Genomic DNA, 72,089 nt, shown 5'->3' with positions numbered 1-72,089 from the left:
ACTCAGCACTTAGAATGAAACCTGGCTGAAGAAAGAGGCTTATTAAAATGCATATTTTTGTGGCATGCAAAAGGCAAGCATATATATATATATATATATATATATATATATATATATATATAAACACACAGCAGGGTTCAAAAAGGAAAGGACATGAGAGAAATGCTCTAGTGCACCAAGAGCGAATATTTGGAACATTGTGGTTCATTAAGTGAAGACTTTCTTTTTCTCTTCATCTGCTCTGTTACAGAAAAAGCTTCATGTGATATGCCACAGCTGGATACAGCTGCTGGAAACCACAGGAGGGGAGAGTGCTCTTGTGTTTCGATCCCGCTTGCGAGTTTTCCACAGGCATTTGGTTGGCCACTGTGAGAACATGACTAGATGGGCCATTGGCCTGATTCAGCAGAATCGTCTTACATTCTCATGTGTCAAGGATGGTCCCCAGAAAGGAGGCTATGTTGTTAAAAATGAACCCTGTTTCCCAAATCCACAGACTACTGACACAAGGTTGTGCATTTCCCACCCGAGCTGAATATCATTGGCTGCCGATAGCAAGGGCAGGGGGAGAAAAAAGTAGCAGTACAGAGACTGTACTACATGGTACTGCAGGGGAGAGGTGATGTTAACAATGGGATGCCTTTGTTCTGCCTGCTTTGGCTCCCAGAAAGACCCCTTCTGCTGGATGGGGAATATTTCAGGAAATATGCTGCTATATTTCTCGTTTGCTGCCTTGGGTTCCTTTTTGAGGAAGGACAGGGCGGAAAGTCAATAAGTAACTAAATAAACAACTAGTGAAGCAGATTGGTACATGTAGATAAGTGATGGAACGAAGGAGTCCAACCAGAGGGAGAGATGTGGCTCAGAGGTTGAGCATGTGCATTGCGTACAAAAGGTCTCAGATTCAATTCTTGGTCTCTCCCAGAAGGGCTTTGGAAAGAATCTTGCATGCGACCCTGCAGAGCCACTACCAGCCAGTGTTGGCAAAACTCAGCTGGATGGGCAAGAGGTGTCTCTTGCTATGAGGCAACTTCCTATGTTTGCACTGACCAGTCTCATGAGTTCGCCTTCCTTCAGGTCCTGAATTTCCCCTATTCACTGAACAGGTCCATTCCTGCTTAGCTGATTAAATCTGATGGGCTGGCAGCCCAAAGTCTTGCCACCACAGGGCAAATAGCATCCCTCTTTCAGTAGATGAAACAAAGCGTACCAAGGCATTGATTCCTGAAGAGACAGCACCACTTATATCATGCCGTAGTATAGAACTGTCTAAATAAATGACTTCATGGGATCAATACTTTTAAACAGATACAGGACTTGAAGTGAGGCGGGGAGGGGGGAGAGGAGAGGGCACCCTTTGTCAAAGCTCTTATTATTGTTTTAGCAATTTAGAAAAAGCATCTCAGATATTCTTAACTTGCTCAGGGAAATGAAAGGGGTCCAAACAGCTGTAAAAAGGCAATTCTGAGCTCCTGCTTCATTATCCTGTTGAGCTCCTTCCATCTTCAGTAACTATAATCATCCTCATAGTCACTTATCAGTTAAAGCTTGAACTCCAGCCACTCTGCAGAGCCCAGAGCAAAGGCTGTTAATACTGGAACAAAAGAAATAATGGTCAGCCAATACTAATAAAAGGCCATTATCCTGCACCTAGAAGTTAGAGGGGTTCGCAGTCATTTTGCTACAGCACTTTTACAGCTACATCTAAGCTTCTTGCCCCAAAGCTCGTACAAGACAACGGAAAAGGAGAGTCTCTATCAGCAACTCCAGGACTTGAACATCGAATTTCGCTGCTTAAGGCTAAGAACCTGGACTGACACACTTGAGAGGGGAGAGTGTTTAGACCTTGCTCATATCCCTCTTCTTTAGGAAATCGGAATGCACATTGTCAGCCCCTGGGATTGGTAGGCAGTAATAAGCATTTGGATTGGAAAGACTATATACAAATGCTGGGAGATAGATGGATGAAAAGATACCTCGGTAGAGGGAATTTTTAACTTGTAAGGAAGCAAAGAGGTAATTTGCTTCAAAATTAGCTCTGAGGAACCTGTGACCCTCCAGATGATGATGAATCCCAGCTCCCATCAACCCCAGCCAACATGGTCAATAGTCATGGATGATGGGAGGTGTAGTCCAGCAACATCTGAAGAGCTACAGGCTCCCCACTACTGAATTAAGAGAAATTTCTTGGGAATGAACCCACTTTGTGGGTTCTATTGAACAGTTTTTGTTGAATGTCAGGTACATGAAGTAATAAATCTTACAAACATACAGAAACAAGAAAGAAAAACATTGTATATAACATAAGCTAGTTTTAAGGCTTGTAAACTGTCTGGCGCACTTGCAAAGGGGAAGTGGGACATACATGGCTTTCTGTTTTTGTACCTGAGTGGATGCTACTTTCCAGCCACAGGACATTACACTTCTTGACTCACTCAGTTTTCCTCTCTTCACATAACACACACACACACACACACACACACACACACACACACACCATGCATGGGTGCTGCTCACCTCAGATTAAGACTTCCTGGAAGGATGAGTGGGTGTGCTTTCTGCCAAATTACAAACCCTGCAGCCTTTGCTTCAGCCTTGCAATGCACCATTGTCAGAGGGTGATTTGTAGTGAAGGCGTAGAAGGAATGAGGTGCTTAAGCCACCGCAGTCTGAAGTGGTTCAGCAGCCCAGACACAGATTTACCACCTTATGTACTTTGTGAGAACTTGCCTTGTTGATTATGCCCACATACCTGTAAGAGTCTTTGAAAATTGCCTCCATAAACTCTGCTCATAAAGAAAAGGAGCAGCTGAACTTGTCCTCATGTTACAGGGACTGCCAAGGATTACAAGTGTGTGTGTGTGTGTGTGTGTGTGTGTGTGTGTGTGTGTTTCCCAGTCCCTAGCTGCAAAATATTAATTAATATACTTGTAGGGCAGTTTACTACTTTGTTGTTGTTTATATAGTGCCATCAGGGATATCTGGTATAGTACTAAAGCAGGTTCATTAGTACAGAATAGAAAAAGACAGGTCTATGCCCTGAAGTTATACACCCTAAACTGCAGGGAGAAAAGTACAGCAAGGCAACAAAGGAATGATATTGGCTATGAGGGAATGTGTATGTAATGTATATACACATACTGTAGTACTTAGACATGTGCCACTTAAGTGTTATTGAGCCTCTCACTGCTGTTCATGTGAATGACTGAATGAATGAATGAGTAACAGAAACATAGTTTTTAAAATGTGTTTGGATCAGATTTTTAAAATGATTCATGATCATGCAGGAAGGATAGGTTCACAACAAATCCATTTTAAAAAGCAGACTATTTGCAGTTAGGAAAGTGACAGGAAAATGCATTGAAAAGCATGGGGTGAATGAATGACTAACAGGGAGATGTTTCACCACCCCAAAAGAAAATCTGAATGAATGTAGGATGAATGTTCATTGTTGTACAACTGTCCCACAAATAAATCGGAATGAATGCTCAATAAAACCAGGTACAATCTAACCTCAGTGTAAACGTTGCGCAAACCAATCAGGATGAATGCCCAAAGGCTTCATTTAAATATGAATACTGTAAAACCAAGGGGCTAAGCCCAGTGGTCACCAACCTTTTGAGTCTGGAGGCACATTTGGAATTTTGAGAAAGCACTAAAGAAAAAGTTATCCTTTCCTAACACTGTTAATTCTTGGCCGTTGTATTTCCTCTTACTGGTGAGCTGTGATAGAAGCCAACAGTTTCAATGATGAAGGGCCAAAGCAAATAACTTTAGGATCCTTAGTCAATCTAACCTGGAAGAAAATGCTTCCTGATCCCAAGTAAGGGAAAGAGTCAGGACTTTGTACACTAACAATACCTATCCAACTGGGTTTTCTTCATGGCACAAAATGGAGGCCATCTTGTGAAAGATACCAGGACAATAAATTCAATTGTCTGTCTCTCTTTGTCAGTTCTTTTCAGCAATTTCATCCAACCTAAGGATACATCTTTTCTACCCCAGACTTGCTCTTAGCTTGCTTATAAAATTATAGGTGAATGGCAAAGGAAAGGCACAAGCGTTCTATAATAGGTATATATAATAATGGGGAAATAACAGGGGGAAAATAGGAGATGAAATATTTTGCACTTCACAGGCAAAGAGTCTTCAATTCTGAATATCTGACAATGTGAATAGCAAATCCTTAGATTGTGTGATCAGATGAGAGTGGGCTTTTCCCTGTGCTTCAAAAAAGATAAAGATTTTCATTCTTTAATCAGCTTTTCTTTCTCCCAGTGATTTTTGCAACATGAAACGATGATGATTGGTAGTCATAAAAGCTCTAGAAAAGGTTAAATGTGGCAAGTGGGAGTGATTGACAAGTCCCCCTTATTCAGTTATTAGCTATCTATAGGAATGTTGGAGGCTCAGGTAGAAGAGTTGTGGTCTTAGGTAGCTGGTACTCCAGAAAGGTTAAAAGCCAAAGACTGAGAGCATCTCGCACAATATTAAATTGCCTTTTGCATCCTATTTATGTTAGACAAAAAGTATTTATAATGTTAATGAGCACTGTTGACCTATTGTAGACCACACTAGCCTAGGACTCAGCTACACAGCTGCAAATAAAACATTTTAAATGTGTTGTAAGGTGCAACATACAAATGTAACACTAGATGGCGACAGTTATGCAAAATTCAATGTATTTTTCAAAACGTTTCTTAAAAAAGCATTTTCACAGCGTTTTTTATGTGTATGTAGATTCCACCCTAGTATCCAGCTATACATTTCTTAACGGACTGACAACCCAAGTATTGAGTTACTTGACTTTATTATTTGAGCTACTTTTTTTAATTATTTGAAGTAAAGAGTTGTTTGACCAAGACCATTATCTGACCAAGCAGATAGGCGGGAGGCATATATTGTACCAATGGTTAACTTAAACCTTGTAATACATTGGCAAGGCTGCTCTTACTCTCTAGGTGCTCCTTTCTCACACACCCCACCCCTTCCTCCTACCTTGGGTGGATCTATACAGAGGGGGAAAACACTATAAATAAGTCAGAAATTAAATTATTATAACCAAGGGGGGGGGGAATCTATGTAAAAACGCAACACTAGAAATGTTTTGTGCTCTCAGGCACCATCTGGTGTTGCCTGTTTACAACACATTCAAATTGCCGGTTTTTTACTAATGCAGACTAATGTTTTCAACCATGTCCCTACCCCTCTCTGATTCACCACTTTCACTGCAGCTATTTCAAATTCTCTTTTAGGCTGTACTTTCACATCTATCATAGTTTTTTTTTGTGCCAGAAGCTTGCTCTTTAGAAAACTCTGGATATCCAGAAGTCTGTGCTTCTCTTTATGACAGGGTTGGTTATCCTGTGGTCCTCCAGACATAGCTGTGCTACCATTCCCATTATCCTTAACCACTGGCCATGCTGGCTGGGGTGATGGAGTCCAACAACATCTGGAGGACCACAGGTTAGTCACACCTGCTCTATAAACATTTTATTTTAGCTTACTGTGGATACAGAAAATAAAAAATATTCAAATGTTTCTGAGCTTGGGAGGAGGACTCTTGTCTATCTCTTATGCAGTATTTGAACCTCAATGGCAGCTGTTATGCAAGTATGTGAGAAGTAAAATATTTACTTATATTTTAAAATACATCTGCTTTTTGAAATATGTTCCTTACCTCTGTCTTTCCCTAACTTTTGTTTCCAGAAAGTGGCAATATTATATTATATATGAGCTTGCAGAGACTGTGGCATCCCTGAATTGCAGATAAATAAATAAATAAACTACTTAAACCCCCTTACACACCCCAGTGGACTTCAGTGGGGTAACTTCTATAAGTAAATGGGGTGTAGATTGCAAATTTGCAAGCACCACACTTCCAGTGGGCTGATATTGACTTGTACAGGATAATAAATTGAGGAATTAGAAGAGGCTCAATAGATCATTCCCACTCCTTGATGCTTAATCTAAATCTACTTCCTCACATTTGAGCTCTATTGCTTCATAGGAAACTGAGTCAGACCATTCATTTACCTAACTCAATGTTATCTACATAACAGGTAGTAACTCTCCAGAATTTCAGGCAGGGGCCATATCCAGGCCATAAACCTGCTACTTGCATGCCAAAACATGTCTGCCCTGAGCTTCCCTCCTTCTTTCCCCAGCCCTGGAAGAGAAGCTGAATATTGGTTCCCACTCCTCTTTCTACAATACTTTAAAACTGGGTGGTCCACAGGGACATTCTGAATGAGAAATTCACATCTTTGAACTTCAGTGATGCAATGAAAGGATGCACTCAACCTCTGCAAACAGTTCAAAGGCTGTCATGGGTTCATTTCTAAAGAGGACATCAACTCAAACAAATTGGCAGATCTTCCAATGCCACCAGCAGGCATGTCAACAGGTCAAACCAAGCAGAAGATTCATTTTTTGATAATGCCCTCATCGCTGCTCACTCAGCTAGGGATCCGTTACCAACTTGTCAAGTTCTTTTGGAGGACACCAGCCCCTCCCCACCAATAAACATGTAACTCTGAAAGATGAATAGGGGCCACTGGTAGAAAGCATTTAGACAGCCGTTGCTTCCAATCGCTTTTTAAGCTATGCGGTAAGGTAAATGGAAAGTGTCCTCTGCAAAACAGTTCAGCCTTGAGAGGAGACAAACATTTATGCTTTTTATATCCCCAATCTTTCTTTCCCCTCATTTGCTTCTCCAATTCCAGGCTTGGCAACAACAGCTTTACAAGGACTCACTCGTCATGCTTGGGTCAATGTTTTCGGAACTGACATTTTTCTTGCAAATTCAAACCAGGCACTTTCTCATGTTTGGCTGTGTGGCTCTATAATGTGATAACAATTTTAACAAACGCCTCCCAAGGTCTTCGTTCTTCAGAAAGACGTTTGTCAGTGGATTTGTTCAGTACTCTTGAACAAGTCCACAACTGAAAAATGGTGGCAAATGCTTAAATCCCTGTGAAATTTATTATTAAAATCTAGAGGGGGGAATCTGGCAGCAAGTGATCTGGGGGATCCCTGTTCCTCCACTAACCCATAACAGTTTATTAACACGAGCCTTCAATCTGGCCTGGTAGCAAAGTAAATCAAACAAGGTCAGAATAACATGGTATGCTACCATGATATCCTGATGGTGCGTGCAAAAGCAAGCCATGCTGCTTTTTGACATCACCACAAATGAGTTGAGAGGGATGGGTCAGGGCCATTTGCATGCATGTGACTTCATGAAAGCAAATACAGTGGTACCTCAGAGGTCCAACGGAATCCGTTCCGGAAGTCCGTTTGACTTCCAAAACTTTTGGAAACCAAGGCGCAGCTTCCGACTGGCTGCAAGAAGCTCCTGCAGCCAATCAGAAGCCCCATCAGACGTTCGCATTCCAAAGAACATTTGCAAACCAGAACACTCACATCCAGGTTTGTGGCGTTCGGGGGCCAAAACATTCAACTCGCAAGGTGTTCGGAATCCAAGATACGACTGTACCTTGATGGAACAGGTGAGCAGTACTGTGTGTTAATCAAGAGTGAAATCTGCAATTTGAAAAGATCCAGAGGCCCATTGCAGAAACAAACAAAAAAACATGGATTTGTTGGCAGGATTTAAATAGACATTTACAACTTTATTTACAGAAAACAAGAAATATAACAGGTGACCAACAGAACATTTGTATAAACAGCAGAATGTAACATTTGGTGTAACAAACCAGAAATGGAAATTGGGGGAAGTCAACAGGGAGAGGGAAAACTAGAAAATAAATGTTAAGTGATGATATTGAATATTTGTTATGAGAAAAGAAAAACAATAAAATTATGTTTTTTTTTTAAAAAAATAGACCCAGTGGCCCTAATGGATCACAAACCATCCTTTCCAAGGACTGTGAACTCAAGAGAGGCAATTGACCAAATGTGTAAAAACACACAAGAAGTAGGATGTGAGTGTGTGTGTTTTCCTTGGACTTTTGCTTTACGCCCCTCACCCATTCTGCCTCTCAACCATTACAAGCGCCTGAACGGAACTTTGCTTCCTGACCTTTCCAGTAATTACCCAACACTCTTGCAGAACATATCAGAAAAGCCAGCCTTGCTTTGAAGCCATGATCTTTATCGGAAGAAAGAGAAAGAGAATAAAACACAACAAGCTAAGAAACATCTTGCTTTGGAGAATGAAAAGATGTTCTGGATTAAAAATTCATTAATCAACATTGCCCTGGCAGTTTACAAATGTCTGTGCCAGCTCAGCCAGCCAGCCAGCATATACCTTAAAGGGCAGAGAAGATCAAAGGCACAGCAGGCTCCGGCTCGGCTGCAACCTCCTGAAAAATGAACTCAGCTTAACTTTTATGGCGTTCATAATTATGTAACTCATTTCTAGGTGTAAATAATTCAGTGCAAATGAAAGGCGCAACGCAGGAGTGGGGTAGCTGTCCCCTTGCTCATCCTAACGATAAGATATGAGTCCATTAACCTTTGCAAACAATTTTAGCGGGGAGAAATCCCTCTCCCAGGCGAGCTAAGCTAACCCTTCATTTCCAGCTGACATTTGTTTTATTTTTAATCTAGGCGTTTGTCTAATTAAGGAGATAGATTGGCAGCTTAATTTTCATATAAACTCTTTAACATCAATGGGGTTGCGTTCTGCAAACCAAACTAGGATTTATTAAGGCAATAAAGGAGGCACTTCATAAAAATTTAAATGCCCGCTTCGTGGTATCCTTTACATGGTGCGGGGGGGGGGGAGGGGGGCGAAGAGCAGCGAAGGAAATCTCTTAAACTGAAGAAAGGTATCTGTAGGACACTTAAAGCCTTTGCAAGCTTTGCATCTTTGTCTGTGAGTGTGCGTTTGTGTGCGTGTTTCCACATCTAACTGAGTTTCCCCTCTTTCCCCTGAGAACTCAGCAAGAGTCTGGATATCTGCCGGCTTTGCACCTTTTCATGCAAAAGGGTGCACTGGTTCAAATTAATTGACTCATTTGCAAGAGCCTCGAAGATGACGATGGGAAGAAAGCAGATTAGATTCTCTCTCTTGTGCTGCATCATCTGTTTACAGCAATATAGTAAATCAAAACAAGAGGAGCCAAGGCACATTTTCTGCCTGAGCCGCAGGAAGCGATGGGGGAAACTTTAATTGACCCCTCAGGAGACAGAAGCAAAAGACTCTCCAGGGAAGGCTGCATCTTTAACACAGGGATATGGCTTTTCCCTTCAAACTGGAGGAAAGGATTAAAGCAGCACTCTGCAGGATGGTGCTAGGTGTCGTGGAAACGGAATCCTCACCAGAATGGTTCGAGGGAAGCCATTTGTGAGTATTATTCTACATGGCTGATGACTCCAATCCTTGCAGTCTCAGACGTTTCATTGCCACCAACAGCTTCTGTGTCCAAGAGAGCTTTCATGAGACCACACTGATTTATTCCAGGTTCCTGTGTTTAGATTAAATACCATCTGCTGGTTATGACCTTACAACTGCAAAAACGTATTAACCACTGCCCTTTCACACTGTGAGAAGCATTCTTAAAACCCCTTATATAATTTGGCATCCCTTAATGCATTTTGTCCATCGTTTTATGCATATCATACGATTAGGAGCGCTAGAGATTGAGCAAAGAGCGGGTTTCAACACACATTCTCCTGTAGGAATTGGTAGACAGGTTTCATTTTGAATGAACCTGAGATGTTATCCTATAACCACCAACAAAAATTCTGCCACCATTCCAGACAGGAGGGATTAACTTATCCCTGTGCCACCTGTGCCATACACCTGGTTTCCAAACCCATTGGAGAGATGGAGGGTTGAGAGGCAGAAGCAGGAGGGCTCAAGAGGGATTTGGCATTCCAGTACAGGGTACTCTAGAATCTCCACGCTCGCCTGTACAACCATGCAGCTTATTGAGGGAGCCTTCAATGAAGCAAGTACCCCTAGCCCTATGAATATCTTCCTCCAGATGAGGAAGCCCCAGTGCAGCATTGGCCACATGGGTAATGATGATGATTACCATACCAATTTGTTGTGGGGCTGATTCTTTGGGGAACATTTTTTCTGCAAGGGTAAGGTATTGATTACCCTATTACATCTAGTTAAACCCCCTATAGAATTCTGAAGGATTTCTCTGCAAAGAGTTGTTCTGAATTTTCTTTTAAAAACGAAGCACTTTCCATTACATCATAATGATTTGCTATAAACGTTAAGAAAGAAAAGGTCACGGAGCTTTACTGTTTTAGGCTGAAATCCTAGAATCTTCTCCAGCTTTATGGGCGATGCGGTCCCCCCCCCCCTTCTTCTTCTGTGTCATGCAATTTATGCCCTTAAAAACACAGAGAATACCATTAGGTGTTCCAACAGCAGATGAATCAATTCTCCTATCCTTTAAGTTCAATCATCTTTTATCCCACAGACAGCTGTGGTTATCTCTAAAAACCCACATTTCTCCACACTTATCTCCATCAGCGTGTTCCTGCCTTCAGTCAGCAAAAGACTGTAACGAAGCTATTAAAAGCCGATGCAGAATGGTGACAACGCTGCCGCTAAGGTCACAGCAGATAAAAGAATAAGGGGCGCCAAGGCAACGTCAAAGGTTTGCTGAGATATAAAAACCCATAATTGTCACCCAAGAGGCAACCAAAGGAAAGCGCCAGAGCCAAAACCAGACACTGTAGCAGAACCACACCGTGGGATTGACAGGCCTCCTCAGGATTCTTGGTTGCCTCTCAGCATATTGATTCATAAGGATGATCTAGATGTTTTTGGAACACATGGTTCTCAAATTTAAGAGAGCAATTTACCTACAGTTGCAAAAGCTAAAGAGAGGGTCCCTTCTTCCTGACTCAGAACCCGCAGTCTGCAAGCAGGATATAGCCCCCAACCAGATTTCATCTGGCTCTTTGGATCTCTCCTTCCTATCAGCTGTTCAGCAGACGACAGCAGAGAGGGGCAAGGGCTTTGCTGTTGTGTCAAGTATGCACATGTAGTTCATTTCTCTGCAAGTTCAAAGCAGAGGATGAAATGGCTCAGGTAGACTTGGGTTCTTTTCAAATATGCCCAAAAGTGCTCATGCATTTTGCAATTGCATGCATGCAATTTTCAGGATGCAAGTGAATTTTGAAGTTTGAGATCTTATAAGAGGTAATTCAGGGTTTGCAGTTCATCTGTGCATTGATACTGTTTGCATTCTTTCTTCTGGGATTACAGAGTTCTTTGTGCCTGTATTACAGTCAGGATAGGTCAAGGTGTTGGAGAGCATCTTCATTTTTTTACAGTCTGTGAAGAAAATGGAAGGAGAATGAGGTTTTTCAGTACTAAATATCTACCTCTGTTTTTGTGGAAGGTGTTGTTGTTGTTGTTTAGTCATTTAGTCGTGTCCGACTCTTCATGACCCCATTGACCATAGCACACAAGGCACTTCTGTCTTCCACTGCCTCCCGCAGTTTGATCAAACTCGTGCTGGTAGCTTCGAGAACACTATCCAACCATCTCGTCCTCTGTCGTCCTCTTCTCCTTGTGCCTTCCATTTCCCAACATCAGGGTCTTTTCCAGGGAGACTTCTCTTCTCATGAGGTGGCCAAAGTATTGGAGCCTCAGCTTCACGATCTGTCCTTCCAGTGAGCACTCAGGGCTGATTTCCTTCAGAATGCATAGGTTTGATCTTCTTGCAGTCCATGGGACTCTCAAGAGTCTCCTCCAGCACCATAATTCAAAATCATCAATTCTTCGGCGATCAGCCTTCTTTATGGTCCAGCTCTCACTTCTATACATCACTAGTGGAAAAACCATAGCTTTAACTATACGGAACTTTGTTGGCAAGGTGATGTCTCTGCTTTTTAAGATGCTGCCTAGGTTTGTCATTGCTCTTCTCCCAAGAAGCAGGCGTCTTTTAATTTTGTGGCTGCTGTCAGCATCTGCACTGATCATGGAGCCCAAGAAAGTAAAATCTCTCACTGCCTCTATTTGTAGCCTTATGCATATGCCCGTGGGGCAGAATGGTCCAATCCCACTTTACATTGGGCTGAGTGAGGGCAGAGGTTGGATTAGGCAGAAGGGCATCCCTGCCCAGCTCTCCTGGCTGAAGTAGCTTCCCATTGGCTTGTGCTGATAAAAGGACACAAGCATCACTCCAAAGCCAATGCCTTCCCCGTCGTGCCCACCAAATGTACAAGCAGGAAGGAAACCCACTGGAGCGTCTTCACTGGTGAGAGGAAATTTCCAGAACAATCCCACAGGCATTGCATGATAGCATTGGACCAAAACTGGGCCCAATTGCCCTGTCTCTCCCCTCCTCTCCCAACATACACACACCCCTTCCACTGTAGCTGCAGTGGTGGCCCCACAAAATCCCATCAGCATGGGGAAGGTTAGGATTGCACCTTAAACTGGCCCCATACAGTTTCTAACCAATCCCAGGTCAGTTGGAGCTGGACTTTGATGTGACTGCAATATCATGTGATGACTGTATGAATTGGCCATCACAGACCACAAGTGACTGAAATGTAGCATTCATGTCACCTGAAACATAATACTTTAGTAGAACTAGCAGAATTTCCCCTGTTTTCTTCAAAAACTTATTACTTTCAGCTCACGTGCTGTGGTTTGAGTCTTTGGAGTGAAATTTCCCTTTCGGTGAAACTTTATGAGGCATTTGTCATGCCTGTTTTTCAGCTGCATGTGGCGTTTTGCCACAGATCTGACTGAAACTTAGGTTCCTAGAGAAGAAGACATAAATCAGTTCATTCACATGGTCAAGCCATTAATCCACTTTCAGAGTAGGTATAAAACCAGTTTCCCAGGCAGAGTCTTCCATAGCTTCCTTTCCTGATTTGCAACAACTTCCATTTCCTGACACTCTTTTCTGGGGGAAGCAAATGGCACATGGTACACTTGGAAAAGATAAGCAGATTATTGAACAGGTCTGCTCAGTGGGGCCAGGATAGTAGGTAAATGCCAGCAGAATATTGCTGCTCTTGAATGATATTTCTATTTATAGAAGTGATTCTCATAGGATGTGAGGTATAAGTACATAGCAGAAAGGATTGATTACTCTACAGAACTTGTTCCCCTAATGTAGTCATTCCCAATCATTTTTATAAGGGCATCAGTCCACAGAAATTGTCGTTATCTGAAATGCACCAATTGATTCCCGTTCCAGCAACTTCTGACCCAGAAGAAAAATCTTTCCTTTCATTTCCTCATATGACCACAACCCATCTCCGATAGGCTACTAATTCCCCTATGAATCTGTCTTAGCCTTCTGGTGGTTTCTGAATTTGAGAAACATTGACTTATAAAGGTTTGAAATTACTTGAGGTGGAGCTATGCATTGCATATAGTCCCATGATTGATTTTTACATGATCCATGTGTCTTAGAAAAGGAGGCATTTGATGCTGAAATCTGAGGAGGAGACATAACCCTTTCTCCTCATGCGTTTCCCACCAAAAATTGCTACCCCCAAAACTATGCGTACAGGCAGAGCAGTGGACAGAGCAAACATCTAGGGAATCATAGAATCATAGTACTGTAGAGTTGGAAGGGACCCTGAGGGTCATCTAGTCCAACCCCCTGCAATGCAGGAATATGCAGCTGTCCCTTGCGGGGATCGAACCTGCAACCTTGGTGTTATCAGCACCATGCTCTAACCAACTGAGCTATCCAGGGAGAAGGAAGCTTCGAAAAGGAAGTCCTGCTGGTGCATATTAAGGTATTCTAGCCTTGTGTGGTCTTAGGATTTCAACTGATGGAATGGTTCCTTTCAGCAGTTTTGCAGCAGCTATGTGTTGTGCATTGGGTTGTGAGTTGGATGCAAGGTGAAGTTATTGCCCAATTCATCTTGTGCCACATTCTGCACCAATTCACTCCACTCAGATCCCCAATACGCTCATTAGTTTGTGTTAACCGGGACTCCGCTATATCGGCAAAGCAAAAGCGCTTTATATGCATTGTATGTGCATTATAACACTGACACCAGATGGCGCTGTGGAGTTTCATTTTTTCTAACCCGGTTTCTCATACAAAGTTTACAATGCATTTAGATCCAGCCCTGGACTCTGTGGAAAAAAACCCCAACTTCTTCTCGATCAGTCAATAAGTTTATTGTTCTAGGTGAAGGCCATCACAAATTCATAACAATAATATCAATAAAATAATACAGAGCATGCATCCATAATACACCCAACTTCTACTTTCGTTTAACATGCTTAAAACTCAAATATCATTTCTTATGCACACTGTAAGTTAAAAATAAGGCTTCTTTCTCCTCTTCCTTCTTTTTTTTTTTTAAGTGGCCCACCTTAGTGAAGGTAGCAGAGGCTCCAGGGTCATCCCACAAAAGTCTTCTTAGCCTCCGTCATCATTATACCAAGATTGCTGTTCTAGGTTGCCTGAATCATACATATTTATGGCAAACTCGAAAGAGACCTTGTTGTGAAGCTTTAACATACTGGGGGGGGGGATTTGAGGTTATTCTTGCCTCAATTGCTTGTGTTTTTTAAGCAGATGCACAAAGTGTCATAGCAGCCAATCCTCCGACAGACTGCAATTTTCAGTGATGTAAAATGCTGATGGGAAGTTCAAGCTGTGTCGACAAATCAAACTTTAACGTGTTTTGTAGCTGATGGAAATAGTTCAAAACACAGCTAGAAGGCAATCTGAGTGAGGAGAGCATACCTTCTTTTTTAAAGATTTCAACATGAAGGGTTTGAGGGGGTTATAGTTGTTGTTGTTTTTAAAGAGTTCAGCATTGTGTGAGTCATTTTATGGTTTGTTCACCCATTATATTTAGGACTCGTAATATGGGACCCACTTCTGGACAAATTGAGCATGTAGGATTTGACAGTCACACGTGATGGTGAACCCACTTTTGTTCAGTGCATTTTGATACCAAAGCTACCTACCTATCAATTCAAAACTGAGTCAGATAACCACACTGGACTGGTTACATCCCATGAAGAAGCAACAGCACCCAGAGAGCTACCTTAGATTCATCATTCTTCTGATTACAGGATGTTCTCTTTCAGATCAATAAGGCAATAGGCTTCTGAAAACCAGTTGCATGAAACTGCAGGAGAGAAGAGAGCTCAGGTCCTGCTTGTAGGCCTCCCATAAGCATCTGCTTGGCCACAGTGAGAATAGGACGCAGAACTAGATGGGCAACCGGCCTGTTCCAGCAGGTTCTTCTTATGTTGAATTGTTGTTGTTGTTGTTGTTTAGTCATTAATCGAATCCAACTCTTCGTGACCCCATGGACCATGGAATTTTAAGCATAACCTTGCTAGCATGTGAAATGAGCCCAGTTGTGGCGTAGTTGGAGCATTCTTTGGCACTGCCCTTCTTTGATATTGGGATGCAGGCTGATCTTCTCCAATCCTCTGGCCACTGAAGATGCTCCAGTGGGCTTCCCTCCTGCTTGTACATTTGCCAAGGCAACACCAAAGGTTTTCTGAGATATAAAAACCCATAATTGTCACCCAAGAGGTGACCAAAGGAAAGCGCCAGAGCCAAGACCAGACATTGTAGCAGAACCACACCGTGGGATTGACAGGCCTCCTCAAGAGTCTTGGTTAGCTCTCAGCATATTGATTCATAAGGATGATCTAGATGTTTTTGGAACACATGATTCTCAAATTTAAGAGAGCGATTTACTTACAGTTACAAAAGCTAAAGAGAGGGTCCCTTCTTCCTGACTCAGAACCCGCAGTCTGCAAGCAGGATACAATGCAATTGTAGGATGCAATTTCCAGGATACAACTGAATTTTGAAGTTTGAGGTCTTATAAGATGTAAGTCAGGGCTTGCAGTTCATCTGTGCATTGATATTATTTGTATTCTTTCTTCTGGGATTACAGAGTTCTTTGTGCCTGTATTACAGTCAGAATAAGCCAAGGTGGTAGTAATTAAGAAATGTCACGTACCTTTTAGAATTAATATACCACATGGCAGGGCTAGCTTCAAAACTAACTTCTCCATTGGCTGGTCCTAAGTGCAGCCCTCAGGCTCTAATTGGCCAAAAGGTCCAAAAGAAAATTAAACTTCCAAAAATTACTTCTGAGAAAGTGATGGTATGGGATCAGCATCGCCTAACTAGTGGTGCGGGGAAGGCGTCTGATCGAAATATGTCTATGGATGTTGTTTCTTACCCTTTAAAGCCTTTAGGACCAGCTCAGCAAATGACCATTAATGTAGAGCCAAATAAAAACAATTTATATTTGGGCTTATTTCCTAAATTCCCCATCTTTATTGGTGTCTTACGTTTTACAAGAAAAATACCTGGAATTGGTGGTTAAAAGCTTTAGACTGATATAGCTCTGCAAATTTAAATATAACCCCATGCACCTGAAGAGAGTGGGTCCTGAGAGATATTGAAAGGCCAAATATGCAGAGAATGGGAGGTGAGCAAATCAAGGCCTCCTTTCGTGGGGGAGAAATAGTCTAGGTCCAGTATACCTGAAGGAGGGTATCCACCCCCATCGTTCTGCCCAGACACTGAGGTCCAGTGCCGAGGGCCTTCTGGCGGTTCCCTCACTGCGAGAAGCCAAGTTATAGGGAACCAGGCAGAGGGCCTTCTCGGTAGTGGCACCCACCCTGTGGAATGTTCTCCCACCAGATGTCAAAGAGAAAAACAACTACCAGACTTTTAGAAGACATCTGAGGGCAGCCCTGTTTAGGGAAGCTTTTCGTGTTTAATAGATTATTGTATTTTAATATTCTGTTGGAAGCCACCCAGAGTGGCTGGGGAAACCCAGCCAGATGGCCAGGGTATGTATTAATTATCTATCTATCTATCTATCTATCTATCTATCTATCTATCTATCTATCATCTGTCTGGTGGTAGCTCTATCTTCTATATTTTAGTTGGAACTAACACTAGAATAAAGGAGGAGTGCTCAATAGTCATGTGAGCAGGTTCATGATGTTTTACATATTCCCCATGTACAGAGCTGTGGAAATTTGTCTTGACAAACTATCACCATGCTAAGAGATAACAGCTTTTAAGGCATGAACAGTGTAGTTGCTATTGCCATATGGGATTCAGCATGTTGTGATTTCCGTACCATATGGATAAGACAATTCTCTAGGCCCTCGGGTGGCTATATTTAAAGAATGGGAGGGTTCCTTTTTCTTTAAGCTGAAGATAGATGGGAATTGTTAATGGCATATTTATACCAGACACTTCCATTGCTTGTTAGTAGTCATTCGCCTGCTTAAATGGCTTCAAAGGCAAATTCACAGAGAACAGAGAACAGGGTTATCAGTGGCTTGACTGGCCATGATCAGTGGAGGCTCCTCTGTTGGACAAAGTGGGGCACAGACCTTCCAAGATTCTGAAACTTCCAAACCCTTCCCATGACCAGCTATTCTGTTGAACCAGTTAAAGCATGCAAGCCAGGTTTCCTTTCATGGCATTCATGATTCCCCTCTTCCACATCTTAGCCTCATAACCTGAGACATAGGCTGACAGTGAATAGCCCAAGGTGAGCCAGGGGGCTTCACAGATGAGTGCTGATTTTAACCCTTGTCTCCTACATCCTAATCCATTTAATATCTCTCTTCATTCTGGAACAAAGGCAAAGAAAGGAATAACATGGGGGCTGTAATCTTTTTCTGTAGGGCTGAAAGTTTAAGAAGAATCTTGCTGTCAGTTCTGAAGAGTAATCAGCTCTGCCTCTGGTCCTACCTGGGGACATTCTCATGGAATTAAGCAGGGCTTGCTCCTAAGTAATGAATGGTTATTGTGACATCAATCCACACTAGAAATTGTGACAGTAGGGACCCCATCAAAAACCAGGTTAGACACTTTTCAGTTTAGTTAAGCACAAAGCACTTGTGCAACTGCAATGTTTTGGTGTCCACACCTTTACAAAGGAGGAGGATGGGAAGAAAACCAGAACAACATGGCCTCAACTATGTGACTTCCCTGGTCCCACCCATGTGACCTTATAGGCTCCACCTACATGACCTTCTTGGCTATAGGCTGCCCCACCAGGTCCAGGCGCTACCAGCCATCACTGGTCATGATAGGTGTCTATAACCTCCAGGATGAGGATATTACCTCTGAATATCCGCTGCTGATGAATAATAGGAGGAGAGGATTGTTACCCTCATAACCTGCTTGTGGGCATGGCTAGAGATGTGCTTATGCAAAATGGCTCTAGGGAAATTAACATGGTGAGCCACCATTTTAATTTCCCTAGAGTCATCTATACATCTGTAAGCAAGGTTTTCTGAAAAAAAGAAAAAGAAATGTTACTTTTTCTTTTTCCTTTTTTTTAATGAGAAGGGATGGTGCAAGAGAGCTTAGCACAAAAGAAGGAGTTGAGCTCCCTGGGCTACCCACTAACAATATCTTTGTTTTCAGGCTTTCTAGGCAACTGGTTGGCCGCTGTAAGAAACAGGATGCAGCAATACATAGACCATTGACTGATCCTTCAGGATTCAACTTATGTTCACTTTCCCCAGGGAACTCTGGAAATTGTAGCAAGGGATTTCATATACAACTTCACCAAGTTGCAGCAATCCTTGAGGGTAGCCATGATTGTTTAAATAGGTACTACAAACTTTTAGCACAGGTATAGTCTAAGAGGGTCAAACATAATGTAACAGTGGTTCTGTTTACTGGAGTCACTGGTGTGTTGAATGTACACACTTCTGGCGAGAATGCCTCATATTATGTTTAATTGTCTGGGGGGCGTGATTGGCTGTTTCCATGCTTAATATGTGGAGAAGGAGTTTTAGCAGATCAGATTCTGAAGCACAGCTGAGAACAGCTGCATTTGCCAAAATTCCCTTTACAAGCACAGCTATTCGAGATTTAGGTTCTCCTTTGTTTCTGGTTAACCATATTGTAGCTTTTCATCACATCAGTGAAACACACGGAAACCCAGTATAAACTGCTGGTATAAGATTCAGATGTCATCATGTTGGTGAGGGGAAGCACATCTGCAGACTACACTTGGCAAGGCAAGTGGCAGTGAAGATAAAGTCAAAATGCTGAAACATTTTGCAGAAATGGCAAGGCTCTGCTCCAAAATTTGCTAACATAAATGAAAAACATTTCCACTGACTTGGAAGTTTGAAGTTGATGGGGAAATAATCTTCAAATTCAGTCTCATTCTCACACTTTCATGTTTGTAAATCCAGTTTTGTAAGAAGTACATGGGCATGCAGTTTCTTGGACACGATGCCAGCTTGCCTGCTTGAGCTATTGCCTTTCTTTTCCATCTAGTAATTTATTGTTACCTTCACCAGGTAAACATCTCAGGTTTTCTTTACATCAAGCCGTTTGGATAAATTTCTAATCATCACTGGCACATACACACTGCGGTGGGAACAAGGGTGTTTTAAAGTTAGCAAGAGCATGTGCAATACACAGGACCCTAACAGAGGGAGGAGGGAAGGGTGTGCGTGGAGCTCTGAAAAATAGAAGCAGCCATGTCTTTTCAGATGAAGCAGCCTGCCCCACAGCTGGTGGGAATGTTTGAATGCAGCCTCCTGCTGAGCAAGCCAGCAGATTTTGAAATATATTTGGCTGCCATTGTGTGCAATGTTGTAGGGGCAAGCACTGAGTTTAAAGCAAAGTGATGAAATGAGTGGTGAATTTTATCTTTGCTCCTGCTTTAAAGAGAGACAGAAAATAATTATTATGGTAGCGCTCTCTCACTCTCTCTCTCTCTCTCTTTCTCTCTCTCTCTCTCTCTCTCTCTCTCTCTCTGTGTGTGTGTGTGTGTGTGTGTGTTCAGTGCTATCTTTGATTAAAGCACTTTCACAGGAACCTCATTTAGCGAGAGATTTGTTACAGAAACACCAGTAAACAATTAACTTGATAAGATCTATCAAATGTAGGGATAGGCTAAATTTATTCAGGTTAAATCTAGCCAGTCTCAAACTTCGTTCTTCCTACTGAAATGACACCAGCTGTTACACATACACTTACCTTTTCTCAAGAAAGAGGAAAGAATATGCTATCAAAACTTCATTAATATTCATCATCGCAATCATCATCAATGTTGTCCTGTTTTTCAAGACCTTCTGACAGCTTTGGCAGGTAGCGGCTAATAATAATTCCCTGTTTAGGGTAGTTTTTAATGTTTGATGCTGTATTGTTCTTAATATTTGGTTGGAAGCCGCCCATTGTGGCTGGGGAAACCCAGCCAGATGGACGGGCTATAAATAATAAATTATTATTATTATTATTATTATTATTATTATTATTATTATTATTGCAACGAAGGATGCTTACAGGTCATTCAGTTCATTAGATCACCAGTGGCTATTTAGATGGGCACCTTAGTGTGGGCGTATGAAGGTGAGATGTAGCCTGAGGTATCTAGAGAAGAAAGCAGTTTATTTTTGGAAACCACCTAAATAGTTTCCAAGAAGATTCCTACCAGCGTAAATTGCTTGTGATATTTCCTTGATGAAGTGCTTCTGCACCCACAAAATACATGCTCAACATGTAAATCTCTCACACCCAAAAAATAAACTGACCCAGTAAAGTTGTCCTGGAATTCTTGCTGCTCAGGAAAATGAGCCATGTAAGAACATGGCTATGCATGTTTCTATACAGTGATTCTTAAAACCCATTACATGTTACAGCTTTTTTAATATAAAAACCAAATCATGCAAACAAATCTTAACAGCCCAATAACTGGGAACCTTTGTGAACTGAGTGATTTGCCTATGCCATTTCTGTCCAGTTAATGATCAATAAAGACACCTGGGACATATGTGCCTAATTTCAGATTCTTAGTAAGAAATGAAATTGAAGCTGATTTCAACATAATAATAACAATGGCAATGTACACATTACACCAACACCTGGAAAAAATCTGATGAGATCAATATGTGTCTACATAACATGAGATGATAGATAGATGATAGAGATAGATGATAGATAGATGATAGATAGATAGATAGATAGATAGATAGATAGATAGATGATAGATAGATAGATAGATAGATAGATAGATAGATAGATAGATAGATAGATGATAGATATCAGTATACATTTGCATAGCTGGAGAGAAAAGGGTTCATAGCATTTACTCCACAGGGGCAGCTGTTCTGTGACACAGTGTTAAAGGGAGAAGGGAAAAGGCAGGCAAGCAGGTTATCAGGCATTTGTGGACATCTCCTCTTTATACAGATGGCCCATTTTTAAGGTCATGCCTTTGTTTTCCATCTTGAAGGAGCTGGAAGATTCAGTTGTGTAGTGGGAGAGGGAGCATGGAAAAGTGTAGCGCCAGGGCCAGGGCCAGTGCACCCATGAAGCAAGCAGTTGCCTCAGGCGGCTGATCCAGCTTTCTTTGTGCCGCCCACTTGCCATTGGGCCCACCTCCTTCACCCATGGCTGTGTAGGTAGCAGTGGGTGGCAGCACAGGAGGGGACCAGGCACAGGAGGAGGCAGCTACTGCCATGGCCAGGTGCAGAGGAGGTGGCCATGAGTCCATGACTGCAGTGGGCAGTAACTTCTGGGCATGGAAGCAGAGACGGCAGGGGAGCCATATTTTCTGTTGTGCCTGAAGCATCAAAACATCCCAGGCCAGCCCTGCTCAGGGACTTTTACCAGAGCTGGTGTAATGATGTCATCTGCTGGAGTGCCAGGGAAATTTGATAGTCCTTCCTTCCTCCGGCAAGTGAATGAGGTGCTGGAGAGGCTTTCCTTTTCTGACAGACTTGCTTAGAGGAAGTTAGAAAATGAGAGAATTATTCAAGCAGAGGTTGGATACTTTCTCTCTCTTTTTGGTGGGGTTCCTACTTCATCCTACCAGTTTAAACGAGAACACTTCTTTCTTGAGATTCTTTGCAGTTTCAAATGGAAAGCTAAAGGTTGCATTTCAGCTGACTGAAGATCTTTTGTTGAAGCTCAATATGTTTCCTTCAAGCTGAACTTATGCAGTCAGAAGTGAGCACTATTGAGTTCAATGGCACTTGCAGTCATGCTGATCCTAACATGGGATTATTGGGCATTATACTTTGTACAGCTGCTTTGTGGTATATACCAGTGGATCCACACACCTGCCTGCATTGTTGGGTTCATTGCTGCAGGACAAGGTCATTGCTTTGCCTGGGGTCCTTTGTGCCAAATCCTGCCTCTCCTGACGCTTCTTCTTCCCTTTACGGTGTGGCCAGATGCACTCCTGATGAGGCCCACCCACCCACATATTCATTTGCCCAGAGCCAGTGATGCATATAAATCAGCATGTGCTTTTTTCCCCAGATTTGTTCCAAAAGATCAAGCAATGTCCCTGCTGCTGGGACCTGTCATGATGAGCTCCTGCACGTCATAATTTCCCACTACACCACTGGAGAGAATAAAAGGATTTGGAGCAAGTTGTCTGCATGTGAAAGATTGAAGGGAAGAGCTGGAGAGAAGACTCCTGGAGACAATGCTGATGGTGGTTTTTCTTTTTCTTTTTCTCTTAGTGAGAAAGCACATAAAAACGTAAGGAAAGCCCTGCTGGATCAGGCCAAAGGCCCATCTAGTCTAACATTCTGTTCTCATAGTGGCTAATCAGTTGCCGATGGGAAGCCTACAAAGCCTCTTCATCTTCTGAAGGTGCTTCACATCTTAAGACAGGAGTGAGTAAAGGCAAGGTTGGGAAATGGCCTTCAGTGCCCTCCTAAGTATGGGGGAGAGAACACTGGATAAATTCAGCAGCATTTAGGCCATCTGCTGTTCATATAGCTTCGCCGCAAGCAGAAAGAAAAAGTTGCTTTTTGTCATAGTGAGCAAAAGCCATCTACAGTGGTACCTCGGGTTACATACGCTTCAGGTTACAGACGCTTCAGGTTACAGACTCCGCTAACCCAGAAATAGTATCTCAGGTTAAGAACTTTGCTTCAGGATGAGAACAGAAATCGCACAGTGGAGGCACGGCAGCAGCAGGAGGCCCCATTAGCTAAAGTGGTGCTTCAGGTTAAGAACAGTTTCAGGTTAAGAACGGACCTCCGGAATGAATTAAGTTCTTAACCCGAGGTATCACTGTATATGTTTGCAATCAACAGAGTATTACCAATCCGCTCTTTGGCAAATGTTATTTTGGGTTGATAAACTGAGACTAGGTTTACCCAGAGTAAACTATTTCAATTAATGAACATTAGGTCCATTAACTTCAATAGATCTACTCTGAACAAAAGTTAGGTGACCACTGTTCATAATCTAACCTGCATGTAAGCTTTTTGTGCAAGTGAATCAGGATGAATGCTCAATACACAGATTGTCTGGACATACCCATAGGTAAAGGTAAAGGGACCCCTGACCATTAGGTCCAGTTGCAGACAACTCTGGGGTTGCGGCGCTCATCTCGCTTTATTGGCTGAGAGAGCCGGCGTACAGCTTCCGGGTCATGTGGCCAGCATGACTAAGCCGCTTCTGGCAAACCAGAGCAGCGCACAGAGACGCCGTTTACCTTCCTGCTGGAGCGGTACCTATTTACTTGTACTTTGACATGCTTTCAAACTGCTAAGTTGGCAGGAGCAGGAACCAAGCAATGGGAGATCACCCCGTCACAGGGATTCGAACAGCCACCCTTCTGATCAGCAAGCCCTAGGCTCTGTGGTTTAACCCATAATGCCACCCGCGTCCCGGACATACCCATAGACACTCCTAATTTTCTCTTGCTTTTTGGCCCATAAATCAACCATTATACCTATGCATTAGGAGGAGATGGTCTCTCCAGCAAATGACCTTTCTCATTTTCCTACCCAAATTATTTCTCAAGTATCATTCAAGCTACTTGAAGGAATCAGGAATAGGTTGCATTCTGTTTTGCTTCACCCACAACCTTACCAGAGGTCCCTGGTGACCTTGGCTTTCAGCTCTGTTCTTTGCTTTTGCCTAGACAGGTAGCTGCTATCTGGCATACCAGCCTACTCCAACCCTGCAAACCTCTCTGTCCTGTTCCACCTGCCCTATCACCAACTCCCACCTTTCTGCACCCTCCATATTCTTAAGCATTGGTCGCATTGGCCTTTTTGGCCCTTGTGGACATGCTTGTCCTATACACAGTAATCCGATTATATGCAATTCCTGAGTACTTCCTTAAAAAGTCCCAACATTGACAGAGAACTGTAGTTGGCATATGCTAAAAGTCTTGATTCTTGAGTTCCCGTCACAGCTCAAGACACACTTGCAGCACTGTTTTGACAAGTCTGTTCATTACTTGGGTGTAGACAGTGTGATATGGGCTTGATTCATTGGCATCTCTGATACTTGTATTTTTCTTCCTCGTTAGGTGGACTAATAAATTAATATGGGGAAATAGCATGGCAAGAAAGGTGAAGCTTGCCCTATCCCAGAACAGCTGCTGCAGTTGAATTTTGGGCTATACCTTATTTCAGGGTGCAGTCAAATGTCATGGAATCTGATCATAGACCCTCTTATATATAGTTTGGGCCACAGTGAGAAACATAAAACCCAGCCTCGGCATGTTTTAAACCAAACAAACTCAACTGAGCAAGGAAGGAAACTCACATGAGTGGAGTACTAATCAGGGCAAGCATTTATTTTGCATGTCTGATCTTTAAAATATTTTAAAATCTATCTGATAAAATATACACCCTTGACATTCAAAGGAGGGCAGGGAAATCTGAAAGGAGAGGGAAATATTTACATGAGATTTGTGCAACATGGCGAGTTCCGTGAAAATGCTAGCCACCTTAAGCCTATGGGCAGAGGGAGCGAGGATATAAACTGAAATAAATAAATAAAACGCATCCCTTATATCTTCAAGCAGCGTACACAAAGGCCACCGTTAAAAAGACTCCCGTGGAATACTGATGGGATGGAACAAGCAAGTCTCTGGTAGAAGAAGGACCCCTTGTGGTGTGAAAGAAAAACAGAATGAATTGAATGCATGCCGGAAAGCAGCTTCTGGCCTGATTTGCTCATGGGGCGAAGATTAAACACTTTGAGAGGTAAATACAGCAGAACGTCCCCTCACACTGTTAACGTGATGCTTATGTTGAAGGTGGCCAAGAGCACAATGTATATGGTTACTTGGAAGTCCCACTGTGCTCAGTGGTGCCGACTCTCAGGTAAGTGTAAACAGACTTGCAACCTTAGAAAGGATATGCAAGCAGGACTATGAAATGTCAGAAGGTTCACTTTGCTTACTCCACTGAGATGGCTGTTGAGCATCTGAGGCTTATGTATGTGGTACACAGTGTTTGCGTGTGTCTGTGTGTGTGGTGGGGCTCATTATATCTTTAAAGAGAGAGTTGAGACCTATTTACTCCTTTGCTTAATGTAAGACGTATAACTTGAATATTTGATTTCACTGACAATAATGGGTTAGATGTATGTATGGACATACACTTGGAAATCAAGCTACACTGTCTAATGGCAGTTGATTGATATTTTGTGCATGCTGTGTAAAATATTAATCAAGCAATGAATAGTAAATACTGTCTTATTTGCTAACAAGCAAAAGAGGAAAGTGCAAATAACCATTGTAGCGTGGATAATTAATCAAAAGATGGATCTCAGTTGCCATACTCTTGAAACTCTCCCATTTAGTCACAGGATGTATGTTAGCTCAGGCCTTTCATATGACGTACATTTTGATGTGACTTTATTTAAAACTACAGTGGTACCTCGGAAGTCGAACGGACTCCGTTCCAGACATCTGTTCAACTTCCAAAATGCTCGGAAACCAAGGCGCCGCTTCCGATTGGCTGCAGGAAGTTCCTGCAGCCAATCAGAAGCCGTGTCTGACGTTTGGGTTCCAAAGAACGTTCGCAAACCAGAACAGTCACTTCTGGGTTTGCGACGTTTGGGAGCCAAAATGTTTGACTTGCAAGGCATTCGGGATCCAAGGTAAGACTGTAATGGCAAACGATTGATGGTCTATCATCTTCTTGATACTCAATGGGTTTTCAGCAGGGTGGTACACCAGATTGAATCCTAATCCAAATTGAGCCAAGGATCAGAGCAAGGTCTGGGCCTCAGTTTGGTTGGGTTGAAACAACCCTGGATCACTACTTGTTGAGGAGGTCTGGGTCATCCAGGGCTGTCAGAGAGCAGGGCATCAAGAAGGAATGAGAAGAAGGCATGAGCAAGAAAAAGGAGAAACCATGAAAAGGAGAGACCTACTGAATCAGTCTGATCCAGAGATGACAGGGTGGATCAGGGTGGCCCTAATTTTCAGGTGCCTCCACGGTGAGGAGCTAGATGCAGTATATCTATTGAATGTCCAAGAAGACTAATTCTCTCATTAGGCTTTGCACCTTTTTTGCCAGCTTTCACTGCATATTCTTTGTCTTTAGGACATATTATACAGTTTCTTCACTTCTGTCATTAAAATCTTTCTCACTTTCTTGCGCTCTCTCACACCGAGAGAAAGGTCAAAAACACTTCGCTGGAGATGGGTTTTCCATTTTATTGTCTACGAGGTCGCTAGTCGTGGTGTATATAAATAAAATATATACATAGGGTCTGCTAGCTGCCTTGTTGATTTGGTTGCATTTAGGGCCTGTTTATTTCTTCCTCTCATTCTACACTGGGGAGAGAAAGAAAGGGAAGGAAAGAACTGGAACATTAAAAATAAAAAACAAGCTGCTATTTGATACACTTCCTTTGCATTAAAACTGCATCAGGCTTCCGACTTGCTTTTAACAGCATCCACGCCCTGCTTCTGGGAGTGAGGCGTTGGCATCTCTTGTGAGCCATTAGATTTACACTTGCCGACGTTGTTATTTGAAAATTTGAGAGTTCTGCTTGGTGAGCAGGGTCTCAGGTGGCTTGCAAGAAATAAGGCTGGCTCCCATGTTTCCATTTGGGAGTGAGTGTTCCTGTGGGGATTAAACTCCCCTGTAGGTGACCAGCTTGGCATGTGCAAGCAGCAAATCACCACCACTTTCTGTGTTCTTGCTGCAGACGCGTAACAAGCTTCCACATATTGTGATGTTGATAGTCAGAGACACGCAGGTGACCACACATTTCACTTTCCTGTCCGAGAAAATCTACTATAAACTATCCCTGTCACCCCCATAGGGACTTGTCATTGTTATTTTCCCCTTAGGACTCAAGGCACACACTGAAGATCACCTAACACAAGCTTGTTTACTCCGCTTAATACTCTTTAATGGACCGCATTCGCTGTTTTGCAAAGGTATACTTTTCTACTCTTTTCAGGGCTCATCCACACCATGCATAGAAAGCACGGGTCTGGGCAGTTTTTTATTCTGCCCTGCTCCTTTTCAAGGGAAAATCCGCTCTTTAGCAATAGATAAAAACAAATGGAATCCAGAGAAAAACTGAATTGCCATTTGCTCCTATTAAGCACTAAAGAGCAGTTTTCCCCAGGGGAAAGTAGCAGAACAAGAGGAAGTGTAGATAAGCCCTCAGTGCATACCTAGGGATGAAAGTGGGGGTGGGGTTCATATTCGCTTTAGCAATCACAACGGGAAAGAGATTAGTTCTTCCAAATGAATGCATGTGAGCAGCAATACAAGTTTGGCATATAGACACCTCAGGGTGTCTCATAGCTGAATATGGAAGTGCTACAGCTTCTAGCACAACCTGGTCTGCACACATTTTCTAGCCAGAAATCCATTGAGAGGTATTGGGCCCTTGATTGCAAAACAGTGAAACTGCCTGTTCCTTAACACGCTTGTAGACTTCATTTGGCCAGATACGTAGCAATGTGCTATTATCATGAGTATGTGAGGTGTTCAAACATTGGTAACCACAAGTACTTTCTTAGACTGCTACCCTAACCTCTACTTTATGTACAGCAGGGAGAGGGAACATGTGGCCATGCAGATATTTGGGGGCATGCTGGTGGAAGTTGGAATCCAGTAAGATTTGGAGGCCTGCAAGTCTCCTGTCACTGCTGTACAGAGTGCCTTACCACTGGCCACTTTGACTTGACTTTAGTTTGTACTCAAATTTAGTCTGTTCCCTGCCTAGTTTGGCTGCAACTGCTTTCCTCAGACAGGACTCTAGACACTAGATGCAACATGACCATGCATTTGATGATACATGTCCCAGTAATTGATATTTTCTTATTTAGGCTCACTGACAATACTCAGAGCATCTGTTCTCAATTCCGTATATAGTAGAATACCTGATCAAAGGAAGTTGTTTTATTTCTTCCCTTCCTTAGAAAGTGCAGTATTAGGACTCTTGATGATCAATGAGAATAAACTCCTAAGGAAAGCCAGTGCTATAAATTCTTAAAGTGTGGAATGGCTGCTATATCAGCAGGAGAGGGTATTTTTGCAACAAAAACAAACAAACAAACAATGTCGTGGAAAATAGCTCCCTCATGTTAGACCTCTGAGGTATAATGGAGTCCTTATTGAAAGCAATACAGAACAGCTTTCCTGACTATTGTTGCTGAGCCAATTGCTTCTGAATGCCAACACAGCCACTTTTAACACCAGCAATGAAACACACAACCTTGTCAACAGGAGTGCAACACTTAAAAACCAGAGCCAAAAGATTTCCCCTCCTTTTATCAAATTTGTCCACAATGGAGGGTTGAATCTGCTGCCAGTGGATAAAGATAGATAATAGCTTGGTCAGGGACAGGCCAATGTTCTTCCTAGTGGAAGGAGCTGGTTGGAACAGTGTAATTCAAACCATGTTTTCTCAGAAATTAGTCTTGCTGATTACTGTGTAACTTACTAGCCTGTGAGTGGCTTTAGGATCACAGCTGTAAAGCCAGGGTTTGTTGTGTGGGCATCAGAAAAGTCTGGCAGGTCTCAGAAGAGCAGTGCATATCCTCTAAACATTAGGCTATCCCCCAATTTAAGAAATATTAGTCAATCATATAGGTTAATCAATCTGCATAATTTGGATGTTAATAGAAACAAGCAGTTAGCAGCACCCACAAAATTTGCCTTGTGTCTGTAATACTTGGAAACAGTCTGATAAGGTTTTAGATCTGCTTATGTCATTCTGATTCAGTTTGTTATCCAGGACCCAAATTTGACCTGTTTAATCAGAAATTCTATTTTCCCCATTGACGATGGGAAAAATAAATATAGCTCTCTTTTTTTACAGAAGTGGCTGGAATTTGCAGTTAAGAGTCCCTCCAGAATGGCTTGAGCCTGCCAAATTTCAGGTGATGATTCACCCAGGGGGGTGTTGTGCAGAAAAACTTTTCAATGAGTTTTTAAATTTTTGCCATAAGTACATACAAATTCCATACACGTTTCCCTGTTCTGAGGCAATAAAGCCTACCAAATTCCAGAAAGATGAGAGCAGTGGTTCTCCCACAAGGGCATACTTGTATCAGTTTTTGGTGGGGAAATGGAAATCACGTTCCCTCCTAGTTCTTTGTGCACAATCTGCTTGAAAACTCTTGTCATTTCTCCTCTGTTGCTGAATGGAATGAAAGATGGGTGTCCAATCCTGGCATCCAATGAAATGTGAGCATGTTCAAGGGGCTGTGGCTTAACATAGTTAAACCAATGCAAACAGGAACTGAGTTCAGATATTTATTGAGACCTTTTGCAAGTGCCATAGGATGTATTGGTGAGCACCTTGGCACCTCCCTGGCACCACATTTGTGACCCCTGCCATAACACAAACTGCTTTGGAAACCCCTTTCCATTTCAAAAGCAGTTTGCAGTGCAGTGAAGTTTTGTTTTATTGTTTAATGAAAACAAGGCTAGGGCTGTGATCCCATGCATATGGGAGTCAGACACATTGAACTCAGTGGACCTTACTTCCAAGTAAACATGCTTAAGATGGTGCTGAAAGATCGTCTTGGCCTCATAGAACTACCTTGATTTTTGTACCTTGATTATTAGGTATATTTGTAAAAAAAAAAACCAGGCTTATTATTATTCATCTTTGAAATTTGTTGTTCATCAGGATTAGGAATGACTCTAAAAAGTAGATTTACTTTTACTTTGTGAAATCCCAGTGGTGAAGCTTCTTCTACATTTCTCTCCTTGATCCTTCGTTCCCTGACATCAGACAATATGTGACATGTCTGTGGAAGTTCTCTCAGAAAAAGCCTTGGCAGATGCAAGAAGTAAAGTTCTTATCTCAGTACCCAGGGAAGTTATGCAAGTTAAGCTGATGGCACTGAGATGAGGAAAAAACACCCTGGAGAAATGAATCATTGATAGAAGATCCTAAATATTAATAAGATACAAGAGGATGCTTCATTCAACTTTGCACTTAGCCCAAATGCCTGGGTAGACTTGCTCGCTCGCCTGCTGGATCAACTATTCTAAGCCATGCAAAGATACCTTAGGCGTGCCAAACAAATGCCAGGTCTTTCTGACTGCTGAACGGATTATTTATTCAAATCTCAAATGCAGCAGAAACTCTTTAGCCTAAACAAGGTTTCAGATCAAAATTTCAGTTCTGGATATACTGCCCTTCTGAGGCCCACTAAAGACAGGGGCCTCTATGAGAAAGGGGGGAAAGGATATCAGAAAATTGCAAAGCATCTTCAAATGCATCTAGGTTAGATTGCACTAATGCGTTATATACCTGGGGCTGCCTTTGAAGACAGTTCAGAAACGACAGCTAGTAAAGAATGCAGCAGCCAGATTATTGATTATTGACCAGAAGGTCTGAACATATTACATATTTGTGTCATATGAGCACAAGGCATCAGCCTTAGTTTCCAGTTTCCCAGCTTTTGGGAACTTGGGCCAATATGAGTGAGCCTTAAATCTGATATTCAACTGGCAGGCTTTTAAATAGTAATTACAGAAGGTTCTAGAAGGTTCTTTCTGCTTGGACAGGTGCATCACTAAAGATTCAGAATTAGAATTTCTTCTGAGATAAGGTTATGCGTGGCACACTGATTCTTGCAGTTAAAAGATATATAAGCCAATATTGTTCATGGCACTGATTTCCTTTGGAGTATGAATCCATATAAAAAAATGGGAGAGAAAGTTCCTTTTCTCAGAACTTCACCCCACTCCACCATCTTATTATATCAGTATGCATCTGTTGCAGCAACCCACATTTTGAAAAAATTTAATGAGAAAAGCAAAGTGGGTTCCCCCCCTCCCTCCAGTCTGAGAAGCTTCCACTGGAAATCCCCCAAGGACAGAGAACAGTGAGGAGATAGGCCCCAGCTTTAATTGTTGTATTAAAATTCTTCCAAGCTAGTACACAAGCATTAAAAAGGCAAGCTAATTAAAATGCCAACACGGTGCCTTTCATAGCCTGTGAAGTTCTTATTATGTGCTTTTCTTATTGCTACCGTAACTTCAGCTAGACCCAAAAGCCTCCCTAAAAGTCTCTGCCTATATAAAAAAGTAGAATTGTGGCAGTTTTCTCCCTCTCTTGCAGTACTAGAAACTGAGGTCATGCAAGTGAAGCTGAATGCCTTTAAGATTCAGGGCAGACAAAAAAATAACACAGCAGCACATCATTAAAACACTGGAATTTGCTGCTTCAAGGCCTAGTGATCACCACCAACTTAAGACGGCTTTAAAAGGGGATCTGACACACTGAGAGAAAACTAGCCGTGGCTACCAGTCATGAGATCACCTCTAGCATCAGTGGCAGTGTGCTTTTGAATCCGTTTCTGGGGAACATAAACAGGAGGGTGCTATAGTGCTCATGTCCTGCTTAAAGGTAAAGGGACCCCTGACAATTAGGTCCAGTCGTGGCCGACTCTGGGGTTGCGGCACTCATCTCGCTTTATTGGCCGAGGGAGCCAGTGTACAGCTTCCAGGTCATGTGGCCAACATGACTAAGCCGCTTCTGGAGAAACCAGAGCAGCACACGGAAACGCCGTTTACCTTCCTGCCGGAGTGGTACCTATTTATCTACTTGCACTTTGATGTGCTTTCAAACTGCTAGGTTGGCAGGAGCAGGGACCAAGCAACGGGAGCTCACCCCGTTGTAGGGATTTGAACCGCCGACCTTCTGATCAGCAAGTCCTAGGCTCAGTGGTTTAACCCACAGCGCCACCCACGTCCCTAATGTCCTGCTTGTGGGCTTCCTATCAACACCTGGTTGACCACTGTGGGAACAAAATGGTGGACTAGATGGGTCTCTGGGCCAGGATCTAGTGGGGTTCTTCTTGTCCTTGAACCCTTTCCTTCTCCCGTACACACAAATGGCTCCCATTAGTCTCTGCAGCATGAAGAGGCTACAATGTCTGATATCACTGCAATGGAAACCACAACAGCCGCCTCCTTCCACTAGGTCACTGTAAGGGGACAATTCACATCTCCTACATGGAAGCAAATGACTCTAATCTGAGAGCCAGTGTGGTGTAGTGGTTAAGAGCAGTGGACTCCTAGTCTGGTGAACCGGGTTCGATTCCCCGCTCCTCCACCTGCAGCTGCTGGGTGACCTTGGGCCAGTCACACTTCTCTGAAGTCTCTCAGCCCCACTCACCTCACAGAGTGTTTGTTGTGGGGGAGGAAGGGAAAGGAGACTGTTAGCCGCTTTGAGACTCCTTAAAAGGGAGTGAAAGGCGGGATATCAAATCCAAACTCTTCTTCTTCTTCTTAATCTGTGGGGGAAAGTAGAGGAAGTGCAGGAGAGGACAACTTAAGGTAGGGGGGAAATCCTGCCCCCATCCCGTGGTTATCCCAGTATTGGAAGGCAGATTTTTACCCCTCTTCAATAGTACCCTTGGTTTGATTCCGGTGCCGAATGGAAGTTCTTCACTCCATGTTTCCCCCCCTCCCCCCCCAAAAAAAATAATAGCTTTTTTATCTTCACCTCCGCACTTGAGAGTGCTGCAAATTTATACTAGGCCTATTTGCCTTTGAGTGTCTTGTCTCATCCTGATGTGCCCGTTTCTTCGCACAAAATGACTGAGCACTTCTTAATAAGGATTCTTTTAATCGTTTGGCACCTTTGCGTTCGTATTGCAAAACCCGGTCTAATTCCATCAAACTCCTGCCTCAGAGAGTGACGTGTTTTAATATTAGTAGGAACCAATATGGGCCTGACTATGGCAGCCGAACTAGCAAATTGCCACCGTGAGGGACAGTTAAGAGGATTTGCATGAACAGAAATCAGACGGAATACAGCAAGAGACAGGTCACTGTTAACTTCTTAAGGACTGCGAGAGCCTGTTCCATTTTTAATTAATGACACTGAGCCTTAACAAAGATTTGCTTGAAGAGTGTTTGTCTGGAATGCCATTATTTTAGGAGCATCGTTTCATTATTTAGTGCCCATGCAGCAATTCCTCCTGTTAAAGATTCAGACCGGGCTCAATAATATAGAAAGTGCATGGTCTGGAGTACAAATGTGATACAGTGATACAGTGATACAAATGTGATACAGTGGTTAAAATGTCTAAATAGGATGAGGGAGGTCCGAGTTCAAATCCCCATACAGCAATGACCCTACTTGGTTGGAGGACCTTGGACCTGTCCTCCTCTCCCAGCCTATCCAACCTCTCAAGTGTTGTTGTGAAGATAAAATGGAAGGAAAAGAACTGTGTATGCAAAAATATTTTGCAGCAAGTTGTTTCCCCCGTTTACCTGTGGGTGGGTGTGGGTGTGCTCTGTCCTGGCACTCCCCGTTGCTGGAATGGAGTAGAGTTTTGATGTTGAATATTTGTTCAGTGGCCCAAGGCAAGAGCAATTCAGCACCAACTTCCCAGTTGAAACACTTTTTTTGCAGAAATATTAAGAGCTACCTGGTTTATATCTTTGGACTGAAGGATGGACTTGACAGAACCCCCAGAGCTCTTTGGAGAATGTTGAGTTAACAATGTTAACAAATAAACAAACTAGATCTAACTTTTACGTGTCCATTCTAATCCGTGAGTAAAAGAGTAGACAGCCCACATTCAGATCTCTGATCCTAAGGAAGACTAAAGCCCTTACTCCCGCCTCCAAAGCTTCTCACATCGTTCAATTAGACTGCATTAAATTAAGAAAAAATGCCTAAGAGTCCACAGCGTGCTCCCATTGCAGAAATTTGGGGTGCATTTGTGGGATTTTAGAAATCTGTGAAATTGGACACAGCAGTAAAGAAGTATATGATGTTTATTGGCACTTCCAGATTTTGACTGTGGGTAGAGCAAAGACATGTTCCTAGCCATGTAAAAGTTTCACTCAAAACAATCAAGGCTGCTTTTGAACATTCTCCATCCTCAACACTAAACGTTTGCTTAATGGTCATACCCAGGAGCCCACACCCTCAGAGCTGGGGGGAAACAAAAACCCAAGTGGCTACCATTGCATTATACTGCATGCTTAAACACTGCAGGTGTCCAAAACGATTTTCATCACAAGAAGCAACTTACAGACGCTGCAAGTCGGGGCTGGTTTGTAGAAGAAGGTACCTTTCCCCATCACTTATTGCTCAATGACACACAACCGCATCCATTGAAAAATAATTTTGCTCAAGGTAAGCCAGGACTATCTGGACATTCTCTTCTGTGGCAGCAAATCTTTGTGCATTTACCTGGAAGTAAGACCCACTGAGCACAGTGGAACTTTCTTCAGAGTAGACATGCACAGGACTGAGCTGGGGGGGGGGGCACTTCACAGCAGCCAAGAGATAACATGATGCTGCAGTCACTGTGTACATGTGAACTTGCTCCGAGCTGCATTTCTGAGAGGTGCAAAATGCAGAAAAGCAAGGCTTTGGAAGTTTTCAGTACAGGGTCCTTGGGAACACCTGTTCTGAGGCCCCTACAGGAGACCCATTTTACTACGCATCTCCACCTGATGCATAGCCCTGTTCTCTGTAGTGCTTTGGCAGGACATCGCAACAATTAACTTGCATCACGTTGCACACTTCCCAGGTAGTTTTCAGTCAGCTGCATAAGCTTGGCAGTTGCAAAAACAATAGAATCCAGTGATTCAGCAAGTTTTCAGTGACCTCGTGCTGTTCTCCACTGACCCATCTTCTCCGTAAGATACAGACTCCATAGCTCCCAATTTATTTTTGCTCATTATCAAGAAAATAATAATAAAAGAATCACAAGGAAAGAAATACCCTCCCCACCCCAAAAAATATTCAATCCCACCCAGCCCCAGCACCAAATGTCTCTCCTGACCGATATGAAAGGGTTTTCACATTCCCCCCACTTCACTCTCCCTCCCCAGGCATGGTATATTATTGTAAAGCCGAACCAATACTGCACTTGCAATTGTAAAAAGGAATGACTTTCTCGCAGAAATGCACATAGACACACAAAGAGAACGTGCGCTGCTGTTAGTGCATCTTGGAGATGGGCTCCGTTTCCCTAATGAGCCACCGGAGAGCTTCTTGCCGTCCTTGTCGCTCGAGCTCTGCCCCGACCACCTCTCGGCATTTTCTGTGGTACTCGTTCACCCAGTCGCACTAAAGACAAAGGAGAGCATCTTGATCTCCAGCCACTGTGAATGCTACTTGCAAGGGGGAAAGGGGTTATATATGTCTAAAAAGCTCAAATAGTTGAAGTGAAGAGCAGCCCTTTGTGTACTGATGTCTATGGGGAAGTGCAGCTGAATACAATAGTCCCTTGTGCATCCCTTTTGGAGGGATGGGGGGTCAAAGGCAATTGTGAGGGCAAGCTGAACCCGCAACAAAATGTTGCAGTGTGGAGGTTCAGTGTTCCAGGCAGCTAGCCATGCCCTCTACCATGATGCGCAGAGAAAAGCTGGGCAGGAAGAGTACCAGCAAGCAAGTTTCTGTTTTGTCTTTAAATTTCAGCTCTTGATTTCATGGCAAGTATAAGATACATATGAATGCATCACTACAGAACAACCTCAATGGCAAAATGCCCCGGAATTTCACCTGATATATACTCGGTTCCTGAAATATTTGCCAATCTGGGAGTTCCCCTTCCCACCGTCTATCCTCAAAATAACTACGGTGCCATTTGTACTAGTATCCTGTCAGGTTTGGCAATAGACCACGACAGGTTTGGCTGTAAAAACTAAGACAGCTAAGTACTAAGATGGAGGTTTTCATCAAGACCTGGTCTGTCTGGAAATGAGGGGGAAGAAAACCAAGCATTTCAAGTCCTCACAGTAAAAGTCTCAAGTTTTACAACACAGTTATTATTTTCCTTACCTCTTTTGGAGTTAGCAAATCAACGTCTATCATTTTGGTTTGAATGGGAACCAGGGTCAAAGGCTCAAACGTCAAACTCCCTCTGTTGCTGAAGTTATACTACGGAGGTAAAATATCCCAGTCATTGGAGAAAGCTTCTAGCTGAGTAAAAGTGCCCCTCTCACCATCACAGATTTCCCATAATGCAGTCTTCCCCATTCTGGTGTCCTCCAACTCTCATGAGATGACAGAAAACTGGAGAAGGTGGCATTAAGGGTATATTCTGAGAGAGTTCAACTAAGCAAATCCAGACATGTCATCCATCCCTCTGGAGAACTGTCCCTGGTGCATAAAACTGAATTTAGATTTGTTCTCACCACCTTTATAAAAATGTTTTCAGTCAAGTAACCTAATGCATGTCTAAAGTCCGTTTGGGGGGCATAATCCGGCCCACCGGTTGGTTTAATCTGGCCCCTGTGGCAGTTTATTTCCTGGGTAAAATCCTTTAAAAAACCTCAACAACTTCAATCCTAAAAAAAGGTTGGTCCTTTGGTCGGCCCTCTCAGCCCTTCAGTTCATCAAATCTGGCCCTCTTTGAAAAAAGTTTGAACACCACTGAAGGTCCTAATGTGAAGGTTGGCCATCTTGTGCCAAATACCATGTTTCAACCCAATGTTCTCTTACGTTTCTCATTCCTACATAAAAACTCCCTTTCATCAGCAACTAGGAAAGTTAATAGAAGATTAAGGATACTTTCCAAAGTTATGTTTCAGCTTCCAGGACAGCAGAAACAACCAAGCAGTGCAAAGATGGAAAAGCTGTGGCTTTGAAATCATTGGTGGGGAACCTGTAGCCCTTGAGATGCTGGAGGACTCAAACTGCTATCTGCCCAAGCCAGCATGGCCAGTTGTGAGGGATGATGGACCACGATGCCCAACAACATTTGGAAGAAGGCAGGTTCACTCCCCATTGGAAAGACATCGTGCTCACAAGTCACAGTAAGGAGGCATCGCTCCTCTCAGACATGCAAAGAAACTGCTCACCTTGGTTTTAACAGGAACGACAATGACAACATTTTCTATTCGGATCCCAAAAGCATCAGCCTCATAATAACCAGGCTCTGCAGAGACAAAGTTAGCCAGGAACACTGTTAGAAAAAATTTCCCCAAAGGGCAAACCCCCTAACAACCTTGGGAGTAAGGCCCAGCTTTTCTGTTCAAGCAACCTGAAGATTTTGGAGTTCAAAGAATCTTCCATATCACACCCAAAGACACATCTACACCTTTCGTAGAGAAAGGCAGTAAAGGCTTCTTCTATGGCTTGGTCACAGAGGCTGCATTGGTGAGGCAGCACTTGGGGGTGAAAATACCAGCACCGTAAGAAAGGAAACCAGGATGGATGATTTTTTTATGCAGGAGCAGAACCAAAGCCCTTGAACAGCAATATTGCCTGAAAACCCCACAAAATTCACATGGCAGACAAGAGATAATGTGCACCAAATCTACTGAATGCTTGTGCCAGCAAAATCAGACCTTAATGCATACATCCTGGGCTGACAAATTGCTGCCATAACAGCTAAGGGACATCCCTGCCTCAAACCTCACTCACTGCTAGGTGAGCCCAGGCACCATTTCTCAGGCTCTCATCTATAAAATGAAGCAAGAGTAGTTCAGAGTGGCAGCTTCCTGGAGATGGAGTTACTTTATTTTATTTTATGTTATTTTATTATGCTTTTTATTAACTTTTTATTACAACACATAAACACATGATACTTAAGAAACAAACTAAAAAGAAAACACAAAACAAATGACAAACAAATAACCATAAAGCTGAAAGCTCTTACACACGGACTTATGTTACCCTATTTTTGATTGTTATTCTATTCTAATAGACTTCCTTCCTCCTCAAAGCGGGTCTAATTTCTTGTTTGTTTAACTGTTTCTTTCTCATTTCATCATGGAGTTACTGATGCTTACAAGGAAGGGGGTGGATAGGAGGTGTTAAAAGCCTGTTTGATGTCCCACTAGGCAAGCTGCTCCTGATATGATGATAATACTGAACTACCATACAGGAATGTAAGGGTTATTGAGATCAGTGCATGCAAACTGATAGTCAGTACAGCATGAGACTCTTGATCTGAGGGACATGAGTTTGAGCCCCACGTTGGGCAAATAATTCCTGCATTGCAAGAGGTTGGGCCACATGACTCTTGTGGTCCCTGCCAACTCTACAATTCTATGAGTCCGTGATTCAAATATATTTGGACACTTGCAAGCACTATATAAATGCTACGTATTAATATAATCAATGTTGATATTTAAGGACTGGAGAGGTGCCACCCTCCCATTCTTGCCCAGAAACAACATAGAGAGCCAAGAGGATCACATGAAATTCTTCTATTAAAAGCCAAAGAGGCAGAAGACACTAGTTCATGTAACCAGAGTCATGAGTCCATGGGAATAAATTAATTACCATCAGAAACAATCATCCCAGCTTCCAGAGGTTCATCTGCAAAGGTTTTGTAGCTAATGCCACATGGACCTTCATGGACATTAAGGAAAGCCCCAACTCCGTGTCCTGTGCCATGCAGGTAATCTAAGCCTTGGTCCCACAGTGCAGAGCGTGCAAAGGAGTCCAGGAGGTGACCTACAAGACACAAAAGGAAGTTGCAGGTCCACAATATATTAACAAGCTGAGCAGAAAGCGAGCAGCCTTGTTTCTGACAGTCATATCCTGAACTTGCAGGTTGAAAAAGATGTGCATACAATTTTATACTTTCCTTTATATACTATGATTTTTTTAATATAAAAAAACACACCTTTGGAAACAGGATTTAAGCACGACCATAATATTATACAAACAATTGGTTTCCCACCCCCCCAGAACAAAAACTAATTCATACAACAAATTTCCCCATAAATCTATATGCATATATAGTGGGTGCTAGTCATCAGAGTTCATTTGGATATTTTATAAAGGGATGCCGTATTTCAGCAAAATCATCCGTATCAGTCGCATCATTGGGGCACGTACTTTCTTAGTTAGTTTCTCAGATAAAGCAATTGACCACACATTCTGTTTCCATTGTGTGATGTGTAGATAGATAATCATGTCCTTCCTTTCGTGTGCTGGGCTGAGGGAACAATACAGATACCCCTTTTATCTGCAATCTTGCAGAATTTATTCATTTTTTAAAAGGGATAATGTTGCGTCCTGCCTGAGAGATTCAGAATTCTAAATTGAGGGGAAACAGGCCATAGCTCAGGGCTTGAGTATTGGCATTGTGTGCCAAGGGTCCCCCCACATCCTCAGGCGGGGCTGGGAGAGAATTCTGCCTGGAATCCTAGACAGCTGCCAGCCAGTCAGAGCAGACAATACTGAACTGAATGGACCAATGGTCTGACTCCATAGAAAGAAGGCGACTTCCTATGTTCCTAAGTTTCTTAACACTCTTTCATTCAAGGTTCCATATAATTTTATTCAGGCTTAAATTTCAGGGTCAATTTTATTTTACTTAACGTGTTGAAACAGGAACCCCATTTTTAAAGGGGAATTGTGATTTGCTAGGGAAATATTCAATTTTAGTTTTAAGTTTCTTTAGTTTCTATATATGGTTTATCTGCGTCTGTGGCAATTCTATTCATCCTAAGTTACTTTTATATGGGTATGTAGTTCCTCATCGTTGAACCCGTCCCTCGTGAAGGCCTGATGACTAGATAACAGAGAAAACACAAATCTGATTCCGAGTGCCACTGCAGCTGAGGAAGAGGAAAGGGAAACTGACCAACCTTTGGTCCCGTTAGGGAATATGGCTGCGCTGACAGCTATGTGACCCTTCAGCACATAGGTAAAACACTCCTGGAAGGAAAGGGAAGACGATGAACAAAACAGAAGGCACTGGAAGGCCTGGCCCATGAGTCACTTGCAACCTAGAACAAGTGCATAAAGAATTCTGGACTGGGGTCTGCCAATATATTTGAAGCAGCAGCTCAGTTTGATAGTAAAAGCGACCAGTGTATATCTCATCTCCCTAAGATGTGTGTGTGTGTGTACAGGGAGGGAGGGGTGAAATAAAGGGCAATTTCTAACAGTGGTCAGAGCTTAGATGTTCAGCTTACATATGGACTACACCCCAGATGTTTTAATTGGCTCTTGTACACATTGGCATCCAGAACATCTGCCCCACCCCACCCCCTTTGGAGAAAACGCTGCTTCTATAAATATTCAGGTGGTTTTGATTATGAAAAAATAATGCCACAAAACTGAATATCCAAAAGGTTCCCAATGGATAGATACAAAGGGGGGAGGGATGAAACCAGGACCCATAAAGAGGGAGAGTTGCTGCAGGTGCCCAGGGACAATAAGGCCACCCTTGACTTTGGGGGGGGGTGTCAAGCAGAGCTACTTGATCATCTCACGGTCCTTGTAGTGAGTGAAATCTGCACACAAACAAACCTTCAGTGCTTATTGTATCTAAAATTGCCTAAGGCAACCTGTTTGGGGAAAATCAACGATGAAACCCGAATTCTTGCATACCTTTTCATAAGCTGTTGGGGTGCCAAAATGCATTGTCCTTGTCACATCTGTAGTTCCATCCCTTCCAAAAAGAGAAAGAGAAAAACATATTCTAACTATCGAAAGAGAAAGGTGGAGGCATAGGCTGTTGCGTTATACCGAGTCTGAGCATTGGTCCATCTAGTTCAGTGATGTCTACCCTGACTGGCAACGACTCCCGAGGGTTTCAGGCAGGGGTCTCTCCCTGTCTTGCCTGGATATCCTGGGGACGGAAGCTGGGATCTTCAGCAGGCAAAGCAGATGCTCTAACACTGAGCTATGGCACTTCCCGGAAAAGTCAAGAATATACTTTAAGCCAGCCTAGTGCAAAATTTTGTGAGCTTCTTCCAAGTGTTCTGCAGTGGGTAAGGCTCAGCTATAACAAGAATGGGCATTGCTGGTCTTGCTTAGTCGCATGAAAATAGGCTATGAAACAGGTCAAGATTTCCTCATGGAAATGCCAGGAGACCATTGCCCACCAATCAGCTCACACAGCAAGATATTCTGTGGGCCTCATCCTTCTTACTGGAATATAAAGTGCAGAAATAGCAATCAACGGGCAGAAGTTCACTGGGCAGGGGAAGGACAAGGTATGCCTACAGAGGGTGGAATAACAAGACGGGTAATTGGTCGTGGCAGCTATGACCTTCCAAACCTGCTAGCAAGAGATTTCCCAATTAGAGAACCCCAAAGAAGATGGTTTCTCCCGTCCTCCTGAGATAAGGTATCAGCTAGCCAATGGACATCCAGGTGTCTTCTGCCACACCTCAAAGTATAATCTATTTAGTTATGCTGTTTTTTTAAGGGAGCAGCTTCTAGAAGCTGACTCCAGCCCTATCCCAACTTTTCTCTAGTTAATGCATGCTCAAGTAAGCTTTCACAGACTTCAAGGCCACTGGAGAGATGTCAAGCGGAATCTGTAACTGTAGCTCAGAGGAAATGAACTCTCTTCCAACAAATCTATTCTGTTATCCCTCCAGCTATCCCGGCGCTGGTGTCCGTTGGTTCCTCCTGCTCTCTGCTTATGGAACATTCCAGTCTGGATAACCATCTGCATTGTTGTCTCTGCACAGGGCAAGCTGTTCAGAAAGCTGAGGTACAAAGGATTTGGCTCCAGCACAAGAGATTGTACTAAACGACCTCTGCTCCCTCCCCCCCTCCCCCCGGCTAGCTCTGCCAGCGTACAAACTGAAGTCACTGGATGCAACTCAAGGCTCTGGGATGCTATGTTTCATAAATGATACATAATTTGGTACTGTGGGGCATGTTTCAGAGGATGAGAAAAGCAGGACACACTTCCTTACGTCAAACCAACAAAAACAGGGGAAATAAATCCTGCCAAACCAATAAAAATCAGGGCAAAATGTGCATCCTGCAGCTTTGTGCATAAAGCACAAAGGAACAAAAATCAACCTTCCAAGGACAGCACTAGGGAAAGTGAGTTGGAGAACATGTGAGCAGTGCTTGGGGAAGTATTCAAAGCCAGTCAAACAGGATTTCTATTGATCCATGGGTTGTTGGAAGCTATCAGGACCCCTGCATAACTCCTCTACCCTGTGCCAGATGAGTGAGCAAATATTTCAAGTTCTCCAGAACTTCTTCTGCAGGCTGGGTGTTAAGCGACACTTTTTTAAAAAATGAGGGAAAAAAGAAAAAGCAGGTACAGTGGAAAATCCTTAAGAGTCTGAAAGATGGGAGTTCAGAAAGTGCAATGCACACTTAATTTCATTACAGATAGGTAGCCGTGTTGGTCTGCCATAGTCAAAACAAAAAATTCCTTCCAGTAGCACCTTAAAGACCAACTAAGTTAGTTCTAGGTATGAGCTTTTGTGTGCATGCACACATCTTCAGATACACATTAATTTCATTAGACGGCCCCGGTGCAAAGTAGGTTTTCAAGTTCATCAAGAAATTCTATCTAATGGGTTGGGATCACTGACCAAGGAAGCCTCCTTCATCTCTATGGTCCTACAGGTCATGGAGCTTTGCTCAAGCATCTAATTTAACTATATGTACCGTGCTGAAAAAAAAGTCAAGGGATCTGTATCTCTCTGAGAATTCCCAAATTATCCATACTTTTGAAAATAAAGAGCACAATCCACTCATAACTTCTCTTCCACAACCTCTGTTGACATTAACAGGAGTTAAGCAGGACCCTGAGAACTTCCCCCGGGGGAGGCAGGATTTGTGCAAAGTCTCTCTCCAGGCACTCTGCCCTAGCACATGACTTTAAAAACACTCGAGTTAACTTTGCAACATCAGCCAGTTCAGCCCTGCTGCCCCACAGCCTAGAGAATGTAATGGATGCATAACTCATTATATTCAAGTGACTGCTTCACAATGTGGCACCGAGGAAGTCAATAATTAGGCTGCCTGAGAAGAAGGCTCTCATTGTACAAGTTTTATCCACACAGTTCCCATTCAGGGGGCCATTAAAATTTCAAAAAAACAAAAATGCCAAGCCTCTAAAGCCAGGAAGGAAAAATCTGTGACCTTTCAGGTGCTATGGGACTCCAGTTCCCATCAGCCAGCACGGCCAATGGTCAAGGATAATGGGAGTTGTAGTCCAACAACATCTCGAGGGCCACAAGTTCCCCATCCCAGTTCTAAAGAAGAACTGTTCCACAGATCAGTTCCGCTCCATTCCTTGCTGAACAAAATAGTTTTCATCTTAATGCTGCTGTGGCTAAGAAATTATGCACTTCTGTAAGTCCCTAGCTTTTGAATCTCACCTCTGCAAGCACACTAGGTTGCCTTAAGCAAGCCACTCACTCTAAGCTTAAATAAAAAAAAAATAATGTATGTGAAATAGCACTATTTCAAAGCAAAAGGCAACTGCACAGCCCCCAACTTGCCAGGATAATATTGCTATGACTCATATTTTTTCCATGGTGTTTATCTTAAACAAGCATAGTATAAGGCTGTGTCTTTTTCCATACCAAATTTATATCTGAGGTGGGATTTGATTTAGTGTAGGTTCACCAATGCGAAGTAGCCTATAAGCTTCATTTACCTGTACTGAGCCCCAGAATCCAGGAGGTAGATTTCATTCATGGATAAAGTCCTATTTGTCTCAGCTGTAGGCCTATTCAAGAAAAGAAAAATGATTTGTCTCACCTTTTCATTGAAACCAGCAAGTGAAAACAGACTGAATTACAAGTTCTTCCTTCAAATTATACAATTAAATTATGAACTCTGGACCGAGTGTATTTGTCCTTAGTAAATTTTCATGGATTGTTGGATCAAATCAGCTGCCCATTTAGGTCAGCATCATGTGTCTGAGGGCATCTTCAGCATTGTACAGCATGTGTTTACTATTCTAACTTATATAAGAGGCTGTATAGAATCACAATATTTGGTGGTGGAAGCACATTCACAATGACAATCAGAAGGCTGGAAGAGCTTGTTATCTACACCTACTTGTTAATCACATGATTCTCTATTGAAAATTCTACAGCTGACAGGAGACAGGTCTATGAGCCACCAAGAAATATTCCAACACTTCAAAAAAAAAATATAGATAAAGTAAAGTATTTGCATGTATTTGCACTTCATTCAACCATTATTTCAACTAGGGTTGTGCTAAATTCTGCACAGTTATCAGTTTTTGCACTGAAAGCTGCACTTTGGGACAAGGTTAAATTTTTCACTGAATCAGTGGATGTCAAGATCTTTTCTTTTAAAAAAAAAAAAAAACACTTCCAGCCTCAACATCATGCAATCCCTGAGAAACTTGTAAAGGACAAAAGGAAATCCTCTAGTCTCTGCATTCTGCAGCAGCAAATAACCTCAGCCCTCCACAATGACTCCACCCCTCAAACTCTCTCATTAGTAACTTTGGAAAAAACAGGAAGCTAGCCAAACAGGGACAACCGATCTTCATGAAGCCAACCGCCTGAAAACAATTTGGTCATCCACAGTAGATGGTTATGGAACAAGATACATTGTTCTGCTGCTTCAGCCACAAACTCTCTTTATATCACTAGATGGAAAATAACATCAACTGACGTGATTCGCTGAAGTTCTGTTAAGCCTCAGATGGGGACCACACCAAGTGCAATGGGATCCTGGAGAAAAGATTTGGTCATAGAAGCCAACTTGAAGGTTAACAGTAGCGAACATTTCCTAATCTAGACTAAGCAGCGATACACTAGCATGATGGTGCTCTAGGTTCTTCCAACTATGTAGTGAAGTGTCCAGTGCAAGGACTCTGTTGCTCTTACTTACTTGTAGTGAATTATAGCACCGTTTGGGCCTGTACTTGATATTGTAGCAAAGCTCAAGTCGACAAAGTTCTCTTGCTGGCTGGAATAAAGAGAAATTTCATGAGCAAAGGTCATTTAGAACTTCTACAGCAAGGAGACATCCTGCCTCTCAAAGGATGAGAAAAAAAGGTTTTCATTTTCTGCCATTGCCCTTCAGTGAGATTTCATCATTCATGATCACCCTGGCGAGTCTTCCTGCAATTTGTCTCGATTAACCATTTGGGCCAAAACTTGCTCATTGCTCATTGTCTCTAGCAAGACAATGAACATCAAACCTAAAGTATGGGGAAGGGCTGTAGCTCAGTGGTAGAGCATATGCTCTTCATGCAGAAGGTCCCAGGTTCAATCCCAGCATCTGCAGGTAAGGTTGGGAATGCCCTCTAAAAACTTGGAGACACACTGCAGTTCTGTATAGAAAATATTGCGCTAGGTGGACCAATGGTGTGATGATGTGTTCTAAAGAAGCTTCCTATTTTACCACCCAAAAAAGAAGATTGGGAACTGGACTAGTGATGATCTCAAATCAGAGCTTGCTCTATACCCTCTGCTTGGTTCATCCAAAAAGGTATCAGCTGGAGTACTGAAACATATTGAGTTGGTGTACTTTCCCCACATCATGCACAGCAGACTCCCTAGCCAAGTTTGCCAATCTGGTCTTAGATACAGGGTTCACTTTGCTTGCCCAAAATGACATGCACAGTATTCTATGTGATGAATAAGCCTGAAGGCCAAGAACTGCAGAATATTGTTCTGAGCTTGTCTAAGACAGAGGTATGAAACCAGGCAAGACAAACAAGGAGAAGACAAGGCAAGAGTTTGATCATGAAATTATGCAGGACATGGACCCTCTCTCAAAACAATTTGTGGACATCCAATCAAGCCAAATGTTGGAAGATTCAGGACAGGCAAATGAAAGTACAGTGGTACCTCAGGTTAAGAACTTAATTCGTTCCGGAGGTCCGTTCTTAACCTGAAACTGTTCTTAACCTGAAGCACCACTTTAGCTAATGGGGCCTCCTGCTGCTGCTGCACCACTGCTGCACAATTTCTGTTCTCATCTTGAAGCAAAGTTTTTAACCCGAGGTAATATTTCTGGATTAGCGGAGTCTGTAACCTGAAGCGTATGTAACCCAAAGTACCACTATACTTTTTCATACAGCACTTAGTTAAACTCACTCCCACAGGAGGCAGTAGCATCCACCATTTTGGATGGCTTTAAAAGAAGGTTGGGCAAATTAATGAAGGATCAGTCTATCCATGGCTCCTAGCCATGATGGCTATCCTCTGCCTCCAGGAGGCAGCCACACCTGTGAATGCCAGGTGCTGAAAACTGAGGGAGAAGAGAGTCCCTTATGCTCAGGTCCTGCTTGTGGCTTTCCTCAAAGTTATCTAGCTATTCACTGTGAGGTTGAGCCAGCAGGCTCTTCCGATGCTCTTATGTTCCTAAAGGTTTGCTCTTCTTTAAACTGCCTGCCTTGGAAGTCGGACCCCTTCTTTCCGCAGCCTCCCAATAAAACAAATGGACCCTGTTTTCCCCAAAGTCTATATAAAACTTCAGTGACTATAATGACCCAGAGATTGCCCACATCTGTCTTTCTTCTTACCTACGGAACTCCTCTGCTTTGTCTGCTGCTGTTATTTCAGTAATATTCCCTTTGGGAACCTAATAGAAAAGATTGCAGCCTGGTAAACAACAATGGAAACACAGCATGTTGTAGCCTTCATGGGATCTTGCCCAGTCACCCTCTCTTTTCCCTTAGAGGCCACTGTTGACTCCCCATCCCTCCATGCTATCCTTGGGCATCAATATCAGGGCTCAACGACATTAGCAGTGGCTAAACCAACGGTACTTTCTCCTCAGTAGACTACAGCTATTGAATATCAGTGTTACCTTGGAAAAATTAAAAGTGTGGTTAATCTTAACTATGCTATATTGAAACCTGATTTATAGTTTGATTTCATAAGTTGACTTCTTTCAATAAACCATGGTTAAGACTAGACACAGTTTGTTTGAGTTTGGACATTCCACTAAGCTGTGATTGGTGGCAAACAGCAGCAAAAGCTTCTGATACCCTGCATGTGGCTGCACTGGAAAAGCAGAGCGAGGGGAAGTGTTTGAATCCAAGGCTAACGCAGGCCCATTCACGTAGTGCTAAGCACCATAGTTTAGTGTGATATCTGAACATGGCCATTGTGAGAAAACCAATATAGCATATAAAAAAACAGAAGAGAATTTGATGCTTTCCAGTAACATTCTACTATGGCAACCTCTGCCATGATTTTTCTCCTGTATGCAAGCCAATCGTTCACCATTCCTCTTTCAATCACACAAGGCAAGCAAAAACAGTCTCCAAAAGTCATCATTTCCTCTCAAGGTGGAAATATGAACAGCCCTCACAGCCCCTAAAAGTCTCAGTGGCTTTCTCCGTCCCTCTAGGCCATAGTAATCAGTAGTTACCATGAGCAATACTAAAGCTTATATTCATGCAATCTTCTATTATACAAAACAAAATAAAAAAATTCCTTCCAGTAGCACCTTAAAGACCAACTGAGTTAGTTCTAGGTATGAGCTTTCTTGTGCATGCACACTTCTTCAGATACACACTGTGTATCTGAAGAAGTGTGCATGCACACGAAAGCTCATACCTAGAACTAACTCAGTTGGTCTTTAAGGTGCTACTGGAAGGAATTTTTTTATTTTGTTTTGACCATGGCAGACCAACACGGCTACCTATCTGTAACTTCTATTATACAGTAACAGTCTTCTCTCAGTAAAAATCTATAAAACTATACCTCCTTCTCCAGCCAGTTAAATAACTCACACAAGGCCACAGCATCCTTAATCTGTTAATAAAAGGAGGAGGAGAAACAAGGTAAAGGGATTAATGAAATACACCTGTATGGAATAACCCACTGAAAAATTGGCCCCAAACATTTTAATGGAAGAAATATATTAGTAGGCAGTAGCAAAAAGACGACATTTCTACTTCCAAGCAGAAACTTCTGCACTTCACTCTGCACTCTGCAAAAACTATTGCAGAGTTCAGTAGAATTAATAATTTGCAGCTCTGAAACAAAAAAGAGCCACTAAACTGGGTAGATCACTTACGTGAGCTCTCCTCATGCCTTCTGACTCCGCTGCATTCTTCACAGCTTTTGCAATGCATATGGGAGTGTAGGGGGTGAGGTAGCGGTGAGCCTAAGACAAAAAAGAAAAAAAGAAAAGATACAATTTGGCAAGGAGCCCAAACTGCCTGCTGGCCCTGGAGTTGTCTGGCCACTAAGACTACGCTGAAGTGGGCTAGCTACATCTTCGTATCCTTCCAAGCCTCAGGGACCAGACAGAAAGGGTGCATGCAAGCCAAGAGCATCCTTTATCATCTTCTGTCTGCATGAAAGGCAAAGTGTAGCCTTTCCTTACAAGGGACCACCAGATCATTTTGCATGCCCTTTCCTGCACCTTTTCCAGTCATTTCCCCTCGATTTTGCTCGGACTGTTCTAAGCCCTTCAAGAGATGGTCCATCTGAAGTCTACAATTCCATGGATCTACGTATTTAGATAGGATTCCTGCATTGCAGGGGGCTGGACTAGATGATCTGTGAGGTCCCTCTACAATTCTATGATTCCATGAAGCGGACACACCTCTGCATATAGTTTCTCTGGAAAGTCTCCAGCTCTGTGCAAGCCACTTTATGAGCTGAGCAGGAAGCAGGGCGAAGTCTGGTCTCAAAGAACATTGCGGACTGTGCCAAAACACTGCCATATACATGTGACACTGAACTAAAAGTGCCTTAGAATCTTCTTGCACTCTGTGTTAGGTATGTAACACAGCACAGAAAGCAAAAAGAAAAAGAAGAGCCCATTTCAAACAGAAGGCATGCTCCTGCAGCCCAGGGTAGCCGGTGGAGTGCCTTCTACGTGTGGTTGGACTCCAACTCCCATGAGCCCCCACCACCATGGCCAATGGCCAGGGATGAGGAGAGTTGGAGTCCAACACCATCTTGAAGGCACCACAAGAGCTACCACTGCTCTAGCTAATGGAGGTTTCTATATTCATGTTCTACATACAGGTGAAGAAGAAAAATGCCTCACATGGGATAACAGTAAGTCTCACGGTGCGTTTTGTCACAGCCTCCCCACAGAAAGCCAGAAGAGGCTGCTGTGTCATCGTCCCCCAACAAAACAATCGTCCCCCAACAAAACCTCTTTATTCCTCTCTACCAGAATGTTTTCCAGCCCAATCCACAAAAGTAGTTTTTTTGCTGCAGGGCCAATTCTTTTTCCCCAAATCCCTGCCTTATTCTAATCTGACACTCTTTCAGATAAATTCTTTTAATGAGTTAGTCATTTCCTCCTGCCACAGGGGTTGGAAGCAACCCATGGAGAGCTTGGCTTGGGTTTCAAAGCCACGTTGCAGCAGAGGACAAGAGGCCTGCAACAGCCCCACACGGAAGGAAGCTTGGAAGCATCCGTCCCGAGTGGAAGTGCACAGCGGCAGACCTGAGCTGGGGGGGGGTGAGAGGAATTTGCTGCCTTGCCAAAGCCTACGGACCTTGGGGATGGCCTGGGTCAGGGCATAGCTGGCTTTGTCACTGAGCCAAACTTTCTCGTGGGGAGAAAGGGTGTCGCAGATGGACTTCAGAACGGTCAGGATGGAATCGTAAGGCAGCACTTGGATGCTGAACTCAGGGTCCTGAGCAGAGTCCAGCAACAGATGCTCTCTCACGCCTGGGTCGGACATGCGATCGCCATCAATGAACAACCTAGAGGAATATATTGGAGAGATAGAGAAAAGCAACCTGAGCCTTGCGGGACACACAATTAAATAAAGAGTGAATGACTGAACAACGTTTTATTTATTGCATTTGCATCTCACCTTTTTGCCAAAGAGATCAAGGTGTCATACATGGTTCTCCGCCTCCTCATTTCAATCCCCACAACAATCCTTAGTGACTGGCCCAAGGTCACCCTTCATGGCCAAGTGGGAATTTGAACCCCGGTCTCCCAGGCCTTAGTCCAACACTCTAACCACTACACCAAGCTGGCTGGCTCTCCAGGTCTCAGTAGCAGGGTACTGGTAATCTGGGCACAGACTTTCTTATAGGTGAAAAACATATGGTAGTGCTACCATAGGAAGGAGAAGAGTGAGGTGGCACCGAGGTCAGGGGAGATCTAGATGGACAGTAATATCTCTGCAGGTACAACTGCCTTGTGGGGCTGCTGTCTACTCAAAGTTCCCCAGACTTCACTGCTGCCTATTTCTTTCCCAGTGAGTGCAGTGCCACCCCTAGGCAAGCACCACAGCCATTCCTCCCCCTTCAGAGGCTGCAGCCTATTGCTTTTAAAGACCTGATGTCTTTGCCCACTCAGCCAATCAATTTCTTAAAGGAAAATATATACGCATGTTGACCATCTGGGTAAATGTTGACCATCAGGGTAAATGTGAGCAAAATAAATGAGAAAGCCTCCGTTTCCATTACCTGATTGTATTGGTTCCTATGATGGCGTAAGCAAAAAAAACCGGGTTGTACTCAACATCTGAGCCTCTGAGATTAAAGAGCCCTAAAAAAAAAAGGAAGGAGAAGACGGTGTCACAAACCTGGTTAAAATTCAACATTACAGTGGTACCTCGGGTTAAGTACTTAATTCGTTCTGGAGGTCCGTTCTTAACCTGAAACTGTTCTTAACCTGAAGCACCACTTTAGCTAATGGGGCCTCCTGCTGCTGCCGTGCCGCTGCTGCACAATTTCTGTTCTCATTCTGAAACAAAGTTCTTAACCCGAGGTACTATTTCTGGGTTAGCGGAGTCTGTAACCTGAAGCGTATGTAACCTGAAGTGTCTGTAACCCGAGGTACCACTGTACTTTCTTTTTTTAAGAAAGCAGTAGGGAAGCACCATCCATAGTGAAATGCAACACAACCACTTAAATGAACAATAAGGGGCTTTTGCCACAAGATGGCATTAGAAGTCCAGACTACGCACAAGGAAGATCTTTTGGTAACAAGAAAATAAGACAAAGGAAGTACAAAGGAAGCAAAGTTGGACCATAAGGAAAAAGTAGAAAATCCACAGCGGGACCCTATATTTATTAGGACCACCCACAAAATAGTGAGCAAACTTTCAAGGTCTCCAGATCGCTTTATCGGGCTGGAAGGTGAGGGAAGCAAAGCAGGAGAAGTGTGATGGTGGAGAGGGAACATGGCTGGTATTAAAACCATAAAGTCTGCATTGGTTTCAGTCTTGTGACCAAGTGCAGGAAGAGATAAGGAACGTAATCAAGGTGCTGTGCAGGTTGCGAGATACACCTGGGATTATAAACGAAAACAAAAGAACATCCAATGGTTCAGCGGCTCACTCCTTATTATTGAAAATGTAAAATCCAGGAATTACTCACATCTGTCTCTAGAGACTGAGATGGGACTCACATATCACACTAAGCCAAGCCAGGCTCCCAGAGAGGAGATCACAAGCATTTTTCTACACCACCAGCCCTGGCAGTCATTCTAATGATGGGCAGGGAGTTCAACTCTGCTTGGTGAGGGTGTGCAAGCATGTTTGCCACTATGAACTCACTTGCGCAGCAAAGCCCTGCAGAAAGCAGGCCACTAACAAGCCCACAGCCTACCAAGCAGTTTCCCCAGATCAAATCCAACACGTTATCCTTTGGGCCCCATTAGCTCCCAATAGGCAAACATGCCACTTCCTGTTTTGCACTTTACTGGGCTCCTGGCTGCTCCTCAGCTGTGCTTGGTGGGTATTTGGGAACTAAGTGGTAGCAGACTGTGAGCAGGCAGCAGCTACCCACAAGTGCAGCACAAGGTGGTTGTTCCAACCATTCGTGGTAATTAGTAATCCTGAGCCCAGCAGCAGCCCTCCTGGAAATGGCGCAAGGTTCCTTGCCATTGACCAGTTAACAGCCAGCAACTGAAATCTCTACGTTCCAAAGATGACACCAGGACAGACTTCTATTGTCCAAATTGGCCAACAGTCCTCCTGACCCCTGGGGATGCTGCAAGGTTTCTCATTTCCAGCTGCGTAGAGATTTCTGAGTAGATAACGAACATGGAATTGAACAATGCTAAAGGAAACAGGATACTTGTACTCACAAGCCACTTCATCCAAGGCGGTCACCACAAACCACGGAGCCTTCCTCTCAGCCATTTTCCCCCGCAGGGCTGTGATCTTGTCCTTCCAGCTGATCCCTGCATTATGCAATGAAAGCGAGAACTTAATCCGGCCAAATTCTCTAGGGTTAATGTAACAAAGCAGTTCTTTTATCTACACACAGGTGCCATTTATGTCCAATGCCCAATTCATCTCAGATGCTTTTAGGGATATTAAATGATGGTTGCGGCCGGACTTGTCTCATCCTTTCCACACACACAGTACCTCTGCCCGATATGCAATTCAATGGGGAGCCTGTCGAGATTGTCATTTCATTATCAACAACATTCTTACGGACGTGACTGGGATCCCGCTAACCTGTGTAGTTGAAGCCTAGAGTCATCAAGGGTTTGCAAGGCCGTGGTGGTCGATCTGTCCATATGACATCAATTAGGTTGTCTTTGACAGGCACAAGAGTATGGCCAGCACTATTCAGAACTTTGGACATCCTCTTCCACTGATCTGAGGATGACAGAAAGAGTGACGTAAGAAGGATGCTGCTGTTGAGATCCCCAGCCTGCTAGCTTTCCCTGTGAAGCGACATTGTGTAATCAGAAAGGTGGGGGATACAGTACACATCTAAACACATGGGTTGGTAACAGAATCATTTATCCACTGCATTTCTTTAAAAGAATTTTATTAAGAACCTCACCATTTGCATTCATAAAATATCAAATCAATAAAAAAAACTGAAGAAAATTGTATGTGCATGTTCTGTACATTACAACAAGAATTAGGGAATGAGAACTTCTCCTGTTAGGGTCAACTAAACCCTAGACTTTCATCAGAAAACTTTGGACCAGAAACGTATCACATTTCATTTTTAAAGAAACAAAAGTTTTTACGCCTTATGGTTTTGAAGAAGAAACTGGAGATGAATGGTTAGCTTACAAACCACTGTGGGATTGTAGAGGGAAAGTAGTAAAAATATTGCCATTAACCAGATTTGGGGGGAACAGATTCCTGTGACCTTCTTCAAATTCCCAGCTGAAAAGTTTGCTAGATTCATTTGCAGTTGAAACTGGATAGGGCAACCAATCCACCTCCTTCTTGAATAATCAGGATATCTCACTGCCTCCTTGGAAAAACATCAGTCTCCCTACCCCCCAACTACCTTGTGGCAGAGAAAAGGTTTAAGGACAAGTTCAACTACCCTGGTTAGAGCCAACCCCTTGATGCTGTGTGGTGAAGCAGCACGGGTCAGGAGAATCTAACCATTTACATAAATCAGAAGACATTTAAGGGCAAACTAACCTGCTGGAATGATGAAAGGGTCTACTCCAACTTTGGAACCCTCGGGAAGAACACTCACAAGCCAGTCCTCCTGCGCGGGAGTGTTCTTCAGACCTGAAGACAAGAAAGAATTCAAGAGAGATTGTAAAGTTTAACAAAAAGGAACACAAGCATGGAGACCTTGATCACAAGACCAGGGAGCAGTAAACCTCAACACAGCGGTTTATAACCAAATTTAAGTGCAGAAATGCATACCCAAACCCCAAGTAAGACTGCAGTGCCAGAGATGGAATTAGCACCAGCGGTGGGGAACCCCCAGCCCACCAGGCCTCCCTATTTGGCCGGAATGCAATTTTGGCCAAGCCTCACACCTCTTGAGCAGCTAAAGGCTAAAAAATGATTTTTTTTCTTCACTGCTCACTTCCCTCTGTGGCCCCCTGCTGTGTGCTGTGGATCCACATTTACGTGATTTTCACCTGTGGCCCCCTTAGAATATCCGGGACCCCCAGAGAGTCGTATGGCACCCAGTTGAGAAACACTGCAATAGAGCCCCACCCGTGGCTTTTTGAAAGCCTTGCCAATCGGCTGATGAGCTGTGATTGCACAGAGCTGTGCAAGGCTCTTTGAAGTTGCAGCAGTCGACTAATTGTCAGGACTTCAAAGTGCTGCACACATAATTGCAACACAGGTTACCAACAGGTGGCTAGTGCCCTCTCCCTTGTCAAACCTGCCCTGTGAGGGAGATAAGGACCCAGCACACAGGTCAGGTCCACTTCCCCATGCCTGGAATACCCAATAGTATTTTGGGGAAACAAACCATGCATAAATCCCTAGGAACACATCCCTAGGAACCAACCTTTATCATAGAAGCCCTCTGCTCCCAAAACAAACCCCATTTATGGATTCCTTTCCATACACCTAAAAACACTGCAGATATCCAGCAAAATTAATGACTTGGAGCTTGGAGCACTGTGATACAGTGCAGTATGACCCAGAATGTTGCCCCTTTAATAACTCAGTTTGTTCCCTACTATTTGCCTTGCGAAATGATATGAGCAATCAGCTTCAGAGAACAATGGAGTCAGAACCCTGGGCTAGATGGACCAGTGTTGCCTACTCCAACTAGGAGATGTCAGAACTTTTCCATTTCTGCCAACCAATACCCTTGAACCTGAAGCCTTCTGCATGCAAACCATGTACTCCTCACACTGAAGCATGGTTCCTTTCAGCTATAGCTACTGCTATCCCCAAGAGCAAAGCACCTGGGAGGTAGCCAAACAGAGCACCCTTCCTTTCCCTGCCTGCCTCCACTGATTTGAGTACCACTGAAAAGAGAAGTGGTGCCCAGGCGAGCTCTTTCCTTCTCCTATCTCCCTTCCCTCATCAGCTTTTGTTCTCACTAAGGTCAGAAAGCACTGCAGTTGCTAAGCAACCAAGGGATGGGCCAAGGAACAACAAGTTGCAAGTACTGGCAGCAAGTTCAGCAATAAAGGAGGAACTGGTATGTTCAGGAAGCCCAATGGTGAAAGGGCAAGTCAGCCCAAGGAAAAGAATGGGGAATGCTGGACTAGTCAGAAATTCTGATGCCTTGTCTTAGTGCCTCCATTGGGGAAGCTGAAACCATCTCTGTGGTTCAGGGTACCCTGAACGTTGCAACATTTTAATGTCATGCCTCTCACACACACAGTTTCTGTTCCTCAATCTTTCCCGAACACGCCCATATAAATGACAGCAATTCAGTACAATTTCCATAGCTAGAATTATGCCCCCAAAAAAATTACAAGAGTTTTCTTAATTTTGAGTTACATGTCCAGATATTAAATGCAGACTTTCTGAAAGCACAGTATGGCTCTTTACTGTGGCATTTGGAAAGCTGGGTGCCCAATTCACAGGCCCTCAGCTGCACCTTCAAGTGAGCCTGGAAGTAATCAGTCCTAACACAAAATGAAGAGGTCACTATGGGGCAAGGTCACATCACCTTTATCGCTTTTGCTCAGCAGCTGTCAATCACTCAGGCTGCATTCAAGCAAACTCCATTATATTCTTCTCATAGGGTTGGTACAGGAAGCTGCGACTCACTTTTATACCATTCACACAAGAAATGCTATTGTATTTTTCCAGAGAACACTCACACCAGGTGAAGGGTACAGCCTAACAACTAGGATTTGCTTGCTTTCTGCCTGCAAATAACCACTGACTTTGGGCAGATATACTAGGAAGGGAAAGCAAGAGGCCCTGCTCCTGTAACATGTTCAAGAAAAGGTTCTTTTTCTCCATGTAACAACAGGGACAAGGGAACATTAATGGGTTAAGAAGCACAACTGAGTTACTAAAGGAACCATGGAGAAGACCTAAAGCAAAGCACTAGTTTGGGCTCTCACACACCCATCATCATGAGTGTCCAGTTGGTATCCATTTGCTCAGCAGCTTGGAGAAAGTAGCGTCCGTCGGTCCACATGGCAGCATCTTGTGCTGTTATTATGGCGGTTCCTGAGAAAGAGTGAAGAAGGGAGAGGTGGTCATATATTATGCACACACACACACACACACACACACATGGCCAGTGGTGCCAGTTGAATAAATGAATGGAAATAAAATGATCAAACTTGAATTAAGTTTGTTCCAAAGCATCTGAAATTCAGGCCAGAACAGTAGAGTTTACCTTGAGAAGGCCTGAGCTAAAATACTTCCTGGGACATAAACCATAGTTAGGCTGCTGACACCTGGACTTGGCTGTTTTACAGTTAGGGGTAAACAAAGCCCCACAGAATGGCTGGCTTGACAATGCTTGCAGTGCATATATATCACGCACGCAGCTTGAAATGAAACCTACATCTCATAGCTGCAGTTTAATGCGTGTTACCACAGGACATGCTGCTAAACAGAACACACTGTCCCTATGAAAGATAAACAAGGCTTTTCCCGTCCATTAGCCGAATTTCAATGCCCAGCGATTTCAGATGCAGAAAAAAATGTTTTTTAAGAAGATTGAACTTGGCTAACCAACACTGTTTACCGCTTAATCCCCCAATCTGCCAAACTACAAGCAAATCTGTTTCCACTGGCTTCGCAGAGGGAAAAAGAAAGGCAAGCTGCGATCACTGTATGAAACAGTTAACAGGATTTTTCACTTTATTGAAGGGTCATCTGGGGGTCGGCAAAAGCTCATTACTACACGGGTATTACGTCACCATTCCAGCTGGTGTCGATGCTGAAAGGGGAAGGGACAAGTCAAACTTTTCCTTCGTGTTTTTCTTTCAACCCAGCACGCAAACTGCAAAGCACAACAGTTTTTCCAGAAGTGAGCTGAGCCAACTCTCTCCACCCCACCCCTGCGCACATACCAAAGTTCAGCAGCAACATTGCTATAGACTTATCTGCCCAGAGCAGGTAATATGGAATATATACCAAGTCTGCCTTAAATGTGGTTGGAGAGAACTGTTTATGCTGCATGGTAGGGACTGATTTCTTCCCCTTTAAAAGTTACACACAACAGCAGCCAGGTTTGGACCAGTCCCTACTTCTCTCTGGTATATAAAAGCATCAGGAAACAGACCCTGACATCACCTTCCCCATTTCATTTTTAATTTATACGACAAATGCCACTATGATCAAGGCTGCAATCCTACACACCAGGGGTAGAGAACATAAAGCCTGTGTCTCTGTCTTGCTCTGGGAACCCTCCTCAGAAAACACCCCATATCCCTATGCCACACCTCTCTCTGCTCCCAATTCACCCCACAAGTGCTGTATATGGGTGTTGTATTTCGTGAGTCAGGATGTGCTTTGGCAAGAGGAAGGAAGAAGAGAGAATGGAGCTGACTCTAATGGTGTTTCAAAGTGAGCTGCTATGTTGATGTTTTTAGGAATGCTATTGTTTTATTGCATTGTATTATATTGTAGTTTTGCAGTTTCAGTGTTGGGTTATCTATACATCTTGATATCTATACATATATCTATACATACATCTTGAATGCATTTTGTAAACCACTTAGAGATTGTCTTAAGCGGTGGGTGGGTGGGTGTATCAAGACATTTTGCAAATTACACAGAGATTATTAAACAGCCACATCCAGATTGGATGTAAAATAACAGCAACAACCATACAGCACTTTAGCTTTAGAGAAAGTTGGAGAGATTCATGTTCTGGCCCGTGAACCTCAGAGGAGGAGCTTGGCATTCAAAGCTGAAGAACTGTCAAATGTGACGGGGTCAAGCACAGTTCTGGGAACATACCTGCTGAGCCATCAAACCCGCAGATGAACTGTCTTCGGCAATCACAAGGCGCACTGTACTCACTCTAGAAATGAATAGTGAAAAGAAAAAAGGGAAAGTGAGCCTAATGATGCACAACAGCAGAGAGAGGCACCAAGAGCAGCAGAACATGCTTCCTGAATTAGCTGTGCTCCCCTATCAGGTGCTCTTCCAGATGCAAAAAAATTCCAGATGCAAAAAAATACTTAAAAATCTGAACAAGCTCTTCTTCTGCACAGCTGGTGAGAATCCCAGACACCTGGTGGGCACCAGGCTGGGGAAGGCTGCCTTCATATAATTATTCCCCTGAGACATTTAAACCTCCATGTTTATTCTTCATTTGTTTACTTCAGATCTGCAGTACTTTTTCCTCCAACATTTCTCCCAGCGCTCATGTTTATTTCACTCTTGACCACACCACTGTCCAGCCAAACAAGTCAGGCCTTTGATGTGGCAACACAAGCGGAAGAAACGCCCCCAATATCGTCTGATCCTGGAAGCTGTAATAGACGATATGCCTCAAATCTGTAACCTTTGCTTTATTTTACTGGCATCCTCTAACTATGAGAAGTACTCAAAAATGGGTGTCTGCCTAAAATCTCCTCGTTAAGAATTTCAACCACTGACAACAAGCTGTTCTGGCCTTGGCTATAAGCTCAAAGCAAAGAAGCCTAGAAGTCTCCACTGCCGGCATGTACCCCATGCAGTTCAGAACTTAATTTGCTAAGGCAGAATCTACTTTTTCTAAAACTATGAGAAAAGTAGCTTTTCAGCTCTGATGTTCACAGACTAGTGCAGTCACAATACCGGCTCCATGCAAACAGTGGTTTGCAAACTGAGGCAACCTATGGAATGCATCCTTCCTACTCTTCCTATTTTCCATTTTCTTGTTGGCCTGAATCATGGTTTACAGTGATATAAAGGAACTGGAGGCCCCTCGACTGTCCTCGGGTCCAGTATTGGACCATTTTGACCGGGTATCTCCAGCCGATGTGGACAGACTCCTCCGAGCTGGAAAGCCCACCACCTGTCCTCTTGACCCGTGCCCGTCATGGCTGATTAGAGCGTGTCCAGACGAGGTGCGGGCCCCCCTGGGGGATATCATCAATTTGTCCCTTGGCACCGGGATATTCCCAGGGGAACTGAAGGAGGCAGTGGTGCGTCCGCTCTTAAAGAAAACATCATTAGATCCCTTAGATCTATCCAATTACCGCCCGGTCTCGAATCTTCCATTCCTGGGTAAGGTGATTGAGAGAGCGGTTGCTGAACAGCTTGGTAGGTTTCTGGATGAAACATCTGCTCTGGATCCATTCCAGTCCGGCTTCCGTGCTGGTCATGGGACCGAGACGGCTCTGGTCGCCCTAACAGATGATTTCCGTAGGCAGCTGGATCGAGGCGGGTCGGGGCTGCTGATTCTTCTAGATCTGTCAGCAGCCTTCGACATGGTCGATCACGAACTCCTGGACCACCGCCTTGCCGACGTGGGGATCCAGGGCACAGTCCTTCAATGGCTGCGCTCGTTTCTCTCTGGTCGGGGACAGAGGGTGGCGCTCGGGGGGGAATTGTCATCGCGCCACTCCTTGGTGTGTGGAGTGCCTCAGGGTGCGATTCTCTCCCCGATGCTTTTTAACATCTTTATGCGCCCCCTCGCCCAGCTTGTCCGGAGTTTTGGGCTGGGTTGCCATCAGTATGCCGATGACACCCAACTCTATCTGTTGATGGATGGCCATCCTGACTCGGCCCCCGATACACTGGCGAGATGTCTGGAAGCTGTGGCTGGATGGTTACGTGGGAGCCGGTTGAAGTTAAATCCTTCGAAGACAGAGGTCCTCTGGCTGGGGCGGGACGATATGGGATTGAGGGGGCAACTCCCATCTCTTGCGGGGGTGCAATTTGTGCCAGCACCGTCCGTTAAGAGTTTGGGTGTAATCTTTGATACCTCCCTCTCTATGGAGGCGCAGATTACAGCTATAACAAAGGCGGCATTTTTTCATCTCCGCCAAGCTAAGCAGTTGGCCCCTTATCTCTCTCGCCCTGAATTAGCCACTGTGATCCATGCGACGGTCACCTCCAGACTGGATTATTGTAACTCGCTCTACGTGGGGCTGCCCTTAAGACTGACCCAGAAACTCCAGTGGGTGCAGAATGCCGCGGCGAGACTCCTTATGGGGTCTTCGCTGCGAGATCACATTCATCCGGTACTATACCAGCTGCACTGGCTCCCGGTGGAGTACAGGATCAGGTTTAAGGTGCTGGTTCTAACCTTTAAAGCCCTATACGGCCTAGGACCCTCGTACCTACGGGACCGCCTCTCCTGGTATGCCCCACAGAGAAACCTACGGTCTGCAAATAATAACATCCTCAAGGTCCCAGGCCTCAGAGAGGTTAGGCTGGCCTCAACTAGAGCCAGGGCCTTCTCGGCTGCGGCTCCAATCTGGTGGAACGCTCTGTCACAAGAGACTAGGGCCCTGCGGGACCTGACATCCTTCCGCAGGGCCTGCAAGACAGAGTTGTTCCACCAGGGATTTGGTCAGGGCGCAGCCTGACTCCCTCCTCTGGCAACCTGCTTAGAATCTTGCTTAATTAGTTGCCATTAATTTGATTTTAATTGATTTTTATAATGAAATATTTTTAGAATGTGTGAATATCTGATAGTTTGATTGTTGATTGTTGTTAGCCGCCCTGAGCCCGGCTTCGGCTGGGGAGGGCGGGATATAAATAAAATTTATTATTATTATTATTATTATTATTATTATTATTATTATTATTATATTTTTATCAACGCTAATCATGCTTCAACCGAGCCAGGTACCCTTCAACCGAGGTTTACAAGTGCTTCAAACCCTGAATCCAATGGAACCTCTGGTTAGCACTAACCATGGCTAGTACGGCTAACCACCGTCAGCTTCCATCCAGCCCTGCAAATAATTTATGAAATTAAGTATATATGCTTACTTTGCGTAAGATAACTCTGATGCTGTGAAATGGTAGGCAGCCCTACCACCACCACCACCCCACTTGAAGCCTTGCTAAGGAACACTGGTAGAAAACTAGTCAGGCATTCTTCTTCTCCCCCCACCCCTTAATTCATTATTACGTTTTTATCCCACCTTTCCTTTAAGAAGTTTTAGGGAGCCATGCATTGCCAGTCCCACCCTTTTATCCTCCCAACAACTCTGCGAGGTAGGGTAGACTAATAGATTGTGAGATCTCGCAGTGAATATAATAATAATAATAATTTATTATTTATACCCCACCCATCTGGCTGGGTTTCCCCAGCCACTCTGGGCGGCTTCCAACAAAGTATTAAATACAGTGGTCTGTTAAAACATTAAAAGCTTCCCTAAACAGGGCTGCCTTCAGATGTCTTCTAAAAGTCTGGTAGTCGTTCTTGTCTTTGACATCTGGTGGGAGGGCATTCCACAGGGTGGGTGCCACTATGGAGAAGGCCCTCTGCCTGGTTCCCTGTAACTTGGCTTCTCGCAGTGAGGGAACCACCAGAAGGCCCTCAGCGCTGGACCTCAGTGTCCAGGTAGAACGATGGGGGTGGAGACGCTCCTTCAGGTATACAGGACCGAGGCTGTTTAGGGCTTTAAAGGTCAGCACCAACACTTTGAATTGTGCTCGGAAACGTACTGGAAGCCAATGTAGATCTTTCAAGTGAGTTTCATGACCAAGTGGGGTTTTGAACCCATGACTCCTTGGTCACTCTGTCTACTTCAGCACGCATGTACTTGTGTCCTGAGAATCAAGGCTTTAAACCATGTACATGGGTAGACACGGTTTTGCTGAAGTCATGGTATGCAGCAAATCTAGTGGATACAAAATAAGGAGGGGTGGGTTTCTTCCTGTCCATTCAGCTCTCTGAACAGAACAGAACAAACCTGATAAACTTGCCCAGCAGGAAAAGCATAATGCGAGGTCTTTGCATTACTGCATTCCCTAAAGCGACACAAAGAAATAAAGAATCTTGCAGGTCATATTCCAAGATCCACAGGAACATATTAAAAGTCTCACAAGTGTAACCAGAGCTACAGAGAAGCAGGCTCAGGCAGGAAAAGAAGCACCTGTAGCAGCTGCAAAAAAATAAAAATAAAACCCCCTTGCCTGCGGCAACTTGAGAGCAGAATAGCTGTGTGCGTGTTTGGTTTGCTTGCTTTATTAGATAAAGAACACTGCACACTGGCAGCTGGAGGCACTGTTCTCTGCATACAGCATAAAACGTGGACAATGGAGTAGCCATTACTCCTGGAGCAGGGCTTTCCACGTGGCTGCCCCCCTTTTGCCCCACTACCTGCACCTTCCGGAAACAACGGAAGATATTTTTTGTTCCCAGTCAAAGAAATGGGTCTTAACCACGAGTGTCTGCTTTCCTAGGGTTTCAGTCTTGTTTTAAATGTATTTGCTGATTTTGTGTTTAATAATCTCATATGTAAATTGCCTTGAGATGGCTGTTCAGAAGGTGATTAATAAATGGATGATAGTAGCTGCTGGGGGACAGGAATCTTACTGTGTTCCCGGCCTATTTGTGGGCTCCCATAAACATTCCCACTGTGAGAATAGAACACTGGAACTTTTCACAGTGTGCATCACCTTGATATAGGTTTAGGATACGGTGGCATAGAATAGGGATACCTCTACATATTAAACACGCTTGGCTAAAGAACCTTAATCTTTAGCTCTTGGCTAAAGCTCTTGGAGCACGGGGGAGGGAAGAATTCTACTGACAGAAGACAATTCTGCTGAATCCCATACCTGGTGTGCATCTCCAGAGGGTACAATGTAGGCTTGGATTGGTTCTGGAACATATTTGGAGTTTCTCATTGCTTGTCGAAGCAGATGAAGCAGCTCTGTAGTCTTCTTGGGAGCCATATTCCTATTTGGAATTATATATTTTTAAAAAAAAAAAAGTCTGAGAGTCCTGTGGATTTCATACCTAAATATTTCAAATATGTAAAAGAAACTCCATGGTTTCCAACCAGAACCTGCAAGTGAACTCTCTTTCTCCTCCCTCCCTCCCGTTCTTCTCCCACAGTCAACTTTACTGTAGTACAGTTTGACCCCAACCACACTTGGCCAACTTCCAGGACCTTGCATTTGTAATGATGAATCTCTTGGCAGTGGATGCCTCATGAGTGGCAGATTGGAGGAAGTACTGTGCATGGGAAACTTTAGGAAACGAAGCACAACAGATGCTCTGAGGCATGTGAGAAGAGCAAGGACATCGAACAGGAAGGAAGCAATTCACAAGCTGCTGCTGCTCTCAGTTGTGGGGAATGTTTCTAGAGCTTCTCACTGCTTCCTATGTGCCATCGTATTATAATTTACTGCCAAGGACAGTCAGTAGGTTCCACAATCCCTCCTTTCTCAGCAACACGTTTCCCAAGGGAAAGAAAACATTTCATTTTTCCAAGTTTGGATCTGGCAGCCCTACCCTTGCAACTTTCCATGTCTCCTTCCCAAAATCAAAGTAAGTGTGGTGTAGTGGTTAGTGTCTTGGGCTACGATGTGGGGAACTGGCAGTTCAAATCCCCGACCAGCCATGAACCTTTGGTCAGCCACTATCTCTCAACCAAACCTCCTTTACAGGATTATTGCGATGATAAAATGGGGAGGGAGGAAACATGTGCACTGCCCTGTGGTTCAGTGGAGGAAAGGCAAGATATAAACAAAATAAATAGAGAAATAAGAAACATGGCTTGTTGGAGAAGTGTATTTAGATAAGACGAGCATAAAAATATTCTTTGGGCAATTCATGTGTCACAGATCACCCAGAGCTACCATCTTACTGGAAGATATGTCTATATTTTTATTAATTTTTATAAAATTCATACCCTGTCTCTCATTATAGATGATCTGGCAGGTGTAAAACCCTTTCTTTCTAGTTATCATTATCATTTATTTATATGCCACTTAATGTCAGGGAAGACACTTAATGCCAAAACAGTCTTGGGTCGGTTATCCCAGAAAGCAGCACACGTTGATCATCTCTATCCCAGATTACAATTCAGGATTACAACCCTTTTTGGCACCATTTGTGCATTCCCAAATGACTCCATTACCCAGAAGACTGGGGTTATTTTGGACTATTCCAGTGCTGGTGGAATATTTGCTATACAAAATAATGCACGTCCATCTGCAGATTAACCTGGGCTCACATCTACATTATTAATTTGGCACTCACAAAGAACAGTGGATGCTCATTCAGATATGTCAATTAACATCTGAAACGGGGGAAAGGGGAAACTGGCATATACAATAAGCAACTTCACACTGGAATTGGCCCTGAATCAGCAGCTACTGAGTCACTAATATTCATTCAGCACAACACAGAAGCTACAAGATCATACTTCTAATTAGGAACATACCATCTGGTCAGGGTGGGTTACCATTTTCCAAAAGGGACCAAGATTCTATCTTTGGAAGAGCTATTCTGCGGAACAATGTTCAGTGAGTGCAGGGTTGTTTTTTATTCCAACATTGTGATGGGGGCGGGGGGCACTGTGCCAGTGGAAATTTGTTTTTCTTTACACCACTTAAAGAAACTGGAGCTCTTTTGGAATAAGATCAACCACACTGTAGCCCACTACCATATCACCAATTTACTGAATCCCTCCATGGGGATTCTATTGGAACTTGCAGCTTGCCTTGGCATGAGGACATGAAGCCATTGCTGATTGACGACAATGGCTGGTGCCCATCGGGATCCGTAGGACAGAAAACAGAGAGGCCATCAGTAAATGGCGAGTAGAGCCAACTAATTCTAGTTTTGCCCCCCAATTTTCCCCTGCTGAGTTCTACAAAGGCCGATTGAAGGGGAGGGGCTGGCATAAGAACAGCCTGCTGGATCAGGCCAATGGTCCATCTAGTCCAGCCTCCTATACTCACAGTAGCCGTCCAGATGTCAACAGGCAGGATCTGAGCACAAGAGCACTCTCCCCTCCTACAGTTTCCAACCAGAGCATAGCCATCATGGCCTAGCAGCCATTGGTAGCCCTATCCTCCATGAATCTGTCCAGTCCTCTTTTAAAGCTATCTGAGTTGGCGGCCATCACTGCCTCTGAGGGTAGAGTGAGTTGCAAAGGTTAACTATGCACTGTGCAAAGTGCTTTCTTTTATCTATCCTGAACCTTCCAACATTCGGCCTCATTGGATGTCAGCAAGTTCTAGCGTTGTGAGAGAGGGAGGGAAACTGTTCTCTATCCACTTCCTCTGTGCTGTGTATAAATGTATGAACATCTATCATGTCTCCTCCTCTCTGCCTTTTCTCTAAACTAAGTAGCAGAAAAAGAAGAGTTTGGATTTGATATCCCACTTTATCACTACCCTAAGGAGTCTCAAAGCGGCTAACATTCTCCTTTCCCTTCCTCCCCCAAAACAAACACTCTGTGGGGTGAGTGGGGCTGAGAGACTTCAGAGAAGTGTGACTAGCCCAAGGTCACCCAGCAGCTGCATGTGGAGGAGCAGGGAAGCGAACCCAGTTCACCAGATTACGAGTCTACCACTCTTAACCACTACACCACACTGTAGTCACAAAGGCTGCATCCTTTCCCCACAGGAGAGTCGCTTGATCATTTTGGATGCCTTTCCTTAACTCTTTCCAACTGCACAATATTCTTTTTGTGGTGAGGACAATATGCTTTTTGAGGACTGCTTGTAATAAGGAAGGCAAGCAAGTGGGACTGCTGAGGAGACTGTTGGATGAGGCAGTGTCTCATTTGCCCTAATGGACCGGCCTCCTCTGTCAATAGAAATTCAATAACAGATGGCCTTGCCTGCATGTCACCAGGCCACCATCTTCCATGGCCATTGATTAGCCACTAAAATAGAAAGAGCCTTCAGCAGCCAAAGCCCAGTATTAAAAATGGGGTATGCTTGCTGCATGCTAACTAACCCTCAGCAAGAGTGCGGCATGTGGCCAATAAATGTGACTGAAGTGAAATTGTGAAGCAAAAATCAGGCCAAGGCATTTAACTTCAATTGCCCAACCAGAAACGAGGATTTGGGATCAAAAGGCAATGACATACTCCCAAACTGTGATCTTGACACAGCAAGGTCTGAAACAACTTGACAACTGAAACAACTGTAATGCATGACAGTAGCTTTTTTATAAAAAAAATAGTTCAGGAGTGCACACAAGTAACAAATTTGCTCTCATTAGCCCACTTTTGTGGGTATTTTTTAAAGCACATCTGCTTTGGGGAGGAAAGGTATCCCATTAAAAATCAAGTGTAAGTACCATGAGGCTGGACCTAGTTCCTGTGCTAATGCATTCACAGTTGCAACGCTTCAAAAATGTCACAAGCATTTCTCCAGTGTGGTTCGCTTTTGAGAGCCAAACTGCATGTGACATTGGGAGACCTGTAATCAGATCTCCTGTGTTTTTCCCAAAGGTAAAAGTTCTGTATTTTTCGCACCATAACACGCACCTGACCATAACATGCACATAGTTTTTAGAGGAGGAAAACAAAAAAATATTCCAAACGAAACAGTGGATGTATGGTTTTTGTGGTTCGTGCTGTGGCCACAGACATGTGATCTGACGGTGAGTTTGGGGTAGCCCAATGCAAAAATCCTGAGGATCCATGTGGATCCATGCTTTGTAACCACGTTTTTGCACCACTGTGGCCCCAGGCAACAGTGGGTGCGTGATTTTTTTGGTGCAAGCTGTAGCCATGGACATGCTATGTGATCTGATGGTGAATTTGGGGTGACCCAGTGCAAAAATCCTGAGGATCCATGTGGATCCGTGCTTTGTAACCACGTTTTAAGTGGGGAGGGAAGGAAAAGCACTCAAGGGACAAGGAACACGCGTGGGGTGGGTGGAGAAGGATGCTGTTAATAATGCAGAAGAGGGGTATAAGAGGAGAAGGCTCCTCTCCTCTCCCGCTTTGCTCCTTTGAAGGCTCTGCTTCTCTCCCTCCGCCCCGGCTCGCTGAAAAAACAGCTCCGGACTCTTGTAAGCGGCTCCTCTCCTCTCCCGCTTTGCTCCTTTAAAGAAGCAGGCTTTCTGTCCCTCTCTCCTCCCCACTCAGCGGCTCTTCTCCCGCTTTGCTGTTTCAAAGCGAGCCACGGAGGAGGGAAGGAAGGAGAACCATGGATCCTCTGCTCACGACTGCAGCAGATCCCCCCGCCATCCGTAGGCATTCACTCCATAACACGCACAGACATTTCCCCTTACTTTCTAGGAGGAAAAAAATGTTCTGGTGCGAAAAATATGGTAAATGCATGGGGGGTGTTGAAATGGACAGAAAGCAGGACTAGGGGAAGGGGTTAACCCTCCCCCCAAAGACACATATATCTTTTCCAATCTAAACTTCTGTCCCTTGAAAAGCTGTGGTGCCAAAAGCTAATAATAATTAAGAAAGAGCAAACTGTCGCTCCAACACTGTAATGAAAATATTGCCAGGAGAGTGTGCACGTTGTCTCCCACAGGGCAAATAGCTTTAGATGAAGCAGTTCTGATCAGGAAAATCCCCTGCCTCACCAGCACTGTTTTCCCAATCCAATGCTTTTCTCTTCCCACCCCCGCCCCAGCTGTTTTTAACAGTGTGTGTCATGTCACACATTTAGTTTATTCCTGAGTCTCTAGCCCACTTGTCTGTAAAATATCTTTATGAGACAGGTCACTGTCTCAGAACTTCCTGAAAAGCCTCTGGTGGTCTGTCTAGCCAATACTGTATTATTCATACTGTCCTAAACCAGCTCCTTATATCCTTATTGCCAAGACAAAATTCTACTGCCAAAAAAAACCCCTTAATACCACAGTTAAAAAAAACAATCAAACAAAAACCACAGCAATGAGGACTAGAAGGTTTATATTTCTAAAACAGTTAGATTCCTCACAGGGTTCCTCACAGCCTGCAAATCACTCTCTCACTTTAGATCTGCCCAGTTCCACAAGTCCTCACTTATGTTTCCCTATATTAGCTTCCCTCTTAAAGAAATCAGTCTTAAGGAAACAAGTCCTTCAGAACTCAAGGGAATGTATCTCACAATATTAAGCTGTTTTGCTCTCTTTTTTTCTAAATAAAGAAATCATTAGAGAACCAAGCAGTAACAATTTTACTTTTTCCATGGAGAGCTAAGTACATTTTGGTTTTGTTTTTAAAAAGAAACTTGTTCATTCTCATTTTATCTGTGTTGTGTGCCTCATTCATGACTTGAGAAGACCAGACCTTCAAACTGTGTGTCCATAAGATCTTTGGCACAGTCCTACTCTAGCAAAACAAAAGGGGGGGCTGCTCTTTTTCTCCTCCCTTCCATTTTCCTTGGGTGGTCATTTATCCAATTTTCACTAGATTCCCAATGGTGCCATTTACCTCCATCACTTTGACAACACTAAATTATAGGCAAGGAGTAAGTTTTAATTCTTTCCCTGCTATCATCTGCCCCTGTGGTATTCAAAGACAAACAAAGCTGGAATTAAACGACATTTTCTCATCAGTGTAAAATACCGCCTCAGTTTAAAGGACAGAACCACAGTCTATACGTGCCCCCCCCCCCAAAAAAAATACCTGTCCTGGTTAGTCCTTCCTTGGAATCCTGGGTTCCCCAGCTTTGGACAGCACAAACACTATTCAGCTCCTTCCTTGCTCTTCATTGACTCAGCAGTGCCTGACAAAGCAAAGGGCAAAACTTCAAAGGTACAGAGACTTTTTGCCACAATAACCCTTCCCTTCCCACAGTGGTTAATCTCAAGCAGCGATCCTTGCAGTGATAGGATTGTTCTAGTTGCAGTTCACAACACCAGAACAGAAAGTATTGTGCCATAGTGGAGGGGAGAGGGCTGCACTTAGATCTGGGCTCAAACCAGTCAGCTGGCTCAAGGTCGTGTGAAACTTGATGATTTTTATCATAATCATCATCATTAAACTCCAGCAGGCTCCAGGGTGGGTTACCACAATTTACAATTTGAAACTCAAAACAGATTACAACCAGAGGATTAGGGTGGGCCCTTTAATCACACAAGTCGGGGGTCAAAGGCCAGGGTGAAGAAATGAAAGTTGTATAGCGAAGAAGCCAGGCACACCTCCCAGGCCATCACACACACACCCAAACTTCTGAGGGAGGTAGAACTCCCAAGAGGGACGCCCCTTCCTCACAGGGCTGCTATGAAGATACACAAGATGGTTCCATTTATGTTGCTCTGAACTGCTTGATAAAAAGGTAAAGGGACCCCTGTCCATTAGGTCCAGTTGCGGACGACACTGGGGTTGCGGCGCTCATCTCACTTTACTGGCTGAGGGAACCGGCGTACAGCTTCCAAGTCATGTGGCCAGCATGACTAAGCCGCTTCTGGTGAACCAGAGAGGTGCACGGAAACGCCGTTTACCTTCCCACCAAAGCAGTACCTATTTATCTACTTGCACTTGGACATGCTTTCAGACTGCTAGGTTGGTGGAAGGATCCAAATTGTGATAAATGTCAGCCATATGTAATCAGTTTAGACTTTAATTCTGGAACGGCTACAGATTAGAAAACATAACGGGGGATGACAACACTTGCAAGGAGGGCAAAGTACATTGTAGTTATGTGCACATATGTGAGCTGTTGGGGGCAGGCAGGAGTACAAGAAGTTGCTCATTCAGTTACAGGAGCATGTACCAACAAGTGCTGACCTGGTGTTCTGTCTGTAGGAAGAACCTCAAAAAAGAACGGAGTAATTTCTTGGGGCAGAATTTGCACCCAGGGCTCTCACACCATAACCACATTTAAATGGCTACAAAGAACACATTTTCTTTCTTTATCAGGCCTTTCCTCCAAGGGGCTCAGGATGACTTACAAGGGCCTCCCCACAAAAGCAAGACCCTCAAAGGAAGGTGCCTTGGTTAAAAGATTGGGCCATCCAGCTCTGTAATGTCTTCATCCTGACTTCCAGTGACGCTTCAGAGGTTTAGGCAGGACTTTCCCTCCAGGCCTACAGCTGAACCTGATGTCTTCTGTTTGTTAGGCACATGCTCTATCATTGAGCTACAGCTCTTTGTCCTGTGGTGCAAATTAGGCTGAGGAAGTTGCTGGCACACAACCACCCAGGGAGTTTTGCAAGACCTGAACCTAGATCTCTCCAGTCTTAGTCCAGTGCTCTAACCATTATGCCACATAGGCTAAAACTAAGCTAAAAGAGCAGTGTGCCTGTTTAATTTGTGTACCCTGCTTTTTTATTAAAAACCATCAAAGCTGTTTTCAACAAGAATATAACTAATCAAACCAAAATAATCAAGATTTTGGTTTGATTATTTATATTCTTAATTGTTAGAGGTTTCCTGCCTTGTGGGTGGGGTTGGACTAGATAATCTTCATGCTCCCTTCCAACTCTACAATTCTACTATTCTAACCAATCGAATAGAATAGAATAAATAGTAGCTAAAAATAGCCCTACACACTAATACTATTTCTGTATTTTATTTATTTATTTATCTACCTATCTACTGCCTTTGTATACCCGCAATGAAATGTAACATACTAAATGGGGTGGAAGGGAGGGCTATAAATGAGTAATAACAGAAGTAAGGTTCAAAAGACACACACGCCACAAAAAGCAGATTTTTTTTTCTGGTGGCATCTTCAGGAGCTGGTGAAATGAGCTCTCTGTTCATAGCTTCTCCTCTTTCACCTTCCTTCAGGGTGCACTGAGAGTCTTTAAGTAGCCCCTGGGAAAATAAGTTCTCCACAAAATATGCAGAGTATATAAAATAGCTTATTTATGAAACTGTTACTATGGCTGCTGCATGGGCATTCAGGAAATGGGTCCCCAGGACTGTACATTAGAGAGTTCTGCCATTAAGACACGTTCTGGCCTACATAAGCAACTTACAGTCCAATCATACACATTTCTTCAGAAATAAATCCCACTAAGTTCAATGTGTTTCAATAGGCAGGTGTTCACAGGATTTTAGCTTGAGGCATAAAGCTTTTCACGGAACAACCTGCCTTTTGCAGGTTTGCTATATCAGGGAACTCTGTGAAGTACCTGGCACCCTGAGTTTAGAAGTGCTGACTTCATACAAGCCAAGTGTTGTTTTTTTCTTGTTAGAAGACTAGTTAAGGAATACTAAACCAACGCTAGAATACAGTGTGTGGTCAGTATGTCTAAAATTCTGTTTGCTTCTCAGGTGCATACACACCTGAAATCTTGCATTATAACCATGACAGAACAGCTTCTTCTTTTTCTTTCTTGTTGCTCATTATTGTAAAAGAAAAGAAAGCTTCCCATCTGGCCCATCAGTCATACTCAAATGCAGTTTCACTTTCATTAATAAAACAATTGTTTTTAAGAGTGAGAGCTCATATTTTCCTTCTGGCTCCATCAGCTGCTTTTTAAAAAACATTTCCTAACAAGTGAAAGCACAGAGCAACATGGGGGGGGGGGTCCCCAGGAAGTCCCGTGCAGCATATATCCGTTGAAGGCAAGGGTCCTATTGCATATTTACTATGGAATAAGCCTCAGTGAACCTATGGGGAATTCCTTCTCAATGAAAATACACTGGATCCGATAGATGCACACCACACCACACTCATACATATGCATGCACACACTTAATAAGTCTGGTCTGCATCTGATGAAATGAGCTGTGCTCCAAGGAAGCGAAAACGTGCTGCTCTTTTAAGATGCCACAAGACTCTTCCGTTTGGGCTTTGCGCAGAGATCAGGGGGAAATTAAAGCCTAGCCATTTTCTTCACAGCCTGAAATGCTTTATTGTATTAGTTTGTTTCAGATTGCTGGAAAGCCGGGTCCTCTGTTTCCCAGAGGTCCCCTGCAATGCATCAAGCTGCAGTTTCCGCGTCCCTTCTTTTCCCCTGCCCTCCTCCCGGACGCGCCACCCCGTTTGTACCCAGCGGCCATCCTGGCCCTTCGGATCGCTCACCTGGCCGCCTCTACTGTTTTGCCTCCCTTACTTCAGCGCTTCCGGGAGGCTGCCATGCAAATCTGACGTCTCCCAAGCCCGTGAGCCACCGAGGCCGGGGAAAGGGAAGGGGCGGAGCAACCTCCGCTTCCGCGCCAGTGACGTCGCGGCGGCTCCCATTCATGCTCGCCGCCCGCGAGAGGGAAGGAAAGCAGGAAGGGGGCTTCCCTCGGCTCTGGCATTCTGAGCTTCTTCAGTTAGCTGGTGTGCGAGGCAGAAGGAAAGAAAAGTCGCCCGGGGAAGTTATTTTAGCCATTTCATAAGATCTAACACACCGCTTGATATTTAACACCCCTCAAAGCCGCTTACCAACAAAATTACAATTTTGTTATAAATGGATAATTTTAGTTATTTATTACCAGCGATTTTTTTTCTTTAATAAAAAAAAAAAATAGGGGCACTCTCATTTTGACTCAAGAAATTCACCGTTTTATAGTTCAAGTCGGGGAAAACAAATACAGTAAATGGACAAAAGTACAAAGATTCACAAATGTTTAGGGGTTAGGGGTATGTGTACCCCCATAAAAAAGCACTGTTTATTACTATATGTAATACATGGGCATAGCCAGGATTTTTATTAGGCCTTTTGTTAGGGGGCACAGAACCTCAGCTTGCTATGTATTTTTATTGATTTTTATTGATTTGGGGGGGCAGCTGCCCCTCCCTGCTCCCCGCTTGGCTACGCCCATGATATAATACACTGCTCTTTATCTGAGGAACGCAGGGAGATTTGCACTGTAAAAGCACAAAAATACACAAAAGTATCTAGCAGA

At 43.6% G+C, this 72,089-nt stretch overlaps 1 protein-coding gene across 1 annotated transcript; it reads right to left on the bottom strand.

The window, feature by feature from the left end:
• Positions 1–33,919: 33,919 nt before the first annotated feature.
• XPNPEP1 (X-prolyl aminopeptidase 1) lies at positions 33,920–71,401 on the bottom strand. Its single transcript, XM_081863424.1, has 21 exons — positions 71,278–71,401; positions 67,926–68,025; positions 62,164–62,284; positions 57,391–57,454; positions 55,540–55,644; positions 53,176–53,268; positions 52,240–52,383; positions 51,864–51,959; positions 50,237–50,318; positions 49,309–49,519; positions 47,865–47,954; positions 47,549–47,599; positions 46,360–46,418; positions 44,718–44,795; positions 43,504–43,575; positions 40,473–40,533; positions 39,725–39,794; positions 38,409–38,582; positions 36,980–37,056; positions 35,958–36,056; positions 33,920–35,243 (listed from the first exon to the last, which is right to left on the bottom strand). Exons 3-21 carry the CDS (start codon positions 62,278–62,280, stop codon positions 35,115–35,117), a joined length of 1,872 nt encoding a protein of 623 aa, XP_081719550.1. The 5' UTR covers positions 62,281–62,284; positions 67,926–68,025; positions 71,278–71,401; the 3' UTR covers positions 33,920–35,114.
• Positions 71,402–72,089: the final 688 nt, after the last annotated feature.

Source organism: Podarcis erhardii, assembly GCF_964252035.2.
Source record: "Podarcis erhardii genome assembly, chromosome: 5".
Taxonomy (NCBI): Eukaryota; Metazoa; Chordata; class Lepidosauria; order Squamata; family Lacertidae; genus Podarcis; species Podarcis erhardii.
The sequence above is the reverse complement of the archived record's forward strand: the minus strand, read 5'-3'. Positions and strand labels throughout refer to the sequence as shown.

Coding starts and splice junctions, on each gene's coding strand:
- XPNPEP1 (XM_081863424.1), bottom strand. CDS start 62,280: ATGGCTCCCAAGAAGACTACAGAGCTGCTTCATCTGCTTCGACAAGCA. Junction 38,583..39,724: donor ATTCCCTAACGGGACCAAAG/GTTGGTCAGTTT, acceptor TGTGTCTTGTAG/GTCACCTCCTGGACTCCTTT. Junction 37,057..38,408: donor TGGGATGATTGTTTCTGATG/GTAATTAATTTA, acceptor TTGTCTCTGCAG/AGCCTGGTTATTATGAGGCT.